The 70,314-nt window shown below is 45.7% G+C and overlaps 5 protein-coding genes across 8 annotated transcripts; 2 read left to right on the forward strand and 3 right to left on the reverse strand.

The window, feature by feature from the left end:
- The first annotated feature begins 11,151 nt into the window (after positions 1-11,151).
- On the forward strand, positions 11,152-15,042 carry LOC117865343 (uncharacterized). 3 transcript variants are annotated; one of them, XM_034749515.2, is made up of 5 exons: positions 11,292-11,307; positions 12,770-12,908; positions 14,003-14,100; positions 14,189-14,310; positions 14,499-15,042. In XM_034749515.2, exons 3-5 carry the CDS (start codon positions 14,022-14,024, stop codon positions 14,736-14,738), a joined length of 441 nt encoding a protein of 146 aa, XP_034605406.1. In that variant the 5' UTR covers positions 11,292-11,307; positions 12,770-12,908; positions 14,003-14,021; the 3' UTR covers positions 14,739-15,042. The 3 variants fall into 3 exon arrangements, with proteins under 3 accessions (XP_034605405.1, XP_034605406.1, XP_034605407.1); XM_034749514.2 differs by lacking the exon at positions 12,770-12,908 and having other exon boundaries at positions 11,152-11,307; XM_034749516.2 differs by lacking the exons at positions 11,292-11,307; positions 12,770-12,908 and adding an exon at positions 12,978-13,929.
- Positions 15,043-18,877: 3,835 nt separating this feature from the next.
- Positions 18,878-24,436, forward strand: LOC117865918 (FACT complex subunit SPT16). The gene is made up of 2 exons (XM_034750188.2): positions 18,878-19,067; positions 20,910-24,436. The coding sequence occupies exon 2, from the start codon at positions 20,942-20,944 to the stop codon at positions 24,104-24,106; it is 3,165 nt and encodes a 1,054-aa protein (XP_034606079.1). The 5' UTR covers positions 18,878-19,067; positions 20,910-20,941; the 3' UTR covers positions 24,107-24,436.
- A 212-nt stretch (positions 24,437-24,648) lies between these two features.
- Positions 24,649-29,055, reverse strand: LOC117865919 (serine carboxypeptidase 1). The gene is made up of 13 exons (XM_034750189.2): positions 28,804-29,055; positions 28,462-28,684; positions 27,962-28,084; positions 27,769-27,871; positions 27,634-27,671; positions 27,430-27,531; positions 27,158-27,238; positions 26,843-27,082; positions 26,478-26,543; positions 26,249-26,370; positions 25,593-25,706; positions 25,210-25,255; positions 24,649-25,009 (listed from the first exon to the last, which is right to left on the reverse strand). Exons 1-13 carry the CDS (start codon positions 28,941-28,943, stop codon positions 24,926-24,928), a joined length of 1,482 nt encoding a protein of 493 aa, XP_034606080.1. The 5' UTR covers positions 28,944-29,055; the 3' UTR covers positions 24,649-24,925.
- Positions 29,056-30,040: 985 nt separating this feature from the next.
- Positions 30,041-34,546, reverse strand: LOC117865483 (serine carboxypeptidase 1). Of its 2 annotated transcripts, XM_034749696.2 has the most exons (13): positions 34,308-34,540; positions 33,972-34,194; positions 33,344-33,466; positions 33,148-33,250; positions 33,025-33,062; positions 32,830-32,931; positions 32,615-32,695; positions 32,272-32,511; positions 31,990-32,055; positions 31,750-31,871; positions 31,005-31,118; positions 30,615-30,660; positions 30,041-30,402 (listed from the first exon to the last, which is right to left on the reverse strand). In XM_034749696.2, the coding sequence occupies exons 1-13, from the start codon at positions 34,457-34,459 to the stop codon at positions 30,319-30,321; spliced, it is 1,494 nt and encodes a 497-aa protein (XP_034605587.1). In that variant the 5' UTR covers positions 34,460-34,540; the 3' UTR covers positions 30,041-30,318. The 2 variants fall into 2 exon arrangements, with proteins under 2 accessions (XP_034605587.1, XP_034605586.1); XM_034749695.2 differs by having other exon boundaries at positions 32,830-33,062; positions 34,308-34,546.
- Positions 34,547-36,825: 2,279 nt separating this feature from the next.
- Positions 36,826-42,042, reverse strand: LOC117865073 (probable protein phosphatase 2C 38). Its single transcript, XM_034749155.2, has 5 exons — positions 41,221-42,042; positions 39,632-39,970; positions 39,387-39,504; positions 37,806-38,029; positions 36,826-37,690 (listed from the first exon to the last, which is right to left on the reverse strand). The coding sequence occupies exons 1-5, from the start codon at positions 41,695-41,697 to the stop codon at positions 37,292-37,294; spliced, it is 1,557 nt and encodes a 518-aa protein (XP_034605046.1). The 5' UTR covers positions 41,698-42,042; the 3' UTR covers positions 36,826-37,291.
- Between the last annotated feature and the right edge of the window lie 28,272 nt (positions 42,043-70,314).

Here is a 70,314-nt window from a genome sequence, read left to right on the forward strand (position 1 = left end):
CGGCTGACAAATCAAGCGACCCTTCGTGGTGCGCGGATGTCGTGAGATTAGGTTCGCCATGCATGGTTAATAAATTCGAGTCGATTCGTCTGCCTCTCACAGTTTGGGACTACTTGATCGCTATTCTGCACTGAGTAGTGATGGAATATGATGATGAGATTAAGTCGATGCTTGTTCTTTAATTACTTGGAAACCATGCTTGCTTAGTATGAGTTGCTAATCTAGACTGGATAAAGAACGTAGAACTTGAGCTAAAATATTGAAAGTAAGGACCAACTTTAGACGCTTTTGGCAAAGCAAACCCAGAGCCAGAAAGCCTTGCATGTCTCGATCTTGGTAAATACAGTTTACCCGACGGGTCAGTCTTGCTGAGTATTAGTTGCTTAGCCTTGTTGTGGCTTAATCTTTTCAGGTGATGTCAATAGTTTGGTTGTTGGTACCACTTGGCCTACCCAGCTCCCTCCGGGCTGGACAGTCAAGTGGGATCCCTCCTCGGACGGTGAGGGCAGGGATTTTTGATGTCATGATCGTCTTCGTCGTGATGTCATGTATTGACGTTTAGCTTCCGCTTGTTTTATCCGACTTTTCGAACCTTGCACCTTGTTTGGATTTCAGAAACTCTGATGTAATAATTTGTGGGACTAAGTGAATGTGATGGAATGTTGTAATCTATGTGCTACTCACCTTCGTGTGAGCGATGCTTCTCGATCCTGTTTAAGTGGTTCATCGGATGAAATCCGACGGTCGACCAGGCTGACTTGCTTAAAGTGCATAATCGCGTGTCAGGCGACTTCAATGCATTTTAGTCAGGTTAATTTGGGCGGTTCTGCCACACCAATACCACAAGACGTAAGTATGTGGTTTACCATTCTACGAAGCCGTACACACTCATGTGATGCTTCAAATAATGCAATTATTTCAGAATGGTTAGTGGATGTAGCTATCAAAGTCTGTTTGGAAGACTTCCATGAAATAGCAGTTCCACCTTGCAAGAAAACGAATCATGTTTGCGATCTGGCATTGTGGGGATCAGATAAGTAGCCAGCATCGGTATATCCAATCAAAGCGGATCATTATTCCCCTTGAAGAAGAGGCCAAGATCTTTTGTGCTATTGAGATATCGAAAGATATTCTTAACTCCAGCCCAATGGCGTTTGGTAGGAGCATTGCTATATCTTGCTAGTAAGATACATAAGCGCACCAACAGCACTAAGATATGGGAATCCAGGTTCCAATATCTCTTCTCCATCTTCCCTTGGTCTAAATGGGTCTTTCTCTACGTCTAGAGATCTGACCACCATGGGAGTTTTAGATGGATATGACTTATCCATATTGAATTTCTCCAATATCTTTTGGGTATATGCACTTTGGTGCACAAAGGATTTCTGAAGGTAAATGCTCAAGTTGTAGACCTAAGCAAAATTTGGTTTGACCCAAATCCTTCATTTCAAACTCTATCTTTAAATGATGACGTGCTCCATCAATATCTAGTTCATTGCCAATGATATTAAGATCATCAACATAGATGGAGATAATGCAAAATCCTATGGGGGATTTTTAAATGAAGATGCACGGGCAATCACCATTTTTTGTGTATCCCTTCTATAGGAGAAATTGACTTAATCGGTTGTACCACATCTTGCCCAATTATTTTAAGCCATAAAGTGACTTCTGCAACTTGACGTGATACATGTTGCGATTTGCCTTAGGATTCGGTACATTGATTCCGTCGGGAACCTTCATCTATATATCAAAATCCAGTGACCCATAGTGGTATGCGGTCACTACGTCCATCAACTGCATAGATAGATGATTTTGTACTACCAATGATATTAAATATCGGAAAGTTATTACATTCATGACTGGAGAGTAAGTCTCATTGAAATCAATGCCAGGTCTTTGCATAAAACCCTGTGCTACAAGCCTTGCTTTATATATCACCACCTCATTATTTTTATTCCGTTTCCGAACAAAAACCCACTTGTATCCCACAGGAGAGATACCATGATGGTAGGCATTGCAGCCAAGAATACTTCTCTTTTGTAAAGTGAGGCTAACTCCGCTCAATTGCATCCTTCCATTTGTTCCAATCCGAGCACTTTTGGCACTCTATGATGGATTTAGGATCTGGATTAGGTTGAAGGCATTCAGCAATTTTCTCGGAGAAATATGAGTCCACAATTGTAGCTTTTCTATCAAAAGTCTACCCAGTCTCAACATAGTTGATGGCAATTTCATGTACCCTTATAGACTCATCGTGACTTCCCGAAACGATGTCTAGGGTCTTCCGATGTCCCAGTCTTAGAAATGTGCACCAACGAGCTAGGTCGCGGAACATCACAATCCACTTGATACGAAGTATCCATTGGTGTCCGTCAACTGAAGGTTGACTTCCATTCACCATCTTTCTTTGCTTGCTAGCATTAGAATCTCGCTTGGTAGCCATACTTCTCCCTCTCTTATTGTTGAGTGGGAGTTGAGTGGTTTGGTGCTAGAAGGTCGGAAGGAGAAGTGTGATTTTATTTGGTAACTCCACTCTTTCTGGTGCATTCCGAGCGGGAATGAAAGATTTAGTGACACCTTTGTAATTAATGAATGCATCTGGCAAATCATTTGCAATTTTTTGCAAATGTATGATTTTCTGAACATGTACTTCAAATTCTGTAGTATGTGGATCAGAGGCTGGAATACCTTGAGCATTCCAATCAATTTCCTAGCATTCTTTCTGGTACTTGAAGTTTCCCCCTAATGCCAGGAAACAATCCTCATCAAAGATAGAATCAGCATACCGGGCAGTAAATAGATCTTCCGTTAGGGGTTCTAAATACTTAATGATTGACGAAGATTGAAATCCCATGTAGGTCCCCACTTTCCTATGTGGGCCCATAGTGGTACGCTGAGGTGGTGAGATCGGGATGTACACAGGACATTCGAACTTACGCAAATGGGAAATACTTGGAGGATTTCCACGTACTAACTGGATTGGGGAAGTATCATGATATGCAATTGGTCGTAGTTGGACAAGGTCGGCAGCGTGCAGTACTGCATGACCCCAACACGACGTAGGCAATTTGCAATTCATTAGCAAAGGTCTTGCAATGAGCTTGACCCTTTTGATCAATGACTCAGCCAAACCATTCTGGGTATGGACATATGGAATAGAGTGCTGAACTTGAATTCCCAATGCCATACAATAATCATCGAAAGAATGAGAGGTGAATTCTGCAGCATTGCCCATATGGATTGATTGAATCTTATGTTCAGAAAAATTTGGCTTCAACCTTATGAGTTGAGACATTATTTTGGCAAATGCATGGTTGCGTGTCGAAAGCAGACACACGTATGACCATCGAGTAGATGCGTCAATCAATACCATGAAATACCTAAATATTCCAGAAGTTGGTACAATCGGACTACAAATATCTCTTTCAAGGAATTTAAGTGGTTCAGCCTTGATTTTGAGAGGAGACGGCCTCAAAATCAATTTCCCAGTGGCACATGTAGTGCACACAAAATCGGAGGATTTGGGAAACTTTGCAGTGAGTAAATTATGACCAATAGAATTGCCGATAAGGGTGCCCAAGTCGATCATGCCAGGTGTGGAATGGATCGGCATTCAGAAAAATTACCTTATATGCAACATGTGCAATGGACTTAATGTATGTATAGTACAACCCAGACGAGAGTGATGGAATTCTTTCGCATGTGCGTTTACCATATCCATTTTGTTTAGTCAAGAGATGAAATTCTTCTTGATTGTCCTCATGGGTTTCAACATGAATCCTATTTCGATGGATATCTCTAAAACTTAGTAGGGTACGAGTTGAATTGGGATACAGGAGTGCATCCTCAATTGTAATTTGTGTACCCATGGGGAGTATAATAGTGGCTCGTCCAGACCCAACTATTACTGCATCGCGTCCAGTAATGGTCAAAACTTTTCCATCTCTCTTCTTAAGAGTCTGAAAATATTTGAGCTCCCGAAGTATAGAGTTTGTGGTACAATTATCCACAAGGCATAATTCCTCCTCTGTTGAGTTGACATCATGAGACATCTATAGTGAAACAAGAAATACTAGTTAAGAATTCTTTATTCAACATATAGATATACATAAAATTATTGAACATCTCATATAGAGTATGACATTACAATACATAAGAGTTTGTACGACTCAAAGTACATGAGTTCGTACATCTCAACTAACTATCAATTATTACAACTGGAATTATTGAGGAGTTTTGTACAACTCATACAATGAGTTTGTACATCTCTACTTATTACAACATCAACACATGACAAATATAGAACATCAACAACTGACTCGAGATAATATGATTGATGGTAGATCAATCCTTCAAGTGGATCAGAACACTAAGATTACTCTAAATCTCCAAGTGGATCCTTCGAGAAGTACTCGATGAGCATGCCATCCATAGGATTTTCTTCTGGAAGAGTGAGCATGCTAGTAGTTGCAACAGGGTTCACTTGATGAAGAGTAAGGTTGTTCTGCGGTTCAGTAGTAGCCTACTGAGAACTTCCAACCTCCGGTGTAGCCTCAGAAAGATTGAAGTGAGCTTCATATCTTGGCATGTCAAACTTTGGCTTCTTAAGGGATTTTTGATATAGAAGAACAAGATGTGGTGGGCAACAGCACTCTTTAGCAACATGATTATTGCTACCACATCTGTTACAGAGCTTGTGGCTATTGCCACAAGATGGTGGTGCCTTTCCCTTTCCTTTTCCACTCTTATGGAATTTACACTTAATATTGAATTTGCATTTACCAGCCAAATTCCTGGAGAAGTTATTCCCCTTGAATTCCTTCTTATTATCAGCATTATTATGAACATTGTAGTGCACCTCAGGCAAAGGAGCAGAAGGCGCTGATGAGCATTATTTAAACGAAGCTCATGATGTTTTTCTGCCTGAGACAATGTATCAATAAGATGAGAATATTGCTGGAAGTTGCTTGAGCGGTATTGCTGGTGCAATATCCAGTCCTCTGGAAGCATAGTAGATAGAGTTTTCTCTATCTTTTCTGCATATGTTGGCTCTTTCTCGCAAAACTTCAACTTGGAGCAAATGCTATGAACAGCATGATTGTAGTCTACAATGGTTTTGAAGTCTTGCATATGAAGGTGATTCCACTCATGATTGGCTGAAGGCCAAATGAGTTCCTTTTGCTGTTCATAACGCTCTTTAAGAGCCTTCCATAAAGCAAGTGGGTATCTTTCCATTAGATACTCTTGTTTGAGATCTTTATCGATGTAGAGAATGAGAAGAAAAAGAGCAGAAAATTTCTTCTTGTCTGTAATGGGGGGAGCCCTATCAACAGGCTCTTGCATAGCCTCAACAATCCCACGAGAAGCAAAGTTAATTTTGATGTCCGAAGCCCAATTTGGGTAGTTGTGCCCATCAAGGGCGAGTTCATCAAACTCTTTATTTGCCATGTCCCTACAATTATGGCCATGGATTACAATTAATTTAAGGAGATAAATTAAGAATCACAATAGTGATGTTGTAAGCTCAAATGCAAAATAAGAAATCACATATGATATGAGGGAAATGTAGGTGGAAGACCGTACATTTAGAGTTAATATTCTAAGAATTAGTAAGCACATTATAGATAATCTCCAAATTAATGGAGTAGATCTCCTACTAGTGGGCAAGTAGCTTGCTGCCTAAAAGCATGGTCTCTGGGCTGATATGTTCAAAAGGAAACATACCGTAGCCAATGCCTAGGTCTCCACTACTCTATACTTGACTAATTATCAAAATCAAACTTAAATATCCTCACATATTCACTTGGGAGAGCATGTATGGGCAATCATCTGAAAGATGTAGACCTCTTAGCGATGGGCAAGAAACTTGCTGTCTAAAAACACGGTCTCAGGGCAACTAAATTCTATAAAAGAACTTACCATAGGCTGCGCAGCCGGTGCCTAGGTCTCCATCACCCTATGCTCCAATCCCAACAGAAAAGTATGTAATTTTCTTTGCATGAGATCCAGTATAATTAAGTGCAACTTAATTAAAGGATGTGCTAAGTTAAAATGCAATATTTGAAAGAAAATTGCAAATTAAAACAAAGCAATAAGTAGAGTATGTCTTAGAAAATGCGAAGGCATAAATACTAAAACATATGAAGTAATTCATAAAACATGATCTGAATTGCATAAAGGACAATACAGACATGTATGTACAATTACAGGCAACATCAGGGGTCTAAACAGTAAAGTACATAGACACATAACACTAATGAACTGTTAAGATAGAATTATTATCTTGCACAGGGACTAGAATGTAAAATTCTGCTGAAAATCAAAAGTTAAAAGATAACTGTAGTGACGGGCTGAGACAATTTCCAATTCAGCCCGTCACCTCCTTCGGCCCGTGGTAGCCTTTGCAAGACTGTTGAGGCCCGTCTGCCACTTGGGTCGTCAGTCCGGCCCATGAGCCCGCCATATCCGCCGCGTATAAAGTGGTGAGAGGTAGCAGTTAGGGTTTGGAACCCTACCCGCCGGCTACCTCTGCCATGGCCACAGCATCGCCGCCGCTGACTGCCCTCGCTACAGCGGATCCGTGCGGCCCTCAGGCCCCGCGTCGGAGGAGGAAGCGGCGCTGCCACCCACGCCGTTGGGGAGATGGCGATGTCCGGTAGGGATGAGTCCTGGCCGGTGATTGGCCGCCACGGAGGCGTGGCGACAGTCAGAGTCCACAGCCGCAGCGCTCAGGCCGCGGAAGAAAGAGGCCGGCTGCTAGCAGCGCTCAGTGATGGTGCCCGCGGTGGAGCCGGATCCTGACAGCATCGGGTAGGAGAGTAGCGGCGACGGCGACTAGCGACGGGGGAAGGAGCCCGTGGAGGTAGCTCCAACTCGATCTCCATGGGTTCTTCCTCCGGCGACGCGGCGGCAACGGCAGCCTACATTGGAGCCGGCGGCGACTCCAAGGCCAGAGGCGCGAAGCACTCCGCCTGATGCAAAGGCACGACTGCGGTCCATCCATGGATGATGCAGAAGTGCACGTTCTGCACCTAGACGCAGCGTGGTGGGTCGACGGCCGGCGGTGGCACACTCGGTCCAGCACCGGCGCACAGCCTCGCTCCGTCCGCGCGGTAGTTGAAGCTTCAGCGGCCACCGACGCTCATGCGCGTGCCGCGACAGCGGCGTGCAGCGCGGGGGCCAAGGGGAGCTGCAACCATGGCATTCCAAGCGAGGAGGCCACGGCGCACACCGCCAGGCATCATGCCCTGACGGACAGTCAGGGAGCGGCGGATCGAGCGGTTAACGATGTGCTGGAGACAGCGAGCGCGAAGGTGGCGAAGCAGATGAAGGATGGAATCAACAAGGGCATCAATGGTAGGCATTGTTGTACCTTCAACCGCTAGAGGCCACTGCCTCCTTGTTTTTCCCGAACTCCAACTTCTTCTTCCGGATTGCTTTTCTCTCGGAGCAGTGCTGATAACATATTGGAAGTAATGTAGAATGAGAGACAAAAGAGAGGGAAAGATATGTATTCATTCAACTGGAGTTTGGACAATATATACATAGTGAGGGGGCATCAGGAACGGACGCGCGACACAACCATCGCGTCGGTTCCCGAGCGCCGGTGATGTCGGTTCTTGGGAACCGCTTGATGGATTAGATCACCGTTGATCTCAATGTTTTGTAACAGGTAGGTGCAATGCAAGCTTCCAGATCGAGGCCGTTCTTGCAAAATGCTAATTGGTTCTCCGAGCCTCTTTGTGGCTTTGTGGGGCCATGTGCAGTAACATCTCGCATGCAGCTGGTCACCATGCTGCATCCTTGGATGTACTTGCATGTCACGATCCCCGGACGTAGAAGTGTAGAACAAGTGGAGAAGGTAGAAAGAGACGCGGCCGTGCAGTGTGTGGTGGCTGTAAATCGGCACCGGGTAGCCACAGCTAAGCTGTGCTGTACTGCACTCTCCCGCAACGCACCAAACAGACCCCCATCTCCTGCGTCTCTTGTCTCGCGGTTGTTTTCGCTTGTCGCTGCCGCGTTGGCCGCGCCGGTGCCGGTGCTGTTACGGCGCACGACCATGTATACCCTGCGGTGAAAATTGCATGCCATGCCATCGGAATAAATAAACCTCCTGAAAAATGTCATTTCTTGTATGCTGCGACGAAGACATTTGAGGGAGCTTCGGTGTTGACGCCACAAAAATTATCAAGACAATTAAGGGGTAAGGGGTGTTTGATACCACACGCTAAAGTTTAACACATGTCACATCGGATGTTTGATACTAATTAGGAGCATTAAACATAGGCTAATTACAAAACTAATTCACAGATGGAGTCTAATTTGCGTGACAAATCTATTAAGCCTAATTAGTCCATAATTTGACAATGTGGTGCTACAATAATTATTTGCTAATGATGGATTAATTAGGCTTAATAGATTCATCTCGCGAATTAGCCCAGGGGTTCTACAATTAGTTTTATAATTAGTTCATGTTTAGTCCTCTTAATTAGCATCTGAATATCCAATGTGATATGCTAAAGTTTAGCACCTAGTATTCAAACACCCCCTCAAGAACGGGAAAGATATATATTAATCAATTCCTTCTCCTTTGTACAACCGGTCTTTTTTTCTCCTTTCTTTCTCTGCCGTAGACTGAGTAGTTCAGGAGCTTCGACGATAGGTTGCACAAGCTATTATTGTTTGAGCAAGTACATTGCTTACCTCAGCAGTCTCGTAGATCGTCTCATGCAGTGTTGATTTTTGCGATGTGGAGGAGAGATGGTGAGGAGAGAGAACGAGATTGTTGTTTCGCGAAACAACCATCTCATAGGCTAGATTTTAGGATTATAAGATGACTACTTCACCATTGTACGAGTTGTGGTTGCCATGCAACTTATAATTTTTCTTTTTTTCATACCCATATTAAGGAAATAGAATTACTATAAGACAACTTAAAAAGATAAATCATTGTACGGATTGATTGTCAAGTCGTATTAAGGTTACATGTCAATGCATGAGATCGTCTATTAGATGACACCAATGTACTTACGCTTAGAGTTTTTGAGGTTTGGGGTTGGAGTGTCAGGATTTGGGTTCCGGCAAGTTTTCCACCCATGCTGAGCTTAGTGGGAATGCCGGGGAGGCGGCCGGTGATGAGGATGTCAATAGGCGGGGTAGTGGAGGAACAACTGGAGAGAGCAGGTTGGGACGGGAGCGTCAAGTCAATAATCCTAAAGAGATCGAGTTAGGCCCTGTTTGGCATGGCTCCAGCTCTGGATGGAGCTGCTCCACTCCAGAACTCCAGGTGGAGTCAGCTCCACTCCAGAACTCCAGAATAAAATGGGGTGTTTGGCTAGATGGGTGCTCTCAGCTCCAAAAAAATCAATTTTCAGTGTGGATTGCCATTGTTACCCCCAATTTAGGTCCCACTTGTCATTCTCTCCATCCCCATCTCCTTCTTCCTCAGAAAGGCTGCCCGGCAACCACGACACACCGTTCCCTCCTCTTTTTTTTCCTTGCCCCGGCGCTCCCGTCGCCTCGCAGGAGCAAGCAAGCAGCTCACCGGCGGAGGGGCTTCGGCGGACGGGTGAACTGGCGGCTGGCGGAGGGGCTTCGGCGGACGGGCGCGAAGGCCGGCGGGGGATCTTCGGCGGCGGGGCAAACGGGCGGCCGGCGGAGGGGCTTCGGCGGACGGGCGCGAATGCCGGCGGCGGGCCTTCGGCGGAGCGGCGCGAAGGCCGGCGATGGGGTCCTGCTGCCGGCGGCCGGGGGCTACAGCCCGCGACGGGGGCCTGCGGCGACAGGGCCCTGCGACCGGCGGGGGGGTCTCCGGGTGGCTGGCGGCGGGCCCTGCGGCCGGCGACGGGGGGCTGCTGCCGGCGCTGGGGGGCTGCTGCCGGCGGGGGGGGGGGGGCTCCGGCGACAGGAGCCTGCGGCCGGCGGGGGGTCCTGCGCCAGGCGGCAGCCGGCGTTGGGGCTCCTGCTGCAGGCGGCGGCCGGCGGCGGGCCTCGTGCAGATCGAGCGGGAGGCGGAGGAAGGAGGCCGGGCTGGGGTAGGAGACCGGCGGCGGGGCTGGGCCGGCCACCAGCGGGGCTGGTCCGGCCGGCAGCGGAGGTGGACGGCGGCCGCCGGTCTGCCTGGCGGCAGCAGCAGAAACATCGGGACGGAGGGAGGCGCAGGATGAGGAGACGGAGGGAGGCGCGGGATGAGGAAAATGAGATGCGCGGGGTGACTGGAGAATAGAATGTTTTTTTCCATAACTAGTGGCATTGGTGGGTAATTACCCACCAACTCCACGAGGAGGTTCAAAAGAGGGGGTTTTGGAGCAGCAAAAGAGGTGCTCCAAAACTCCACCCCCATTTGTACTACAGCTCCATGGAGTTTTGGAGTTGGGGTGTTTGGCTATTTTTTTTCCTGGAGTTGTGGAGTGGAGCTGTGCCAAACAGGGCTTTAGTGTGTTACTGGTAGAGAAGGAGAAAGAAGAGCGAGAAAGAAAACGATTTGACGGTTCAAATGTAAAAGAAAAAAAAACACTAAGACATAAAACTACCCTTTATGTAAAACTCAAACTTTTTTTAAAAAAAACACATTAGCGATGCTGTGAGCCCGTCTCCCTCCCTCTCGCGCGCCGTTTCTCGTGTGATCGACTTGCCTACATGGAGCTAGGCAGCTAGCGTACCGCGTGCGCCGCTGGCTTCCGGACGGCCATGTCGCCGTCGTCACTACTCGTGGCATATACGCATGCCGAGATGGATTCGGTTGGATCGTGTGACCGCCGGACAGCCGGAGTCAATGCTTAGTCCAAGCACGAGCGCCGCAGCGCATGCACCCGCGTTTAAAAAAAAAAAACTGTGCAGGTAATCATGCACCGTCACTGTCATCATGTGGTCGTGGCTGCTAGCTGCTGTCCAGCTGCGGCAGGTTACGTTGGCTGGTTCGTGCTTTGTTGCTAGTAGTTGCTACGTGCCGTCGGTAGAAAATGCATGGTCGATCAGGGCAGTGACTTTGACACAATCACACAACGCAACTCGCCTTGTCGGGTTGCTGGCAGTGCGCGAGGTGTAGAACAAAAAATATCACCTGCTTGCTCCACTACTGTCATGATGGGCCGGCGCACTCGACCCTGCCTGGGCTGGCTAGATCGGTAGAGATGGATTGGTGGGCTGGGCTGGGCTATGACAAGTAGAGATGGATTGGTCCAAAGGCCCCCCACCGGCGCCGCCCAGCTTCTTCCGTTCCTCCTCCTTCCCAAGCCAACCGCGGCAGGCTCGCCTCCCCCCCCCGCGCCGCCGGCAGCAGCACCGACCACCGCGATCCACCAGGTACTCGTCCTTCCCACCAACTCTTCCCTCCCCCCGTCGGCGCCCTCATCATCCCCGTGGTTGCCGCTTGCTTCCCTCTCCCGTTTGATGACCCCCCCCCCCCCCCCCCCGGCTTGCTTCTTGCTTGGATGGATTGCTAAGTTCCTGTTCCGCGGGATGTACCCAGTCGCCGTCACTCCTCCCAAGCCCTAACCAAAAATCCATCCCCCCCTTCCCGCTGGCGGCGGCCACCCCGGCGAGCCGGCGTCCCCCCGCCTACCTTGCCCCGGAGCCCGACTCCACCGGCGAGCCCTCCCCTCCCCGCCGACGAGCGCGCCCCTACCCCCTACCGCCGGGAGCGCGCGCGTCCGCTGCGCATCCTCGCGCCGTCGGGTAAGGAAACCCTAGCCCGTCCTTGCTCGTGCGTTCCCGTTCGATTCCGCTCATGTGTGGGTGTTTCCGGCGCCGTGATCCCGCGACTCCGAGGCAGGACACCACGGATGGGTGCCCCCAATCCGTCCCGTCCCGTCGCGGATTCGCCTGCTGCGTTGCGGGGGGTAGGTGTTGCGTCTGAAATGCGAATTCTGTGCAGTGTTCGGGTTGGGTTCAGCCGGAGGCCCCCCTCCCCTTGGCCGTAGGTGTTCGTTGGAGGAACCCTAGGTCGGGGCTGAGGCGTAGGGCCGTGTGTACAAGCTGCCTTCGACCTGGATGGTGATGTCAAATGGGAAAATTGCTCAATTCCCTTGTCTTGTAGATGATGATTGCCCCTAGGGTTCATGGGCATGCACTGTCGGTCGAGAATCTCGAGATGTAGGTGTTTCTCCAGGGTGTTTGGGTGGCTATCTGGAGCAGGGACGTGCTTATTAGATCCAGGATTCCGATTCCTCAGCAGCGCTTGCGCCAGATTTGGAGCCGCCTCGTGTGGCGGAAGCCGTTGCAAAGAAACTGAAAGTTTTGTTGCTCTTCCAGCTATGGGCCACGCCCATGCTCACGTGTGCCATCTGTTTTTGAGTTTCCTTGCAGCGTTATTGTAGTGGTTACCTTGGAAATCTGTAACACGCTTGGTTCATTTAAAGGTTAGTGATTAGTGACTACGTAGATGGGGGATATTTTGAAGGAAATTGCAGGACAAGTTGCAGATATTGTAAGCTGTTATTTTATAATATGCCCCCTTTTAGGAATGTTTGTTACGATACTCGAAGAACTGGCATGAATTGTCATTTGAATATCTCAGCCACATAATTATCATTTGAATATCTCAGCCACATAATTATCATTTGAATATCTCAGCCACAACGTGATTAGTTATTATGCTTTTGATGCATGCTCATAACATGAATGTTATTCGGGTAATATGTTTTAAAGCTTTCGATACATATGGGGCTGTTGTCTTTTACATGATTATTAAGTTCATCAATGCCACAAAGCATTATGTTATGTAATTGCACTCATTAAACATTGTTTTGTACTACCATTCTTACAGAGGCATGCGTAGGCTTCGATATTTGGTCATTTAAGGGGGTCTGGTTTTGAGCTACCGTAGGCTTCGATAGAGTTTTCAAAGAATTTTGTTTTGGCTGCTGCATTTCGGCGACTTCCTTCAGATGTGATTTGTCAATGAAGTTAGTTAGCTCGTCCTTGTGTTTTTTCCTCTTAATTTCAACCAGTGTATATCCTTACTGTATTGGTAGGTACTGATTTTTTTTAGTCTTAAACTACTTGTCTTTCTCCAAGCTCAAAAGCATCCGTCTGTGTGTGTTCTTTCTGATTATGCTCAGGTCCTAATATAGCTGTACTTTCAAAACGTCATAAACTACGTATGCAACTTGGGGGGAGGTTATGGTGTTATGAAACATTAGTCCCTTTGTTTATGTATTCAATATTTACTTTTCGCGCAATATTTGGATTCCATTTTTTTACTACAAAAGCTCAAGGATATGAAAATATTTATTGTTCACAAAAGAAAACTTGCAGACCTATCCCAGCAAAAGCTTTCGTTCTGCATGGATAAATCCTTTGCTGATTTAGTAATAATTGAGAATTTCAAGTACAAAATGCATCATTTAGGCTGCAGTCTTCAAGCAGTTCCTGATATTGCATTTACCTCTAGGTTGTATTATTGTTCATTAATAATGGAGCTTTATCATAGATGTCTGGCAAAATTACTATGAAATAATTTATTATTTTTCTGTCATTCTCATTCGAAGTATGTTACAACTTTGTATTGCTCAGTCATCTTAACAAGGTCTCGTATTGAAAGAAACAGTATAGTATCTCCTTTTTTTCTCAAAATTACCACTCAGTCTTCTACAGACATATCATCAATAATTTATATGTTCAGGAGCTTGTGATTCAGTAATTTATTGCTCCTTCCTTAGTCAAATGGAATGCAATAACCTTTTGCATTTTCTCACTATGCTCTGTGTGTTTGAATGCCTTGCTTGCTATATCTACTTTATCTGACAGAACAAAAAAGTTGTGCAAATGAAAAACAGTAAAAAGGAGAACTTAGAGGATCAGTCTATTGTAGTTAAGTGGGAAACCTAGTTTTGACGTTACAGGTTTAATCTTAGGCTTGATAAAACACTCAACGCACCAAAATGACTGCAGTTGACGAAGTTGGAAATCTGGTGATGCCTAGCTGTACGTAGATTTCTTATCTGATACAAACATATTAGTGTACAGACTAGTTAAACAGAATCATTCATGACTACAGGTGACTTGTGGCAAGCAAAATGGCTTTCTCATCGGTTTTCAGGAGAGTGAATGTCAAAGAGCTGATCTCAAATGCTTCAGTGTATGCTAGCGCAGCAGGTGATAACATATGTGCAGCTAGTGTAACTTTGTACTTTTCTTCTATTCTGAACAATTATTTTATCTGCTGAGATATGCCTGATTCCAGAATCTTCTGGAGCAATGAGCTTGGTGTTTAGACGCTGGGCCACCAAGAAGACTGCTGGATCAACAAAAAATGGCCGTGACTCCAATCCCAAGTATTTGGGTGTCAAGAAGTTTGGTGGAGAGGTACACCCTTTTGTATACATACGACGTCTATTAAGTTTTACTCCATAATTGCATCAAAGTTGCTACTATTTGGAGCCTTTAGGTACCATAATACTGACACTCAATTTCGGAATAACTTTCGTACACAGGAATTGATCTGATGCTATTAGTCTGTTAACTGACGGCGTGCATTTGTGTTAATTTTCCAGAAAGTGGAACCAGGAAACATCATTGTCCGCCAACGAGGAACGCGTTTCCACCCTGGGAACTACGTCGGCATGGGCAAGGATCACACTCTCTTCTGCCTGAAGGAAGGCCACGTACGATTCGAGCGCAACAAGCTCACTGGCAGGAAATGGGTTCATGTTGAGCCTGTGGCTGGTCATGTGCTCCACCCTGTCTACGTCAATGGCTCGACTACTGCAGCTGACCTGGATGCACAGTTGTAGCGGCCATGCAGTTGCTTATGCTTGTCATCATCACCACCAAGTGCCTATTATTACACATTGCAACTTGTTCCAGTAAAGATGCTTGCGAGTAAGAAATGCTGCTATACGTAGTTTCAGTGAGGACTGAGGAGCAGAGAATTTCAGCTTGCTTAATGTTCCTTTTTATTTTTATTTTTAGGGCAGTGTTCCTTTTCAATATCAATTACTTTGGGAAGCAATGTTGGTTTTGTAGTTCCATGTCTGTTGAAATAATGTTGATGACTTATGGACTGAAATTTTAACATTTGGTGCATGTTTGGAACCACGAGTGTTCGACTAGAGTTCAAACCACAAGGTGCTAGCCATTTTCTTTAGGAAATTCTTTGATCACATTGTTTCTATAAAGCCAAAATAAGAAAGGCCTCTAAAATAGGAAGTCCATATTTGTGCCCTTTTGGAATCCATGAATTTAATCCATGAGAAAACTGTAATCCCCAAGGGATTGTGCAATCTCTATGCTTGTCTTCCCCTCGGTCCCTTCCTCTCCCACAGACTTGGACCCTAGCACACGTGGAAAATAGATTGGAAATTCCACCGTAACACGCACGTGGGTTCTGGGTTCTGGGTTCTGGTAGAGCAAGATCCCTTCTAGGATCATGAGGAACTAAGATATTCTGGTAGATTTTCCTCCGTCGGTATATAAAAAACAGATTTGCTCCTTGTCAACCGGTTGAAATGTTGATTATCTATCAATCGACGCTATCAATAGAAGGATGCGGGCCAACAAGAATACACATGCTCTACAGCTTATCGATGCAGAGACGTTGGATTTCGATCCTAAGGTTGAAACAGGTGATTGATAGAAAAGCAAAATATCAATCAGTTGACAAGGAGACAGATTCTAATATTAAATGGACATGGGACAAAGGCTATGATTGAGCTTTTTTTTTTCTTGAGTGCCTTAGCACCTTTCGATTAAGCACAATCTCGATGAAGCCAAACACAGCTTGACCATCACAAGAGCACAAAAGGATCAAAGAAAGAGAAACACTGCAGAAACACAACAACAACAACCACGCAACTCGAAGCAACAAAGAGGAAGCACACTCGAACCCACAAACCTAGGCACAACCACTCTCCTGAACCTACCAAAAGATACAACCTTGACAAGGGTGCTAAAGGTCTCAGAACTGCAATGGTGGCAAAGCATCCACCCAAACACCAGGATCACGGCGGCAAAGCATCCACCCGAGCACAACCACGGTGGTAAAGCATCCACCCAACCAGCACGGCCACGGTGGCAAAGCATCCGCCCGAAGCAACCAACAACAGCGGGAAAGCATTCGCCTGGAGCAACCAATGACGGCGGCAAAGCATCCGCTAGAGAAGAGAGGGCAGCAAAGCATCCGCCAGACGACGAGGATCTAAGCAACCCGGGGTTTGGTGGATGAATCAAAACGAAGGCAGACGCAGAAGAAGACACTTCCCATGGAGAACAGACGACCACCACGAGGACCCTGACTAGCCGAAGACGACTGGGGGCGATGTTCAGCAACGATCCCTGCAGTGACGGCAGCAAGAACCCGCTGAGCTTCCAAGACGACGCCTCAAGGGAGGGAGCGACGCCACTGGCACCGTCGTCGTCCGACCAACACGGTCAAGGCTTTCACCTAGAAGCTCGCCGTAGGTGAGGAAAAGGAGGAAAGAATGACGCCTTCAAGAAGGGAAGCGGCGCCCGGGGGCGTCGCCATCATTTGACCCGCAAGCAGGCACAAGGCTTTCGCCTACACCCCGTTCCCTCCCCAGAAATCGTCGCCGCCACCAGGAGCATGGGACCGCCGGGCGTGAAGGAGCTGAAGAATGCTGCCACATAGTCAGTTGCTCGGTCCCCCCGTCGACGGAAGATGGCGTAGCCACCAGAGAGGTTGGGGGGTGACGCGAGCTACCACCCGGCCGGTCACGCGGCGGCGGTGCAGGTGACCACTCGGCCAGTCACGACAGACCGAACAGCCGGGGAGGGATGCGGCCACCCTCGCCGCCCGCCCACCGGCCGGCAGCAGCGGAAGGGGCAGCAAGAGGAGGGACACGGGTCCGGCCGCCGGGAGGGCGGTAGCCTCCCAGGCGCGGTCTCCTGTCCTCCGGACGACAAAATGGGGAGAACGCGGTGGTCATCATCGGGGAAGGGACCCCACGCTAGGGATGTGTAGATCTAGACTTAGGGGAGGTGGATCTGCCAGCAGCGGCTGGCGGCCAGCGACCGGCGACGCCTAGGGTTTGCAGAGTGGGAGTTAAGAGGGAGAGAGGAGGAGGGAAGAGGAGGGAGAAAGCGCGACGCGGGGGCTGGCTTTGGCGGCGCCGCCGCCGGTGGTGGCAGCGGCGGGAGTCAGGCGGGTGGGCGGGTTGCTGGTGTGAGAGAGCGAGGTTGTACCGGCGGATCTGATCTGCTGCTCAATTGGAGTTCAGATAAAAAATCTATGATTGAGCTTGACCTTGAGTTGTATCCATCCTAAAATCTAACTAGGCTGCTCCTTTTACTTTAGGAAGGTCTTCATGGAAGAAGATATCATTTGGAATTACCAACCGTGCCTACTTAAAATGTCATTGTTCCTAAGGATGGCAATGGAGGCAAAACCCTTGCAGGACGAGAGGACACCCTCGTGCACACCATGTAGAGAAAGTTACTCCATACCAATCCTTGTACCTGCACGCAAGATTTTGTATCTCGTACTGGAACTCACATTGGTAATTGGTACATAATATGTTCTTGAGATAATTAATCAGTCATGAGTAGAACAGAGAGTAATTTAACAATGCTACATAATCTTATCTAATCATGAAACATTATAAAATTTTATTCTTTTCTGCTATTTAATATCCTATACATAGATCCCTACTTGCCATTACTATTTTTCAAGTTGGTATTAGGTAGTGATCGTAGGTTCAGCGTAACTTCGTGACCCAACCATAACGGGACAAAATTTCTATCTTAAGAGTCGAACTCAAAGGAGAGAAGAAGGACTACACCTACTCCCTTGCATGTGGGTTGATATGGTGGTAATGAACGTTATTGCTCCATTTGTCATTTTAGCATATGGATACGTTGTTCGTTAGAGGAGCGTGTGATCCGTGGTGTCGTTTTTCTTCTCCTAACACCCGATGACCTGGCACCAGTACCTCATGTCTAGGCCAGCAAGGCAAGCCTTTGCCACCGTCCATCCCCTCTTCCCCCACCTCTCATCTAGCTAGCGGCCTCCGCGCGCATGCCTACCGCCACTTGCTCCGCTAACCGTTGGACCTCACATGCTTCCGCAACCACGTCCCTTTGTAGCTGGAGTTCACCAGAACCTTCAAAACCCTAATCCCCATTATCTCCCCTACAACCTCTAACTTGTGCCGGCTTGTCCACCTCCGCGTAGCATCATGTCGTGCGTACTCCTTTATGCATGATGATATATTTTCTTATATTATACCACTCAAATACTATTTTAAGTTAGGGGGTGTTTGGATACGAGGTACTAAACTTTAGAAGGGTCACATCGGATGTTCGGACGCTAATTAGGAGGACTAAACATGAGCTAATTATAAAACTAACTGCAGAACCCCTATACTAATTCACGAGATGAATCTATTAAGCCTAATTAATCCATCATTAGCAAATGGGTACTGTAGCACCATATTGTCAAATCATGGACTAATTAGGCTTAATAGATTCCTCTCGCGAATTAGACTCTATCTGTGTAATTAGTTTTATAATTATACTATATTTAATACTTCTAATTAGTATCTAAACATTTGACGTGACAGGTACTAAAGTTTAGAAGTGTGTTGCCAAACAGACCCTTAGGTATACTACATCAATCATCTCTCTAAGTCTCCGCTCAATGCTCTATCCTTAGATGTATACTATCACGTTACATATGTCTAACGCGTATATTTAGTCCTCTCGTATTATTAGTAAAAACATTTGCATTCTGACTTGCTCCCGTGTCGTGTGGGATTTGGAAGCCATCGAACGAGTAGAACCTTCGCGCCCTGGACGCGGGCGCGTGGCGCCGCTGGATCCGGATGAACGGTGGATGCGCGGGGCGCACCCATCCGCCCGTCCCTCCCCTGCCCATAACACTCCTTCCCCACCCAGTCGCCGTCACTCCTCCCAAGCCCTAACCAAAAATCCATTCCCCGCTGGCGGCGGCCACCCCCGACGAGCCGGCGTCCCCCCGCCTGCCTTGCCCCGGAGCCCGACTCCGCCGGCGAGCCCTCCCCTCCCCGCCGACGAGCGCGCCCCGCCCCTCCGCCCGTGGACGCTTCCCTACCCCCTACCGCCGGGAGCGCGCATCCTCGCGCCGTCGGGTAAGGAAACCCTAGCCCGTCCTTGCTCGTGCGTTCCCGTTCGATTCCGCTCATGTGGGGGTGTTTCCGGCGCCGTGATCCCGCGAATCCGAGGCGGAACACCACGGATGGGTGCCCCCAATCCGCCCCGTCCCGTCGCGGATTCGCCTGCTGCGTTGCGGGGGTAGGTGTTGCGTCTGAAATGCGAATTCTGTGCGGTGTTCGGGTTGGGTTCTGCCGGAGGCCCCCCTCCCCTTGGCCGTAGGTGTTCGTTGGAGGAACCCTAGGTCGGGGCTGAGGCGTAGGGTCGTGTGTACAAGCTGCCTTCGACCTGGATGGTGATGTCAAATGGGAAAAGTGCTCAATTCCCTTTGTCTTGTAGATGATGATTGCCCCTAGGGTTCATGGGCATGCACTTTCGGTCGAGAATCTCGAGATGTAGGTGTTTCTCCAGGGTGTTTGGGTGGCTATCTGGAGCAGGGACGTGCTTATTAGATCCAGGATTCCGATTCCTCAGCAGCGCGTGCGCCAGATTCGGAGCCGCCTCGTGTGGCGGAAGCCGTTGCAAAGAAACTGAAAGTTTTGTCGCTCTTCCAGCTATCGGCCACGCCCATGCTCACGTGTGCCATCTGTTTTTGAGTTTCCTTGCAGCGTTATAGTAGCGGTTACGATGGAAATCTGTAGCACGTTTGGTTCATTTAAAGGTTAGTGATTAGTGACTACGTAGATGGGGGATCTTTTTAAGGAAACTGCAGGACAAGTTGCAGATATTGTAAGCTGTTATTTATAATATGCCCCCTTTTAGGAATGTTTGTTACGACACTCGAATAATTGGTATGAATTGTCATTTGAATATCCCAGCCGCATAATTATCATTTGAATATCTCAGCTACAACGTGATTAGTTAATATGCTTTTGATGCATGCTCATAACATGAATGTTATACGGGTAATATGTTTTAAAGCTTTCGATACATATGGGGCTGTTGTCTTTTACATGATTATTAAGTTCATCAATGCCACAAAGCATTATATTATGTAATTGCACTCATTAAACATTGTTTTGTTCTACCATTCTTACAGAGCCATGCTGTTTCAACCATGGTTTTTGATATTTGTCGAGTCAATGATCCGAGTGCTGCGTCCCAATGTTCCGTATTATTATGTATGTGCCTTTGTTGAGAGGATTCTATGTCTAATTATTCAAAAAATTAGATTGATACGAGACCAATCATATGGATACTGATTCATGGTTTCATAATCCACTTAGGGCCTGGTAGGATGAAGTAAATTCCTAAGGATTTGGATCCTGATTCCCTGTCCAGACTGACCTGTGACAGTTGATATGCTTTTGAGATTGCAAGTTTGGACTAGGAAGTTATCTGCTTGTTTACTTTTAAAAAGGAGTGTCTTTTTACAGTGTTTTTGGGACCATGATTGCTTCTTATGACAATAGCTAATCAATGATTGTCGAAATTTCTTGCAAGCATCTCTCTTAGGGAAGAAACTCTTTATCATAAGCACTGACAATTTCACATTCTGTATTATTGCTCCATCCTTTTTATCTGTACAGTTTTTGCCTTGTTTTCAAATAATTTTCTTTATGCTTAAACTTTTTGTAACATTAACTTATGTTAGTAATCCTGTAATCTTCTCCTCTCTTAGGGAAGAAACTCTTTATCATAACCACTGACAATTTCACATTCTGTATTATTGCTCCATCCTTTTTATCTGTACAGTTTTTGCCTTGTTTGAAATAATTTTCATTATGCTTACACTTTTGTAACATTATCTTATGTTAGTAATCCTGTAATCTTCTCAAATGATTTCAGTTGACTAACTTTGGTCAACTTTCTTTCTGCAGTTGCCTAGGTTAATGCTAGCTTCTTGAAGAAGATGGCTGATAATGGTAACGCAAAAGGGGGATCTGGAACATATACAATCAATCTAGATAACTTCAGTAAGCGGCTGAAGGTATTCTATGACCATTGGAAGGAACACAAGTCTGATCTTTGGGGTTCTTCTGATGCTATTGCCATTGCTACCCCGCCTCCTTCTGAGGATCTTCGCTATTTGAAATCCTCAGCTCTGGATATCTGGTTGCTTGGATATGAATTTCCAGAAACAATAATTGTCTTCATGCACAAGCAAATACATGTCTTGTGCAGTCAGAAGAAAGCAAATCTGATTGGGACCCTCAAGAAGGCTGCAAATGAGGCTGTTGGTGCTGACATTGTCTTGCATGTGAAATCTAAGAATGGGGATGGTGCTGACTTGATGGATGACATAGTGCAGGCTGTTCGCAATCAGTCTAAATCAGGCAATCCAATTGTTGGGCACATTGCAAAAGAGGCACCTGAGGGTAAGCTTCTTGAAACATGGGCAGACAAGTTATCTGGGTCATCTATACAACTTACAGATGTGACAAATGGCTTCTCTGAGCTTTTCTCTGTGAAGGACTCCACAGAGATCACTTGTGTGAAGAAGGCTGCTTACTTAACTACTTCTGTACTCAGAAATTTTGTGGTTCCAAGGTTGGAGAAAGTTATTGATGAGGAGAAGAAAGTCTCACACTCCTCATTGATGGATGACACGGAAAAGGTCATTCTTGACCCTCTCAAAGTAAAGGTGAAGTTGAAGTCTGATAATGTTGATATTTGCTATCCGCCAGTCTTTCAGAGTGGGGGGAAGTACGATCTCAAGCCTGGCGCCTCTAGCAATGATGACTATCTCTATTATGATTCAGCAAGTGTTATCATCTGTGCACTTGGGTCCAAATATTCAAGCTATTGTTCAAATGTTGCCCGGACATATCTGATAGATGCTATCCCTACGCAGAGTAAAGCATATGAGACCCTTCTGAAAGCTCATGAAGCTGCTATAGAGGCAGTGAAACCAGGCAATCAGATGAGTGCGGTTTATCAAGCTGCAGTGAAGGTGATTGAGAGAGATGCTCCTGAACTACTTCCCAATTTAACAAAGTCAGCTGGAACTGGAATAGGCCTTGAATTCCGAGAATCTGGCTTAAATCTGAATGCCAAGAATGATCGTCGGATAAAACAGGGAATGATTTTTAATATTTCTCTTGGTTTGCATAATGTCCAGGCAGAAACCACCAGTGAAAAGACAAAGCAGTTTTCACTGTTGTTAGCTGATACAGTCTTAGTAACTGAAAAAGGAAATGAGATCTTGACAGCACCTTGCTCCAAGGCTGTTAAGGATGTTGCCTATTCATTCAATGAAGATGAGGAGGATGTTCCTGTGGCAAAGGTGGTGTCAAAGCCTGTTGACGTCGTGCCAACCAAGGCAACTCTCAGGTCGGACAACCAGGAGATGTCCAAGGAAGAACAAAGGAGACAGCACCAGGCTGAACTTGCTCGTCAAAAGAATGAAGAGACTGCTAGAAGGCTTGCTGGGGGTGGTTCTGGTTCTGGTGAAGGACGTGGTCCTGCAAGGGCTTCAAATGAGCTTGTTGCATACAAGAATGTTAATGATGTTCCATTTGTGAGAGAGTTGGTGATACAAGTGGATCAGAAGAATGAAGCTGTCCTCTTACCTATTTATGGCAGCATGGTACCTTTCCATGTTTCTACTGTGAAGAGTGTGACAAGCCACCAGGACAACCGTACCTGCACTATCCGCATCTTCTTCAATGTGCCTGGCATGCCGTTCTCAAATGATAGCAAGCTGAATTCTCAAGGTGCCATCTACTTGAAAGAAATTACATTTCGCTCGAAAGACCCACGGCATAGCAGTGAAGTTGTTCAGCAGATCAAAACGTTGAGGAGGCAAGTTGCATCAAGGGAGTCAGAGAGAGCTGAAAGGGCAACCCTTGTTACTCAGGAGAAGCTTCAGGTGGGAAACAACAGAATGAAGATGATGAGACTTTCTGATGTGTGGATACGACCTGCATTTGGTGGCCGTGGGAGGAAGCTCACAGGAAATCTTGAGGCACATTTCAATGGTTTCAGATATTCTACTTCAAGGGCTGATGAGCGTGTGGACATCATGTATGGTAATATAAAGCATGCCTTTTTCCAGCCTGCAGAGAAAGAAATGATTACTCTCCTTCATTTCCATTTGCACAACCATATCATGGTTGGAAACAAGAAGACAAAGGATGTCCAGTTTTATGTTGAAGTGATGGATGTTGTACAGACTCTTGGTGGCAGTAGGAGATCAGCGCTTGATCCTGATGAGATTGAAGAAGAGCAACGTGAGAGGGATCGGAAGAACAGAATAAACATGGATTTCCAGAACTTTGTGAACAAGGTTAATGATCACTGGTCACAGCCACAGTTCAAGGGGCTCGATCTGGAGTTTGATGTCCCATTGAGAGAGCTTGGGTTTCATGGGGTTCCTTATAAGGCTTCTGCTTTTATAATTCCAACTTCTACTTGTTTGGTGGAGCTGATTGAGACCCCCTTCCTTGTGGTGAGCCTGAGTGAGATAGAGATCGTTAACCTGGAGAGGGTGGGCTTTGGAACAAAGAACTTTGACATGGCTATTGTGTTCAAGGACTTCAAGAAGGATGTTCTCCGCATAGATTCCATCCCTTCGACATCTCTCGATGCAATAAAGGAGTGGCTGGACACAACTGACCTGAAGTACTATGAGAGCAGGCTGAATCTGAACTGGCGTCCGATCCTGAAAACTATCATTGATGATCCTCAGAAGTTCATTGATGACGGTGGCTGGGAGTTCCTGAACATGGAGGCGAGCGACTCCGAGACAGAGGAGACAGAGGAGTCAGACCAGGGTTATGAGCCTTCTGATGCTGAGCCTGAGTCCGAGTCAGAGGATGATGACTCTGACAGCGAGTCCTTGGTGGAATCTGATGATGATGATGAAGAGTCCGATGATGACTCAGAGGAGGAGAAGGGCAAGACCTGGGAGGAGCTGGAGCGCGAGGCAAGTAACGCAGACCGTGAACACGGCGCTGAGTCAGACAGCGAGGAGGAGCGGAGGCGCCGCAAGGCGAAGAGCTTTGGCAAGTCACGTGCACCGGAGCGCAGCAGCTTCAAGGGAGGTCCGCCATCCAAGAAGCCGAAGTTCAGGTGAACGGTGCCTGCCAGTTGCTACGGTGGCGTGGCGTGGCTGCTTCGTGAACCTCCTTTGTTTGAGGAGGCATGTCTGTAGGAGTGTCTTTTGTTATCTTTAGATTATCTTGGTACTATCTATCTCTGCAGTAGCTTAGTCCATTTAGGTAAAAAATGACAGCTGAACTCTGGTTAACTTGGATCATAGTGGATGACATGAACATTAAACTTGCTTGCGTCATTGGGGAAAGCAGATCCGAGTTGATCGATTGGTGTAATATCCTCATTGATGTAATGTTTTCCTGGTAGTAGGCTCCAGCTTGTATAATATTTTTTTGTGCTTGCAGTTCAACCTTTTTGGTACATTATCCCTACATGGCAGTGCTGGTCTAATGGAGTTTTGTTGGAAGCAGCAGCATTTGAATTTCCCATGCTCTTTTGTTGGGGGTTTCATCTTGGTTGAACAAGCCGTGCGTTTTTCTGGATTCTGTGTGCATCAGTGCAACCTGGAAGTGTTTTTCAGCTGCTTCGATGAGCGTGCAATTTTCAAGGGAACCTGTGAGGTGCTGTTCGAAGGGGCAACTGGGCAAGCATTTGAATTTCACAATTCGCACGAAGATTGTTTGAGTATATCATCTCCTGAACTGAGGGGACATATCTCAGTCGTTACCCATGCAAACAGTATCTTTTGATTTCGTGTACATTTTGCACTGAGCCATTGCATCATAAATTTTCGAGGAAGAAAAAGGAACCTATGGCATGCATCTGAATCGGACCGCGTTTTTCCAGGAGAGAGGAAATGGGCCTGCAAGTTTTCTGCTGCAACGCCGACCGGATCAGTTCAGAACTTCTCTCCTGCCAGCCAGCGACTGTAGAACGCGAGCGACTCCTTGGGCTTGTACTCGGGGACAGCGTGCCCGGCTCCCTGAAATGTTGCCACTGCCACGTTAAAAGATTCAAACCAGGTTTGCAAGAGAATTCACGAGTTCGGCCCATGGAAAATTCGTTGACATCCTCATTCAGGTTAGGAAAATTCAATACTGAACCATTGAATTTGAGTTGAAATGGTACGCAACAAAATACTAGTCTGAAATGCCAAATGTATAGGAGGGGATGGAACTGTACCTTTATTGTGAGGAAGGTGAGATTGTGATCATAACCTTCCGCATATCTGCAAATGGTACAATTTAAGTTGGGATCAAACTTTAGGGAATGTTGATTCCTCCAAAAAAGTGAAGCCAATGAAAATAAGTCCAAACAGACATATTCTTTTCAATTGTTTCCAACTCAAGGAGAGCTAGCTTTGGTGAAACTTTTAACATGCACCTAAGTATCTTTAATCAACAAATTATTCCTGAAGTCTCACGACTCATGGCCACTATTCATTGACTTTTTGTTCTGCAGGGCCAAGTTGCTGGAGAACTTTTAAATGTCACTGGTTATTCATATACTGTAGGATCTTTTTATTCCAAGGCAACAAGGCAAAGAAAGGATTGAGAACACCATACCCAGCGACTTGATCTCCAAAGTACCATGGCCGCCATCTATCGACAACTTGGTATCCTATTGACCGCACCCATGCTTCAGTTCCAGGGAAAGGGATGCACAGATCATGGTCTCCACTGCAACATAAAGCCCACACATTGTGAGATATAGTCTTATAAGTTATTGGATGTGTTTCTATTATATCATTTGTCAGTTTCTCTAAGGCGTATGCTTCAGTGTTCACCATTAGCTTATAGGTTGTTAAATCAGAAGCTTCACCTTAAAAAGCCCTATCATATAGGATCACATTTTGGTGCTGAAGGAATGCTACTAGGCCAACTATCCTTAGTGGTACATTGCTGTTGTGAAATATTACAGTGAAATTTAGTAGTACCGAGCATTCAACAATATGTGGTATTTTTACTTTTTATTACAATCACCTCATTTGGTTTGAGGTGAAATTAGAAACTCAATAGATAAAACATGAGACTTGTGCTCAGTTCAAATTAAATATGAATTCTCCTTTGGTTGGCTTATACTCAATTCCTAACCAGAGAAGATTTCGCCAACAACCAACCAAAACTATTCCACTGTAGCCCCCAATTTGTTTGCTCTTTGTTTGAAATTTTAAATTACTCATAGTTAACATTCCTGAAAGATGAATTAACTGGTTCTGTACCTGTAAATTAACACGCGGTATCCAAGGGCTGTAAACTTTTTATGATAGCTCACCATTGTTCCTGTATCATGCGTGTAGTCTATTCTTGCTGTATACAGTTCCCATGACCCAATTAAGCTTTTCTAATGTGTCGAATTTGTTGACACAATTCCCCAAAGAAGAGCAGGTTAGTACTGACTTTAAGGGTTACTTTCAAATGGAACTTCTAATTCCTTACACACCATCGTACCGGTTTGGCATGAATTGCTGCTCTGACATCTTCATCATCCAGCCATGCAGTAGCAAGTTCATCACTCTACAAGTACAAGCAAATCTCAATTGGAATGAAAAAAGGGCCCAATAATAGTTGTCCAAAGATCAACTAAGAACCAAAGTTGTGCAAAATTCATGACAAATACAATCAACCATACTGACTGCCATATAGAAGAAATTAGCAACTAAGATAGTGGAAGCCTGAAAAATGTTGTGATCTTATTGACAATTGAACTACTGCTATTTGAAGCAGAACTAGAGTACCAATTGTAAGCTTCGCTTTATGCAGGAGGAAAATGAGACACAGTGACAGTAGCACCGACGTCATCCTAATTTTCATACCGTGCATGGAAGTGATCTACCACCAAGCCCTGGCCACATCGGAACGTGTCCACCCCTCAGAGCAAGACGGAGGGGCCATGAACGCCCTGCCATACGCTTCCTCACTGGAAATGGTCTGTTGGTCTCTCCCAGCCTTCTAAAGCTCAACGGCAAGCTGCTGTTAGCGAATTCTACCTGTTGGATTTCAGGATGATGGTAGCAAGGTGCAAGGATATTGTACTTGTTCAGGTCTTTCAGTTCCTGCAGATACAAGAAATGGATCCTCACTACAGAGCCCACGAGATGGCACATATGTGGTCGACATTAGTACATTACCCAGTGAACTCTTTCTATCTTCTCTTGGCACAGGTTGTCTACGTCGCCAAAGAACGTACCATGGCAACTAGCTTTGACATCCTGAAAGCAAAGCATATCGTGTCGTTTTTAGTTTGCTATGTGGTCAGAAATGAAACTACCAGTGGCGCCAATATACCTGCATCTGCATCTTTGGACTTTGGTCATCCTTTACCAAGATGATCACAAAGGTAGATTCTACTCTAAGTAATAGTTCTTGGAAATGAAAGTAGATTTAGAGTTGAATCACCGACCTCGAACATGTCAGTTGAGATGAGGCCCATCCCATGTGCAAATGGCACAAAGGAATTGAAGTCATAGTCGACATCAGTGAATCCATTGCCAATCAGATAGCCCTGAATAGATATTGTAAACTCTTGTTTGTAACTCATTCATAAATTTGCTGCATACAGGTGTGCAATGGAAACAACACAATGAGTCTGAAGGAAAGGAATAACCTTGAAACTGATTCTTGGCTCCACTCCTTTCTCTATCCCTGTTAGCATATAAGCATAAGAGATGTAAAACTTTGGGTGATCTTAGTTATATGCCCAGTACGTACGTGCTCTGTACCTTTATGAGTCAGTGGCAACCTTTGACAACTTCATCAGCAAGTGTTGGAATATAAACCCCCGCGTAGGATTCCCCGGAAATATAGAATGGGTTCGACTGAAACTCTGGGTATATTTCAAACCACTGCAGCAGTACGTTAATCAGCATCGTGTTGCACACACAAAGTGCCTGATAGATGGCAAAGCTACAACTAGAGTCACTGAAGCAGAGCACCTTCAGAAGGAACTTGTGTGCATCAGCTGCAGTTTTCAGGTCGCCTGTTGTATAGTCCGATTTGTTCAACGAGTACGACATCCCGACACCAGCAGGAGAGTCCAGGTACATGATGTTCGAGACCTATTCAATTAGAAATTTGTCAGAATTGGCCACAAAATTAAGTGCACCTACTCATGAGAAGTATAACATGTGAAAATTGTGAACCTATACTTTTGCCAAAAGGTATATAAACAAGTATTACTAGAAGATGTATCAAGAAACGGCAGAAATGTGCAACCAAGCAAGTATTGGTGGTGCCTTTTGGTAAAGCTACGGTTTAGGACGAAGATTCCAACAAACAACAATAATCACTTTGTTTATAAAACGAGTATAACAATGTTTGTCATGCACCTACTCAGGACAAAAGGTGCACCCAACTCCTATGGTAGAATGAAGAAATCAGGGGAGTAGGCTCTGGAGAAGTTAAAAGAAAGGCGTTGCAGCAGCAGCAGCTTTACCTTGGACCAGCTGTAGGGGTTGAGCTGCAGCCTGGGCAGGCCGCCGGGCTTGGTCCCGGGCTCGAAGTTGAAGGGCCCGTTCTCGTAGACGAAGCCGTCGAAGCTGGAGCATCCGGGCCCGCCGTTGAGCCAGAGCACGACGGCGTCGGCGGCCGGGTCGCGCTCGGAGAGAGCCAGGTAGTAGAAGAGGCTCCGCCCGCTGGCCTCGTCCACCGTCACGTACCTGCAACGCGCACGAACGGCAAGAGCACAGGATCGTCAAGAGCCAGCAGCTGAAACTAACTGATGATCGGGTCGATGGCGGCATGGGAGATGAGATTAGTATTTGAATTTGATGATTACCCGGAGTAGTGGTTGGAGGGGAAGTCGCCGTGGAATCCGGGGAGGCCGGTGACGAGGTGCTCCTCGGGCGCGGCGGCGGCGGGCGTGCGGAGGAGCGCCGCTGCCCCGAGGAAGAAGAGGAGAGGGAAGGGGGAGGCCATGGAGAAGACGTGCTCGCTCTTGGCAGCGCCGGAAGCAGCTCGGCCTCTCGGCGGCAAAGGTGGGAGGCAGAGGAGAGGAGGCACAGCCAAATAAGCAGTAGCGACGGGTGCTCTCGCAGTCGCAGTCGCAGTCGCAGTCTCGTTCGTTGGTGACGGAGTGAGCGACGGCTCCACGGATTTGGTGAGGTTGGGACCCACTGGGCAGCGGGATGGGTCCCACGTGTCAGGTGATGTTGGATTAGAATCATGTGGAGAGGATGCGGTTGGTTGGATTTCCTATATAAACTACTTATTATTATTAGTCTCCTATTTCTTTTTTTATACATATACAAATGGAGCTTTAAGTTAAAATTCACAGGATAATAGTTGACATCATATAAAAAGTATATTATTAATTTTCATCATTACTTTTTATAATTATATAATTTATTAGTTTTTTAGGCGAATCAGCATGGAGTCCTCTACCTTATTTATATATATATATATATACACACATATATATATGAACATAAAAATTGGTTTATATATAGGCGGATTACATAGGCAGTAAGCACAAAAGTAGAAAAGAGGATCATAAGAGACTACTCAGCCAAATACTAATCTTGTCACGAAGGACTGGTTTAACTCTTAGAGTGACTAGTTTCATTTCCTTATCAAAGGTACTTCTCCACGCTATAAAGGACAGTGAAGCATTATAAAAAATTATACTGTTTCTGTGGCACCAGATATATAATTTATTATTATATATACCATCCTATCAAAATAAGGGAGAAAAAAAATCATAACATATTCTAAAACATGATATAATGCATACTATTGTCATGCAATATTTAACTTAAAACTTTAATTTTGCGTGTGGAGAAAAAAATAAATTGAACAAATTGACATAATTATGAGAGTAAATTGAACTAAAAAATAATCTAGGCGATATTCAAACTTTAACCATACCTTTTTTTGAAGTATTTGGGGGGAGTAATTTGGATTTTTCATAAAAAGGACAAAAAAACATTTGTGTCCATGTAAATTATTCTTTTTAGATAGTAGAATATTAAATTACAGCCATTAGGAATTAAATCATGATCAATGGAATCATACCCTTAAGCCTCCACCACCACATTAAGAGGTGGAGATTTCCCCAAAATAATTTATTTAGCTGTGCATGAAGGGAATTACAATGGGGAGAATTGATGCCACGGCAGGGCTGATGCTACAGAAACCCTACTTTCTTATTGGATCTGCCAGCAATTGCTCTGAGCCGTTTCACCAAATAAGCAACAATTTTCGATGAGCAAAATCAACAAGGCACGCATCGGACACCTCTATTATCCAAAAAAAAAATTGATGGCTAGTAAAATCTGCAATGATCCTGGTTTTCTTAGAACTTCTCTCCTGCCAGCCAGCGACTGTAGAACGCGAACGCCTCCTTGGGCTTGTACTCGGGGACAGCATGCCCGGCTCCCTGAAATGTTGCCACCACCATGTGAAAAACAAAAATGTTTAAACTGCATTGCAAGAGATAATTTACCGAGGTTGAGATCTCATCCAGGCAAGGTCGTAATTTAAATAACTAGCCGCCAAATTTTAGTTAAAAATGGTATTCAGGAAAACAAGGTTCATATGTCAAATTCATTTTCATATGCGAGGAGAGCTAAAGGAACTAGAGTTTCTTACCTTTATAGTGAGGAAGGTGAGATTGTGATCATATCCTTGCGTATATCTGCAATGGTACAAATTAAATTAGGACCAAACTTCAGGGAATTATGATTCCACCAAAAGACGTTCATCAGAGTTAATTCCCAAACATTTTCTTTTACGAGGAAAGGCTAGTCATTACTCAGTAGTGCAACTTTAACAACAAACATTTTTAATCACAAATTGCATTTAAAAGGTATTTTTTGAATTCTGCAGGTGGTGAGGTTTCATCGACTTGTATTTTAAAAGAAGGATTGCCAAGAACAGGAAATGACATTTAAATTATTCCAATAATTCCTACATGTATTTAGAAGATCTTGTGATTAATTTGATGGCAACCATGCGAGAAAAGGAAAGAGGACACCATACCCGGCAACTTGGCCTCCAAAGTACCATGGCCGCCATCTATCAACAGTTTGATAGCCTATTGATTTTACCCATGCTTCAGTTCCAGGATAAGGAATACACAGGTCATGGTCTCCGCTACAACACGAACACATGGCGCAGATAAACATTGTCACATATATTGGTAGCAAGTTGTATTGCTCTGTGCAAATGAACCAAGAGTTACTGTGCCAACTTAAAGGTTATTATGCATTCATCTTGTTAGGTATATGTTTACAGCACTACTAGCCTTCAGGATGTTACAAGAACGATATTCATAAACCAGTAAATAGTTACTGCCTCCAAAGCAAGCACAATAGTATACTGAACCCAAATTTATGAGGTACATGGAACCTTTAATACAAACAAATAGCAGAAAGGATCACATTTCTAATGCTAAATGGATGTTTACCTTTTTTTTTGGGTAAAATGGATGTTTACTATGCCATGTATTATGTAACTATGCCGAGTATTTATATTAGCACTTAGTTCCCGATGAAATTATGTTTCCATAAAATTTTTACATTCACCTCCTTTGCGTTGAATTGAAAATTCTAAATTCAACAAATAAAATCTGAAACCATTACTTCTTGTTTTCCACTCCAAATGTGAAATCTTCAGGATATCGAGAGTATGCTCCAGTCCTAATGGAGAGTCGCCCTTGCTACATAAACTCTATAAACTACTCATATTTGACATTCCCAAATGACTGGATTAATTGGCTCTGTACCTGTAAATTAGAACGCGATATCCCAAGGCTGTGAATTTCTTGTGATAGAGCACCATTGTTCCAGTATCGTGAGTGAAGTCTATTCTTGCGGTATACAGTTCCCATGATCCAATTAGGCTTTTCTGATCGACGTGCCATTTTACATGAATTAGTTTTCCACAAAGAAGAGAAGATTAGTGCTGACTTTAGGGTTAACTCAATTCGGAATTTTTACTCATTTTCCCATACTATATGTCATACCGATTTGGCATGAATTGCAGCTCGGACGCCTTCGTCATCAAGCCACGTAGTAGCAATTTCATCATTCTACAAGTACAAGCAAATGTCAAATGGAACAAAAACGAGGGCCAAAAACAGTTTCCAAAGATGAACTACAAGTACCATAACTCAAGAAAAATAAAAAAGAAACACAATCAACTGTGACTACTGTCATATGAATGGAATTTTTCAGAGCAATTGGTTTCAGAGTTTCTTCTTGCATTTGACGAAAAATATGACGGCATCACGGCCATGTTTGCGTACCGTGCAGGGAAGTGATCTACCACCAAGGCCTGGCCACATCGGAACGTGCCCATCCTTCAGAGCAAGACGGAGTGGCCATGAACGCCCAGCCATACGCTTCCTAACCGGTAATGGCCTGTCGGTCTCTCCCAGCCTTCTAAAGCTCAACGGCAAGCTGCTGTTGGCGAACTCTACCTCTTGGATGTCAGGACGATGGTAGCAAGGTTCAAGGATGTTGTACTTGTTCAGATCTTTCAGTTCCTGCAAATGACCCCAAAAGAAAAAAAGAGGAAAGAACCTTGAAACCATCAAGAGCTAGCGTGCATGTGCTGTAGATTTTTATGTTCAAGGCCAGAGATATTACCCAGTGCACACTATCAATCTTCTCTTGGCACTTACTATCGACGTTGCCCCAGAATGTACCGTGACAAGTGGCTTTGACGTCCTGAAACAATTAAAGCATATCGCGGGCAAATTTTATTTTCAAATCTGATTAGTATGTAAATCTCAGCGGTTGTAGGGTAGATTCTACTATAAGAGTGTAGTGAAAAGTATTAGCATAAGAGCTGAACCACAGACCTCATACATGTCATTTGAGATGAGGCCCATTCCATGCGCAAATGGCACAAAGGAATTGAAATCATAGTCTACATCAGTTCCTGGATTGCCAATGAGATAGCCCTGAACAAATTTTGTAAGCTCCTGACTGTAAGTCACACATAAAGGATTTACCGTGCACCGTAGTACAATGGAAATGGCAATTAAATGTATAACCTTGAAATTAATTCTTGGCTTCACACCTTTCTGGATACCTGTCATGACATGAACATGAAGGTAAGACTTTGTATGATCTTAGATATTTTTGTGAAATACCTCTTTGCTAGTCACAATTCTAACCTTTAACAACTTCATCGGTGATTGTGGGGATATAAACCCCTGCGTATGACTCCCCGGAAATGTAGAACGGGTTCGACTGAAACTCAGGGTATAACTCGAACCACTGCAACAACATTACTGCATAAAATGAGACACCAGGTTCTGCAGATGAATTGGCTGATATATGGTAGTAGAGTTCTAGTTAAGCAGATCAGACCTTCAAAAGGAACTTGTGCGCATCGGCTGCGGTTTTGAGGTCACCTGTCGTGTAATCCGACTTGTTCAAGGAGTAGGACATCCCCACACCAGCTGGAGAGTCGAGGTACATGATGTTTGAGACCTATTCCCATGATCGATTGGATTGGCAAACGGAGGGAACTCAGGTAGTGAAAGATCAAATAGCAGATTAATTAGCCACCAAAATCAACTGCGAAACTTATTTCCTTATTTATTTAATCATTCGAAGGGAGACACATTTTCCAAACAACACATTGTATTTTCTCGAAGACATCAACACATGTATTAGAAGATGCAACTGCTAGTGGCATACATGTGCAAATATCCTCCCTCCAGGGGGAAAAAACTTTGTAATTAAATCCACAGTATCTTGTTATATCACTATCTTCATCGTCATCATCGTTAACTGTGCTTAAGTAGGATATATGAATTATAGGGTGCGCAGGTCCTGATGATGACATCAAGAAACAACGAATTAATCTTAAAGAATAATCTGCAGAACCACTACACTTTGTTGAACCAAGAAATTAAACCATCAGGGAGTTGAATTGCAGGCAGTTCATACCAAGATCCATGAGAATGAGATTGGTTACCACTATACTCCGTACCTTTGACCAGCTGTAGGGGTTGAGTCTCAGCTTGGGCAGGCCACCGGGCTTGGTCCCGGGCTCGAAGTTGAAGGGCCCGTTCCCGTAGACGAAGCCGTCGAAGCTGGAGCATCCCGGCCCGCCGTTGAGCCAGAGCACGACGGGGTCGGCGGCCGGGTCGCGCTCGGAGAGCGCCAGGTAGTAGAAGAGGCTCCGCTCGCTGGCCTCGTCCACCGTCACGTACCTGCACACACGAAGCGCGCCCAAGAACATGATCAGCAATCAATCAAGAAAGATACAGAAGCGACGGCGATCGCCGGCAGCGCCATGAATCTGGACAAGCAAGTGGTCACCCACCCGGCGTAGTGCTTGGAGGGGAAGTTGGCGCCATGGAAGCCGGGGACGCCGGTGACGAGGTGCTCCTCGGGCGCGGCGGCGGCGGGCGGGCAGAGGAGCGAGGCCACGGCGACGACGAGGAGGAGCAGGAAGAAGAAAGGAGACGAGGCCATTGGTTTGGGGGCGATGGCTGACTAGCAGCTCGGACGGAGTAGCTAGTGGCAGCAGTTGGGGGCCAACATCATTCGTCGTTACAAATTTTGTATCGTTGGGACCGGATCCCGGCTCGTGCCGTAGGTGGTTTTCCAGCTTTTTAAGCAAGAAGGCTGTGCGATTTGCAGATCGCAGCATTCAGCATCTCGTGCTGCTTGTGCTCACTTTTTGAATTTCAAAAAAAATAAAAAACTCCACGTCGTTGCTTCACTTTTTGACAAACAGCGAAGGGAAAAGACAAAGATCACTACACATACATGCCATTTCTCACTAGTACATATATAGCTACACGCATATGTTATTTGTTTTAAGAAATTTTTGTGAAGCTTGTAATACACAAGTCTCGTTGTTGTGGGATTTCCTGGTATTTATTTATTAAAATTAAGAAATAGATTTGCAGCGTCAAAAGATTTACTACCTAGTCTTTCGGATGGTAAATAGGGATGTACATGTGTTCCATTATAGGGGTGAGTGGGCGTGCATGCTTACGAGTGTCTTCGTTACATCTGTACTGTGTGATGTAAAAAAAATTCTTGGCTTCAATCGGGGAAGCGCAGGTGAGCTTTGGTTACACAGTAGCAATATGGCAACTGGTTAGCGGATGGCAGATTTGAATTCTGCCGTCGCGGGTTTCTTTTGTTTTTTATATATATATATATATGCTGTCACCGCTAGCAACATCAAGGGGATCCGCGCGCAGCACGTGCAAAGTGAGATGAACAAAGAGCAGCAGTGAAGTAGAAACCCAAGGGTGTTAGAATCCTGATTCAGATCAATTCTATTAGAATCATACGATAGCCGGAAAGATCTTGCACTACTCCAAACATAAATAATACTTTTGGTGGCCAAAATAATAAAACTACCAAAAAAATGTGATTCTTGACGGCTCGGCGAAACCACTAGTGAAATGTGCAATTTTCATGGCCGTTGGATTAAACCGCCACACGAGTATGCAATTTGCTTGGGGGTTAACTATATATATAAATCATCAAGCAAATATGCAATTTTTTTTGGTAGTTGGTGGCAAAGAAAATACTTGTTAAGTACTAGTTTCATTCCGTCAAGAAAATACTTGTTAAATATGCAATTTTCTTAGTGTTGTGTAATCAAATAAGGGAGGTAAACTTTTCTAGTGTTATATAGAGAATCAAAATTTGTTTCGATGTCATATAAGGAATTCTCTCTATGTGTTTAAGTGTTTATGCCTTGTTAAGTTCGCTAAGATGTACATCATAAATAAATTACACTTCAACTTGTTATGTTTACTTAAACTCATATCACACAAACTTGTTTAACTCGCTTACACAACACTTAAACATATACCACACCTAAACTTGTTCACTTAAAAATAAGTGATACTAAAATATTTGTATAGTATATAATATATTTCCTCTATCCCATGAAAAATGTAATTATGATGCTTGAAAGTTTTTCAGAAAAGAGTGCAATGCTAAGAATTGGACCGTAACTATCTAACTAATTAAGTGGTTAATTTTGATTTGCATGTCAAAATTAATACTTAGTCCTGATTTTAGCAAGTTTGGTTAGTTACATTCAACCAACAAATCTATGTGAAAAAAACTAGATTGCACTCCGGAATGGAGGGAATAGTTCTATTTCTAATCTTTAATGGTACCTAAATTGTATTTTAAAAAATCTAAAATTTGGCAAGGGACCAAGCTATGTTCTAATGTGGCAATAAAATTTGTCTGATTTCTTGGCAGGTGATGCAAAAATATGACACTCAATAATTTGTATACTAATATTAAATTGACAATAATATCATATACTAAAACTGGATGGAGTGTGTATCCTATTTGATTAGCTGCAACAATACTAAAAATGATATTTGTTGTGATTATTTACCAGATTATAATTGAGAATGATTATTTCATCAGGGAACAGAATGATATTTGTTGTGATTATTTACCATATTATAATTGAGAATGATTATTTCATCAGGAACAGGGGCTGTTGAGGTTTGGGGTCCATTTAATTCGCTCCCGAGGGGAATTAAATTTGGACCCATTGGATGTTGCTCACGTGCTCTAACTACTTCATTAAATATCCTTTTGCAAAACTATGTTACGCCTGCATATTAATAATTTCTTACAGCCTCTTTTTGTTCAGCCCCCCCCCCCCCCCCCCCCCCCCCCCCACGTCAGATCCATGCATGTGGTATTGTGTATATATAGCAAAAGACCCTCAAATTCTGTAGTTTGTACAGTAGTCGCCTTGCGGACACTAGTCAACATTGCTAACACAAAATATACAAAAATATTGAAGCTCCAAATCATTAGTAACTACACTAACTATAACACAAGACTTACAGAACAAAACTTGCTTATGCATCCAACCAGAATGGTTTGTAGCTACATCAACGGAAATACACTACAAGACATGGACAAAGAAAACTGTAACATAAACAAACCATCACCTAACAGAAAACTTCTTATCTCTGCGAAAACTAAAAGAATATATTACAAAATAAGGGAGAAACTTCATCCCATGCATGGATCTGAGCAGCTCATCCATCAATAGCTGGTACATTATTACTACTATGACTATTATTACTATGCATTGGCCACACTAAACTCGATGAATCCTGTACAGAAAAAAGAAAGCTGCAGTCCTACCCATACCGTCATGCAGAATACAGCATGAAATAACTTTCCCCAATTCGCCAACAAAACTTGGCACTGATCTTGGCTTCACCTCCAATGTACGCAAACTCACAACACAACTGAACAACTGTCCAGCAAAACTGGCACCACCCCAGTTGATAAGTAACCTCAATCTTTTGTGCTCTCGTTCACAACTGAAGTAGGCTTTGGCAAAATTGGCACAGTGACAGACCCAGAGACGGCATCAAGAACAGACCACTCTTCGTCCGCTACCAATGCAGTAACAAGGTTTGCAGGAACCGCAGTGCTTGATTTAACAGTTAATGAGTGCATACTGCTGCTCGCTTCTATGTTCGTCGAATCTTTGGTTCCAGAACTGGAGGATGCACTTGCTGCTTCTGTATTCAGGAAGAGACAGACAGCAGCACAGTCATCGGTTTTTGATGTGGGGTACCGCGTCCTCCATGCTCTCTGAGCTGATTCAACAAGAAACCGGGCTGCTGAGACCCGTGAAGGAGCATTGCTGATGATGCTAACAACTTCATCATTGGAAAGTACATCCCATACCTACATTCAGCGAAGAAACCCAGACAATGATATAGCAAAAATCTTCAGAGCTCTTAACAATATCTAATTCTATAAATATACAGAAATCAATATGTTTATGTAAATTTGTTCTCACCCCATCAGTCGCCAACACAACAAATTCATCCTTCTCAGTGATGCAGTGGTATGAAACATCAGGCATTGAAATAATACCATAATTCTTTAGACAGAAGTCTCCAAACGATCTTGCCATGGCCAATCCTGGCGAGTTGAATGTCGGAAGCCACACACGTGCAACATTGGGCTCATCTGGAAGAGAAAATACCCTACCCCTTCGTTGCTTGATTCTTTCTGCTTCACCTGTAAATGATTCAATTGGCTTTGTTTCAGACAATAGCTAGAAATCATAGCACCAAAATTACTTCATGCTAACAAAGGAAAATAATAGAAGGGAACAGCCATTTGATGTGCTCTTTCACCATCATTTGGCATGAAAGCATAATCTGACTATTGCCCAGATGCAATTGACATATCAACACAAGAAGTTTACGGAATACAGTTTATAGAAACATTTGCTTTTCAGAGTATGCACGAGCATTATAGCCTTGGAAGGATATTTATAAAAAAGGACTCCACTGAATGATATGTCTTAATACACCACAATATTGAAAGGAACCTTCAAATTCTTTCAATGCACTTAGTTAAAACTATAGTGCATTCAAAAACAGAAAATCTATACTATGGGCTAGGCAAATCAAAATTAAGCTTGTGTGAAGATGAGGCAGATGCAGAAGTACTTTTACTGAAGTAAAATGCCTGCTAGACGCAATTACCAAAATTTTTTCTTTTATATTACTGCAATAATTATCAGTTTTTTTTATCTTATTATACCTCTGAGCACAAATGGTTAAAAGAAAAACGAATATTAGTATACCAGCATCTAAAAATTAAATATGTCATGTATGAATCACTCTTGCGAGATGATGCATTCCAAAGGATCAGATTCAAAAATTATACTACACCGCTGTTTCAGGTAATGAAAATTATTCCCATTCCAGACAATCATAGAAAGGTATCATATTGGCAGAGAAACATATAATCTCATGATTGATCTAAACCAAAATAGAATGGAGAAGATAATCAAGCGCATAATATCTTTTCAGCTATACCAACAATTTTTTTGGATATTTGTCCTGCAAGAAGATCTCAATTTAAAGTAATTTACAAAGGTATTTTGGTCTCAAATTCTACAGCATTGAATGCTAAAAGTAAGGTAATCTTAAGATTAAATGCACAGATGATCACTATAAACTCCCTCAGGAAACAGAAGGAAAAAGTAAAAATATATCATTTCACCTAGTTATGAGAACTGCAGCAGTTTAACAACAAATACAACCTGATCTCAACAAGCTCCTTTCGCAGGTATATCATGAAGTAGTTTTCTTAAAAGGTTACAGGCGTATGCACCTATTTCAGAAGCTTCACTGACATACACAACTGAATCACTCACTAAACTTGTTACACGGTCACAAGACAGTTAAATATTTTTCAGAATTGAGAAAACTTAATGTCAGAAGGCAAAAGAATGATAGTGATGTCACACTCCTTGTAATTAGGAAACATATAAGTATGAATTGCTTAGCACTAAACAACGGAAGAAGAAATCCATCATCATATAGTAGACTTCCAAAGTAACACACTAGGTACAGAATCATACTTGGAATGCTAGGTTTGAGGTCCACCGTCAACTGAACAGCAACTAGTTGATTATCTTCGTCTCTAGTACCCAAGACAGCTCTAGAATCCCCCAAGTTACAAATTATAAGATTTTGTCCCTGTAGAAACAGCAAGATAAATGGGTTGGAGCTTAAAAAAGATGCAGCTGCAGCTTTTCAATAAAGAAAGGACATTAGACATCATAAAAAGATTCAGTATTGACCAACAAAATAGGTGTAGTTCTACCTGCTTGAATACTGTAACTGCTGTTGTTCCACTGAACGCACAATCAATATTTCTGTGTAATTTCAGATCCCTGTCCATAACATAGAATGCCCGCAAGAATGAAGCTCTCAATGCTGGGAAAAATTCTGGGTGCTCGCCATTCTCCTCATTTTCAAGGGAAGCGTCAGTGTCTTCAACCCTGTGTGGAGTAGTACCTCCTGTAGTAGTCCCATTCCTTCCTAAATTTGCACTCAACTTTACAGGGAGAAGGTCTCTGACCCTCTTGGCAACCAAATGCCCATTTGGTCCATGGCCGTCAAAAACACCACAAAACACGGTGTCATGTTTTGAACCAAAATTCTGCAAGTGAAAAGCAAGCATTATTCTTGGAACCAACTATATAATACCAGAAAGGGCATCCTCAACATGGAAATCAAGACTGCACAATCATTCTAGGTGCAGTTTACAATTAAGCCAATTAAGAATTAGAAAATGATCACTCCATAGCCATCACCACATAGACTTAGAAAGTCTAGGTTCAGGAAGAAGTTGATGAAAAATGACCAAGCATATGACATGCTATAATCATATGACCTCTTTTGCCTCATTAAAGCAGGGGCTGAGAATGAAAATGTTGAAATGACTACACTCTTGTTTCCCACAATGGACATCAATTTCAAATGGCAATGCATGCAAAGATTTATTTTGCCAGCTGCATCATTAACATGTTTCAGCCCACAAGGTAAGCTGGCAGTCAGCCAGCCACAGCAACAAATGACAGCACTATTTAGAATTCAGTGAACTGTGTAGAAGATTCTAATGAAATCTAAGTCAGAAAGAAATAAGGACAACTTATGTGGCATCTACAGATAGATAGCCAAAATCAGTGAACCATGAAGAAGATTCTAGCGAAACCTAAATCTAAACAGACAAGATCATCTTATGTGGCATAATACATGTCGATAACCAAATAATAACTTAATAAAATATAAGGAAATGGCACGTCCCATCAGTAAATCCAACAAGTACATCAAGCAGATAAGACTGTCCATAAACAGAAATACTAAGGATAAGGATGAGGATCAAGTGGAGCCCCTTACTGCTTCCAGGTTTCTCCATCTGGAGAGCAATTATTAAGCACTGATTAAATTACTAAGTAAACCACCCTCGATCGGCAACGTCCAATGGCGATCCATGTGAAGCTCGGTAAGGGGAGACGAATCGAACTGGTATTCTAATCCAGATGTAGGGGGGTTCGGGCAGGCATTCTAGGACGTCATGACACATGTACGTCCCGTGTCAAAGTTAAAATCTTTCGTTGTCGGGGCCAGCTCAAGCATACCTAAAAACTCCTATTTAAAAAATAGCGTAAAAGCCAGACACTTCTGCTATTGCACGTTAACATCACATCTGGCCAAAGCAGAGCTCAACAAACCATGAACATGTTTCGTTTTCGTCGTATCAGAAACCTGCTTCTAGAGCGTCCGCGTTACGAGCTTCACATCACGCGGAGGAATCGGATGAAAAAGGTGTAGATGGTGGGAGATAAAAACAATTTCTTTACTGGGCATCTTTACTGCGCAAGAGGAAATGGTGGTTGTGGGTGTTACCTCCCAAACGACCATGGCGTCCTGGTTGACGCCCTTCTTTCCCTGCATGGTGTAGAGCGACGCCGCGGCGGAGGCGGAGGCGCCGTTCCCCGCGATGCGGCCCGGGGGCGCGGGCTCGGCGGCCCCCGAGCGGCGGCCCTCGGCGGACGACGCGGAGGCCGCGCCGCGGGGCCGGCGGCGCCGGATCGAGCGCACGGCCCACTTGTACTGCGCGGGCGCCGGTGCGACGGCGGTGACGCTGACGCCCAGCGCCGCGAGCAGGCACTCGAGGAGCTCGACGCAGCAGCTGCCGCCGCCGCCGCCGCCGCCGGAGGCCTCGGCAGACGGGGTCGGCCCGGCCTCCGCGAAGCGCGCGGCGACGGCGACCGCCAGCAGCCTCTGCTGCGCCTGCGACTGCTCGCCGCATCCCGCGCGCCGGCGGCCGCCGCCCACGCCGCCCGCGGCGCCTGCCCTTCTCCCCGCCGTGACCGCCACCATCGCAAGCCGCAGCCAAGAAACTCTCGAGTGGAGGCTCCCTGCAATCCTGCTCCTGCGAGGCTCTCGGAAACAATCAGATCATGGCCGGGCTGGCCCCCCGGGTAGGATCTTGGAAAGGGGGGTTGAGACCGCGAGGGAGGTGGAGGTGGACGTGGCCGCGAGGGAGGGAGCGCGCGAGGGACGCGGTCGTGGCGGGGGCGAAGGAAAGGGGTGGAATGGTCAAGCGCAGTTGTTTATTGGCCGCCGATATTATTGTGCGCTGTGCGGCCGCGACGGCGAAAGCGAGCCGAGCCCGAGCGAAGCAACAGTGGCAGCTACGGGACGAGCTCGTGCCGCCCGCGTCGCCGTGTGGTGGAGAACTGGTGGGCCTCCGAGGCCGGGCGCTGCGGACCAGGAGAGAAGCGGAGGAGAGGAGAGGAGAGGATCTCCCCCTGCTCGCCTCGTCGTCCCTGGAGGAAAGCGACGGGACGCAACGGGAGGCCAGGGGAAAACGTTGGTGGTTTGCTTGGGACGGCGACGGACTGGACGGGGCCACGGGGGGCGGTGGGAATGATGGGCGGGGGATCAGCGTCGGCGGCAGATTACCTGCAGCGTCGCAGCTGGCGGTGGGGGCCGCTCGTCGGTCGTGTGCGTGCCTGGACCCTGGAGCGGTGGCGCCGGCGACTTTGGATGCGTGCGCGGCGCACGGAAAAGAAACGGGCCGTGCACTCTGTCTTCTCTGGCACACTTTCACAGCATTTCACGGATCTCTTAGGGCGTGATTGGTTGGTCAGACGTCTCAGGCCTGGCTGAACATCAGAGCCAGGCCAGCCACAGCCAGGTCTGGTGTGTGCAGCATGCGCATGAGCCAGGTGCGGAAGGAATGCTGATCGGTTGCATATAACGCCATATTTGCTTCCCTCCAAACTCCCAACTTTGACACTATGCAAAAAGAAGATTCCCCATTACATCAAACTTGCGGTACATGCATGGAGTACTAAATGTAGACGAAATAAAAAACTAATTGCACAGTTTTGTTGTACTTTGCGAGACGAATCTTTTAAACCTAATTAGTCAATATTTGAACAATAATTCACAAATACAAACGAAACGCTACAGTTGCGCATTTATGGCAAAATGCCAATTTTGCCTATCCCAAATTGGGAACTAAACGAGGCCTAAATTCTATCGCTGCTAGTTACTGACGCAACGCTCTGGGACGTCCTAGTTACTGACACAATACTCTGGGACGTCCTTCGCATGCACTCGCTGGCAGGAAACCAATATGCATTCATCCGATCACGTCCTTATTTACGGAGGAAAACGGTTTCCGAGGAAGCAACGGTTAGCAGTAGAATTATCGGGTCGCATCGAGTGGCTACACAATCATCATTGGGCCCACATATACATGCCAAGTTGTAATGTTCATCATGATACATCTGACACTGGCATGGTGACAATGCAACGGTAACTACGGATTAATGACACTTACGAATAGCAAAAATGACACATAGAAAGTTAGTGGATCTTACGAGCAACTAGATCACACGCGATCTAACATGCTCATCTGTTGCAAGCAAGATAAGATAACTACAATTTAATTCGAACACACTTAGTAGTGTCTAGGGCAAGTGGTGGATGGTAGTGAATTGCTAGCGGCAAATTTGAACAACCTTATCACCTCCTAACTCATACATGCTACTAGTCACGACATTTCACGGATCTAGGGAAAAAACCGTGTCGGTGTTTAGATCCGGCAACCTACCGAGGGGTGCCTAAGGTAGTGTTTTGGTTGGTGGAGCTCGTCGGGATCAGGAACTTGAAGGTAAACGCAGACACACGATTTAGATAGGTTCGGGCTGCAAGATTGCGTAATACTCTACGTCTTGTGTGTTGGTTGGATTGAATTGCTTTGGAGAGGGTTCCTGCCTCACCTTATATAGTCGGGGGCAGGGTTACAAGCCGGTTGGTTACAAGAGAACTAGTCGGATACGACTAGATGAGCCCTACTCTATTACAACGAGTACTTTCCTAATCCTCGACTAGTTCCTGCCTTTCCATGTAGACTATACCATCCTGCGCCATGGTCTCCATGTTAGATGCATCTCGGTGTCCAGCCCCATATTTGGGACTATCCAAACCTTTTGATGGGCCCATAGATGATGTACGACAAGTTCCCGAGTACTTTTTAGTCAAATGTAGCAGCTCCGAGTACTTTTGTAGACTTCACCTACTACTTTTGGTGCTCTTCGAGTACTTCATCTGGTTGAATCTTCAAAGGTGCCCAAAAGCTGCCATGCGGTTAGAATGTGCTCAAGCCTTATTTAGCTTGTTCTCATGGTCTTCAACCTTGAATTTTGTATGGAAGTGCGACGAAAGTCACACTCCATATAAAGTAGCTCTCGAGCCATAGGTTGAATCGAAGAATCATGATGAGGATCAATCTGTAATTTGCATCACTTTCTCCTTAAAACCTGGAGAATTTTTTTTTGTCGATGGACATGTGGCACACAGCCCTCGAGCCTTTGGCCGACTAGTTTGGTAGGTATAAGGGTCAAACTTAGTCAACGTGACCATCTCTTGGAATATCAAATTCTCTTTCCGAAATAAAAGTAACCACCAATCAGGTCTTCTGAATTTTGGGGATTCTTTAAATCAAAGACTATTCACTTGCACAGTTTTTACTGTGCCACTGTTATAAATAACGGAGGAAGTTTATCTCTTCCATTTTACCCTTGCCATTTACCGCCGCCCTCCATCCCTCCTAGCCCCCGAGCGTATGCGACTGAAGACGCTTGTGACATCAAGGATGGGGAGGAAGACCGCTGCATCCAAGCCCGCCGATGGCGAAAAGAAAAAGAAATCCGGCAAGAAGAAGGAGATCCAACTGCCGGCGCCAAAGTACGGCAAGACCAATCAGAACGTACCGCCTAACGTCGTGTGTGCCTAGAAGGAGTTGAAGGCCCTTGAGGATGAGATCAAGGCCCTTGTCGCTGCAAAGCTAATGCAAGACCATTGCTTTATTCAATGGAGATCCGCCTTCGGAAATGCCTGCCCATTGGAATCATATCTGAACGAGACGGTAACCTATCTACACTTCATTGAGCGAGGACTTGGATTACCAAACTGCGATTTCTTCCGTGGACTCCTTGATTACTACAAGTTGGAGTTAGTCCATCTGAATCCCAATGGCATCTTTCACACCACTATCTTTGTCCATTTTTGCGAAGTTTTTCTAGGAATTAGGCCTCACTTTCAGTTGTTTTGGAAGTTTTTCCGTGCCAAGCCGTAGCCTTCAAGGAATCACACCCTCTTAGCTGGAGGCGCCGGGATTTAGTTGTAAGATACCGTGAGCAGCCAGTATTTGGATTACGAACTGATAGACTCCAATGCCGGGTGGAAAGAAAAATGGTGCTATATTGGCAACCATGATCCAAAACTACCCAAACTAACAGGACACCATCCCTCCTGAAACAACCAGTGGCTTGATGAGCCAAAGCATGGTGATTGCCTGCAATTACGTAAGATGATTGGCAGAATTGCCAAGTTGAAATAGGAAGGGCTTACTGGAATTGGAGTAGCCTTTAGCTTTATGAAGCGTCGCATCCAACCGCAGCAACAGCGATGCCACTATGGCTATGAGTATACTGGTCTTAATGATCCATCTAGATTCTCTCCAGAAGAAATCAGCACGGATGAAATCATGGCTAGGCTCAAACGGATGTTCAAGAAAGTGGGTGGGATCCCAACGTTTGTACGGGAATTCAGCGCTTCACACCCGCCAAAGCCTGTAAGTATCCGTGGCTGTAGCCCCCGAGTACCTATTTGAAGTTTACTAATCTACTGACTTGTCAGGAAGATGTCACCTTATATTTCTCCACTCCTCCTCCTCTCGGATTTGAAGATGCTTGTGAATCTGCTCCTCGTATGTTTACGCAGGAAGTTATAAGGGGTGATGACCAAGAAGATGCTTGTGAATCTGCTCCTCTAGTGACACTAGTTCCGATGCCGCGGAGCGATATGAAGTCAAAGTCCGGCCTTCTGCAAAAGCTAGATCTTCCTCCGGGTTGAGGAAACTCTCAGCTACAGATGAGCTCGAAGCCACGATCCCTCTGCCGCCGAAGAAAAAACGGACTGTTATTGCGAAAAGGGTCATCAAGAAGTCTGTTTCCGCAAAGGATGTGCCTCCTAAGGTAATTATCTATGAGGAAGGACAAGATCCTAATTATCATGTACTCCCAAGGGATGTGTCCAATGTCACCATCGTGTCTACTTTGGATGACACTGGTGGTCTGCAAGTACTCGAGCCGGCGACAGATGCTGAAAAGGAAGCTGCTTTGGCTGCTCAAGATAGATCGCCGATCACTGAAGAAGTGATCAATGTTGAAGATGATCCGGAGCCTACTGTTGTTGTTGATAGCAACAAAACAGAGCTAATGGTGGACCCCACCGATGAAACAACAACTCGAACAACCTAGGAAATAGCTAAGGCTAGCAAGGATCGTACTGTCTGTTGGGATACGAGGTAGGCTACACTAGCGCAAATCAAAATTTTCTACCGCGTATAACCAGGAAGAACTGCCGTATAAGGATCACGGGATTACCACTCGACGCACTACTGGTGCGGAAGATGTAGATATGCGTCGGTGCAGTGAAGACAATCACGTAGTCGTACGTAGTCGATCACGTGCAGCAGCTCCTCAGCAGCTCGTCCACGTGCACAGCAAGATCGCCTCCGGTACCGCGGCTCGTCGTCGGCTCGTCGTGGCTCGTCGGCGGCTCGTCCGCGGCTCGTCCAAGTGCTGCAGGCGCAACACCTCCAAGGTATCCACACGTGCAGGGAGGAAGCGTCGCAAGCCGGATTGCTAGATCCGCGAGTTGCAACAGGCGAGGGCGTGGGAGGCGCGGCAAGAGTGTTCAGCCAAAAGGTGTAAACCCTAGGGCGCTCCCACCCCTCTATTTATAGAGGTTCCTGATGGGCCTCTGGATCCGAGGCCCATTATTACTCCTAAAGCTAATCCAACTCGGATCAGATCCGAATTGGGCTTCCAGCCCCTTAAGTGTGTGACCCTATGGGTTCGGATACGTATAGACATGGCCCGAGTACTCCTCCTCGGCCCAATAGTCGGTAGCGGCCTCTAGCAAGACGTGCCAACTCCTATACGCACACGAAGATCATATCAGACGAACCATCACAATATAATATACATGCTATTCCCTTTGCCTCATGATATTTGGTCTAGCTTCAAGCTGACCGCTCTTTCTCGATCCTGTGATTCGGAATCCCTTTGTAGGTTAACTCTTAACCGTACGTAGCATGGCCATGCATTTTCGGATCCGATCACTCGAGGGGCCCAGAGATATCACTCTCAATCAGAGAGGGGCAAATCCCATCTTGATTGACCATGTCTCATAGCATGCTTCTTGACAAACCCGAAAGCTACCTTTATAACTACCCTGTTACGGCGTAGCGTTTGATAGCCCCTAAGTAGGTCGATCCACATCTAGAATACATGCGACAATCTCAGGTCTAAGGACAAAGCGTATATATTGTTTAAAGAGAGAACTACTTCTCGTGTTGGGTCAGTCCTAACACATGTCTCCACATGTGTCCACATTATTAGTTCAACATCTCCATGTCCATGACTTGTGAAACATAGTCATCAACTAATACATGTGCTAGTCTAATATTCATGTGTGTCCTTACATGAACTCCGACTAGGGACAACTTTAGAATAACCATACAAGTAAAGAGTTTCACATACAATTCACATAATTGCAAATCAATTCAAGTAGCCTTTAATGGATATTCAATGAACACAATATACAAATCATGGATACAAATGGAATATCATCATCTCTATGATTGCCTCTAGGGCATACCTCCAACAGTCTCCCACTTGCACTAGAGTCAATCTAGAAGGTACCTAATACCCATAGCTCTTACATGCGCATCATGCTTAGCCTGCGGGAGTGGTTTTGTCAACGGATCAGAAATGTTCAGATCCGTGTGTATTTTGCATATCTTGATCTCACCCCGGTTAATGAAGTCTCGAATGAGATGAAATCGCCGCATTACGTGTTTGTTCTTCTGGTGGTTCCTTGGCTCCTTTGCTTGTGCAATTGCCCCATTGTTATCACAGTAGAGATTCAATGGGCTGGACGCATTCGGGAACACACCAAGCTCAATGAGGAAATTCCTAATCCAAACACCTTCCTTCGCGGCTTCCGAAGCCGCGATGTACTCGGCTTCCGTCGTAGAATCGGCCACCGTCTCCTGCTTGGAACTCTTCCAACTAACAGCACCACCATTCAGTGTGAACACAAATCCTGATTGTGACTTTGAATCATCTCTGTCGGTTTGGAAACTAGCATCGGTGTAACCTGTTACAACGAGCTCCTCCTGACCTCCATAGATGAGGAACATATCTTTAGTCCTTCTCAAGTACTTAAGAATGTTTTTCACCGCTGTCCAGTGACTCTCACCTGGATCAGATTGGTGTCTGCTTGTCATACTTAGCGCATATGAAACATCTGGGCGAGTACTTATCATTGCATACATGATAGATCCAATAGCCGAGGCATATGGTACTCTACTCATGCGATCCCGCTCATCAGCAGTCGAAGGACACTGAGTCTTACTGAGATGTATGCCATGTGACATAGGCAAGAACCCTTTCTTTGCCTCTTTCATGCTGAACCGCTTCAACACTTTGTCAATATAAGTATCTTGGCTCAAACCTATAAGCCTTCTCGATCTATCTCTATAGATCTTAATGCCCAGAATATATGCCGCTTCCCCTAAGTCCTTCATCGAAAAACTATTTTTCAGTGAAGTCTTTACGGACTCAAGCATAGGAATGTTATTTCCAATCAGTAATATGTCATCCACATATAAGATTAGAAATACTACAGAGCTCCCACTAACCTTCTTGTAAACACAAGACTCTTCTTCGTTCTTGGTGAAGTCAAACCCTTTGACCACTTCATCAAAACGAATGTTCCAACTCCTAGATGCTTGCTTCAATCCATAAATGGATCTCTGAAGCTTGCATACCTTTCCAGCATTTTTCGGATCGACAAAACCCTCGGGCTGTGTCATATACACGTCCTCAGCTAGTTTTCCATTCAGGAAAGCTGTCTTGACATCCATCTGCCATATCTCATAATCGAAATATGCAGCTATAGCTAGAATAATCCGAATGGACTTAAGCATCACTACGGGCGAGAAGGTCTCGTCGTAGTCAACTCCTTGAACTTGTCGAAAACCTTTTGCGACAAGTCGTGCTTTATAGATGTGAATATTTCCATCCATGTCCTTTTTCTTCTTATAGATCCACTTGCACTCTATGGCTTTAACACCATCAGGCGGGTCAACCAAGTTCCAAACTTGATTGTCTCCCATGGACTCTATTTCGGATTGCATGGCACTCTGCCATTTTTCGGAGTCTGGGTCCATCATTGCTTCTGCATATGTCGCAGGCTCATCATTGTCCAACAATAATATTTCTCGCATTTCGCGGAGCCTTGCTGACCTTCGTGGTTGTGGCGGTGCTTCTCTTGCCATGGGTATCTCAACTTGTTCTGCTACGTTAGCATCACTCATTGATTCTTGCCCGATTGGCTCATCTTGAACTTCTTCAAGATGCACTGTCTTTCCACTCTTTTCTCCTTTGAGAAACTCTTTCTCTAGGAAAACCCCGTTCCGAGCGACAAACACTTTGCCTTCTGATCGGTTGTAGAAATAATATCCCAAAGTTTCCTTTGGATATCCCACGAAAATGCACTTATCCGACTTGGGTGTGATCTTGTCCGACTGAAGTCGCTTGACAAACACTTCACATCCCCAAATCTTTAGAAAAGACAGACTAGGAACCTTTCCAGTCCATATCTCATATGGTGTCTTAACTACGGATTTAGATGGTACCCTATTTAGTGTGAAAGCTGCTGTTTCTAGAGCGTATCCCCAAAATGACAACGGTAGGTCCGACTGGCTCATCATTGATCGAACCATGTCTAACAAAGTTCGATTACGTCGCTCGGACACACCGTTTCTCTGAGGTGTTCCAGGCGGCGTAAGTTGTGGAACAATTCCGCAATTCTTTAGATGATTGCTAAACTCGTGGCTCAAATACTCGCCTCCACGATCAGATCGTAAGGCCTTAATTTTCTTGCCACGCTGATTTTCAACTTCATTCTGAAATTCCTTGAACTTTTCAAAGGTTTCAGACTTGTGCCTCATCAAGTAGACATAGCCATATCTACTAAAATCATCAGTGAAAGTTATGAAGTATTGGAATCCTCCTCTAGCCGTCGTGCTCATTGGTCCGCATACATCACTATGTACGAGTTCCAACAAGTCTACTGCTCTCTCAGGAAATCCTGTGAAAGGCGTCTTGGTCATCTTGCCTAGCAAGCAAGCCTCACATGTCTCGTATGATTCAAAATCAAACGAAGTTAGAAGTCCATCAGAATGAAGCTTCTTCATGCGCTTTTCACTTATATGACCCAAACGACAATGCCACAAGTAGGTAGGACTCAAATCATTAGGCCGAGGCCTTTTAGCACTTACATTACAGACAGGTGAACCATCAAGATTTAAAACAAACAATCCATTCACAATGGGTGCAAAAGCCATAAACATATTATTCTTAGAGATCACACAACCATTGTTTTCACTCGCAAATGAATAACCATCCTTCATCAAGCATGAAGGAGACAAAATGTTTCGACTTAAACTAGGAACAAAATAACAATTATTCAACTCCATAATAAATCCTGACGGGAGGTGGAGTTGCATCGTCCCGACGGTCAAAGCAGCAACTCTTGCATTATTGCCCACGCGGAAATCAACTTCTCCTCTTTCCACGCTTCTACTTCTTATCATTCCCTGCATCGAATTGCAAATATGAGCAACCGATCCGGTATCAAATACCCAAGAATTAATAACTGTATCAGCGAGAAATATGTTGTCTATAACATTAACAACAAGCGTACCTGAGGTAGAAGTACTCTTACTTCCGCCGTTCTTCAACGAAGCTAGGTACTGCTTGCAGTTTCTCTTCCAGTGACCAAGTTCATGACAGTAAAAGCACTCTTTATCTGGAGCAGGTCCAGGTCCAGCTTTAACCTTGGGCGGTGGGTTTGGCTTGGATGTTCCAGCCTTGCCCTTCTTCTTCCAAGAATTGCCCTTCTTTTTAAAGCTGGGCTTGTTCTGTATCGCCATCACATGGCTGGTACTAGCGCTTTTCTTGATGTCAGCCTCTGCTGTCTTGAGCATACCACACAGCTCATTCAATCCCTTCTCCGTCCCATGCATATGGTAGTTCGAGATGAAGTTCCCATAGCTAGGCGGAAGAGAGGAAAGAATGAAATCAGTGGCCAACTCTTGGCCCAGTGGGAAGCCTAGCTTCTCCAACCGTTGAGTGTAACCAACCATCTTGATTACGTGTGGTCCTACTGCTGCGCCTTCTGCTAGCTTGCTCTCAACAAAGGCCTTAGACACATTGAACCTTTCAGTCCTGGCCTGTGTTTGGAACATGTCTCTAAGCGCCACGATCATATCGTGCGCCTCATGGTTTGTTTCGAACTGCATTTGCAGCTCGGGTTCCATGCAAGCAAGCATAAGGCAGCTTACTTCAAGGTTAGCATCACATGCTTTCTTGTAAGCATTCTTAGCAGCAGCGGGTGCATCCTCAGCAGGTTCTTCTGGTAGTGGGTTGTCTAGAACATCTTCCTTTTTCTCAGCCCTGAGAACAATTCTCAGGTTGCGGATCCAATCCGAGTAGTTTGTTCCATTCAACTTGTCCTTCTCAAGGACCGAACGCAAAGCAAACGATGTGGTGGTGTTGCTAGGTGCCATTTAATCTACAACAAAAGTAATGCAAAATACACTAAGACAAACGTATCCATGATAGAGCAAATTACATTAAACTATTTTAACAGAATCTACTCCCACTAAAATCAATATCCCTCTATTGAAACTTAGTGATTCAGGATCCACAACTAACAAGTCTACTAGTGAGCTTTAGCATCACCGCTAGCAAACGAGGTAGATCGGTAAGCAACTTTTGCTAATCATATCACATATGACTCCTGTTGTTGGGTGACATCTCTATGTCTCGGCGCCCAACCTTTATGCCCCAAGGTCCTTAACCGTTAAGATGACCTCGTTAAGCAAACCAACCCTTATGCGTGTAAGTGTCCGACACAAACCCATCTAGTCAAGGAAAACTAGTGGCACCCTAATTTCATAGACCCACCACTAATTGTACAAGACATGGGACGGTGCAAGTTTTAGTTGGGAGGGCATACTAACTTAAAATTTGCGAGGGATCGTTCTACTTCTAACATCACAGCATGCAGAAAGTAAAACATAAACAGAATAGCATTCACACAGCTTGTGACACAGTATGGCCCGTTTTCATATGGTGATCTCCATCTCCATAGAACCTGTTCACCATGGTGATCTCCATCTCCATGTTCCATGTGCGCCATCCTCCTGGTGATGAGTCCTCCAAGAACTAGAGCATGCTATTACGCCTAATAGCTAGTAAAGAATCTAGTAATGAAGATTACATAGTTGCTTGGATCATCACAGATTGGTACGCAGACCATTAAATACAATAAAGTGACAACACATATGGCTCCTGCCGTGTTGCCGTACGCGCGACACGCAGGTCACGAATTAGTTACACACATGCATCACATACACAAGGGGGCCATACTGATCACAAGATACATCCTGCAAAAGAGAGTTAGGCGTCCTAACGTTCCAAACTTCAGAGGCCCGAAACTCCATCATCCAAGCCGAATTTGGCAAATCTAATTTCGCCGAAAACGGCGAAGCGGTTGAAATTCACGTGTAACTTTTTCTGTAGATCAATTTTCGTATAGAAATCGCCCCGATCCGAGATCATACCGAAAAGATACGGCTGATTTACCGAAGCATGCGCATACGGCAAAATCCCGACCCCGGCAGTAGATCCCATCTACCATTGCACATCTAATGCGCCTGGCGTATGACCCTGGATCTCGATTCGACCAATCATATTGATCTTCCCTCACTGCAACTGGATTTACGTGTATCACTTAACTCCGATGGCGGAAACCGACCGGTAGGAGGATGTCGTTACACTACCATTGCAGCAAGGGCACGAAACCAGGACATAGATCAAACAGAAAACTCGCATATCTCCATATGCACACATCCCGAATCCAAAACTAAGCAGCTAAGGCTCTTGATACCACTGTTGGGATACGAGGTAGGCTACACTAGCGCAAATCAAAATTTTCTACCGCGTATAACCAGGAAGAACTGCCGTATAAGGATCACGGGATTACCACTCGACGCACTACTGGTGCGGAAGATGTAGATATGCGTCGGTGCAGTGAAGACGATCACGTAGTCGTACGTAGTCGATCACGTGCAGCAGCTCCTCAGCAGCTCGTCCACGTGCACAGCAAGATCGCCTCCGGTACCGCGGCTCGTCGTCGGCTCGTCGTGGCTCGTCGGCGGCTCGTCCGCGGCTCGTCCAAGTGCTGCAGGCGCAACACCTCCAAGGTATCCACACGTGCAGGGAGGAAGCGTCGCAAGCCGGATTGCTAGATCCGCGAGTTGCAACAGGCGAGGGCGTGGGAGGCGCGGCAAGAGTGTTCAGCCAAAAGGTGTAAACCCTAGGGCGCTCCCACCCCTCTATTTATAGAGGTTCCTGATGGGCCTCTGGATCCGAGGCCCATTATTACTCCTAAACCTAATCCAACTCGGATCAGATCCGAATTGGGCTTCCAGCCCCTTAAGTGTGTGACCCTATGGGTTCGGATACGTATAGACATGGCCCGAGTACTCCTCCTCGGCCCAATAGTTGGTAGCGGCCTCTAGCAAGACGTGCCAACTCCTATACGCACACGAAGATCATATCAGACGAACCATCACAATATAATATACATGCTATTCCCTTTGCCTCACGATATTTGGTCTAGCTTCAAGCTGACCGCTCTTTCTCGATCCTGTGATTCGGAATCCCTTTGTAGGTTAACTCTTAACCGTACGTAGCATGGCCATGCATTTTCGGATCCGATCACTTGAGGGGCCCAGAGATATCACTCTCAATCAGAGAGGGGCAAATCCCATCTTGATTGACCATGTCTCATAGCATGCTTCTTGACAAACCCGAAAGCTACCTTTATAACTACCCTGTTACGGCGTAGCGTTTGATAGCCCCTAAGTAGGTCGATCCACATCTAGAATACATGCGACAATCTCAGGTTTAAGGACAAAGCGTATATATTGTTTAAAGAGAGAACTACTTCTCGTGTTGGGTCAGTCCTAACACATGTCTCCACATGTGTCCACATTATTAGTTCAACATCTCCATGTCCATGACTTGTGAAACATAGTCATCAACTAATACATGTGCTAGTCTAATATTCATGTGTGTCCTTACATGAACTCCGACTAGGGACAACTTTAGAATAACCATACAAGTAAAGAGTTTCACATACAATTCACATAATTGCAAATCAATTCAAGTAGCCTTTAATGGATATTCAATGAACACAATATACAAATCATGGATACAAATGGAATATCATCATCTCTATGATTGCCTCTAGGGCATACCTCCAACACTGTCAGCGTCCAAGCCACACCAAAGGCACCACCTCAAGCCATCAAACCTTTGCGGCTTACAGGAGAGCCCACTTTGAAATTGAGGAGGTCTACAAGGTAAGTCTTGATTATCCATCGAGTACTTATTGTAACCCAAAATTGGCTTTCTACCTAATAAACAATGTATCTTGTTCAGGAAATCCTCGAATGTTGATCTGTCAGGGCCTAGCTCCTTAAATTCAGCTGATGGCGATGGCTACTCAACTCAAGACGTTGCTCTTGCCCAGGCAGTCCTTCCACCGTAGGAGCAAACTGTGGAGAAGCCGTCTACTCCGAGGGCTACATCCGCTGTGGCAGCCCTTATGCATGAGGTGTTGACATCTACGACAGATGTTGTGCCGCCAGCCCCCGAGCAACAAGTACCCGAAGAGGTGGCGACTGCTGTTAATGATACGACTACTCTTGTGGCTCTCAATGTGGCCACTATTGTAGCCCTTGAGCCAGCAGTGGAGGTCGAAGCGGCCATGGCTCTAGAGACGATGGCCACACATGTATCTTCTGAGCCTGGTCCATCGGCTAATTTTACCATGGTTCCACAAGGCGCAGCTGACGTGGAAGCTGAAGCGGATCCTTTGTTAGCCAGAAGGATACGTCTTGAGGAAGTCCGATTGGTCGACGATCCACTGCTGTACATGGACATGGTGGCAGGGATGATGGAGATGCACCACCGTATCAGCAATTATGCAGAGGTACGCCTTTTCTAACCTGATCTGGTGTTATATGACTTGTAACAAGTAGTCGTGTGGTAATCTGAGTACTTATCTTGTGATGTAGGATGTTATCAAACACTCCCACCGTAAGTCTTAGATTCTTGAAGGCTATGGGGGCATAGTAATTTGTGTTGAGGCCCTTGAGAAAGAACTTGCCAAGGAGAGGGAGTACTCCTCCCGACTACTAATGAAGTATGATGGAGCTGCCGCTGAGTATCGAAACCGCATCTTGCAACTTGAAGAAGAGAAAGACTGCCTCAGCGGATGCAACAAGTCCTTGAACTAGCGGATCAAAGGTAATTGTTACCCTTGCTGCTTTCCAAGTATTTATTCTGCCTGTGATACTGACCCTCTGTCCTCCTAATGTGCAGAGCTTGAGAAGTTAAATAAAGAACTCTAGGAAAAAGCCATCAATTGGACCAATACTTTTTATCGTGTGACGGACCAGCATGACCAACTTGTCTTGCAAGTTGAGAAGTTGGAGCATAACCTGGAGAAGGAGAAGAAAATGCACGAGGATGGTGAAATTGACCTGGTTACTACCATGAAGACCATCAAAGATCGCGAGGCTGAGGTGAAAACTACCACATTCACCCTGTATAAGATTTGTGAGGCTGCCCAGCCGATTGTGGATATGATCGACCCCCAATTGAAGGTGTAGAGCCTCGTCCGCTAGTTCAATGCTTGTAATATATTTTAAATCTTTGCGTAATTATTTTTTTGCTTTGCGACTTGTTATTTTTAGTGCCTCTCATAATTAATCCTGATGTTTGATCGTTCAATTAATGTGAGTGTCTGCGCACAAGGCTTCTTTTGTGATGAGGTGTTTGATCGTTCAATTAATGTGAGTGTCTGCGCACAAGGCTTCTTTTGTGAACCTCATCAGATGCACAATGTACAGTACTTAGGATGCATTTCCTTCTGTGGAGCATGAGTACTCAAGCTATCTGGATAGTATACCACTGGGCGAGTAGTCTCTTCAGAATTTTGACAACTAGAGCCTATCTTTACAGCCTCTCTGAGTTGTGTTGATGTTATGCTCTGTAAAACCTGGAATTGTAGACTTGTTATTACAAGCTGCTACTGGATAGATTTGTCTGATAAGTATTCGTTCAGGTAGTTGATTAACTCCTGAGGTGCTGTTGACTTACTTTTAATAGTCACAAAGGGACATGTTTGTCTGACAAGTTGAATAACTCATGAAGTGTACTGCAAACTTGCTTTGCAAGCCGCGGTGGAGCAAAAATAAGTAGTCGAATTGTATCAAAAACATACTTTGCTTTATTGAATTATAAATACAACTAAGGTCGATGGCTGATTACATAAATTGAAAATCTAATTTATGGATAAAAGCAACATAGGCGCTCGATATTCCATGAGTTGTCGACATCTTCACCAGAGAGATATTGGAGCCTATACGACCCAGGCCCAGTGACCTTGGAGACGACGAACGGCCCCTCCCATGGTGAATTTAGCTTGTGCAGCCCTTGGTGTCTTGGATACGTTTTAGGACCATATCACCTACATTGAACGAATGTTCTTTGACATTGCGATCATGATAGCAGCAAATCCCCTCAAGGTACCTTGCGGACTGGACGAGTGCTGCACAACAAGCTTCTTCAAGGCTATCTAGATCCAGACGCCTTGTTTCTTTTGCTGCGCCTTCCTCATACTGCTCGACTGTTGGACATTTCCACATAACATTGGAAGGCAGGATAGCTTCTAACCTGTAGACCAGGAAGTACAGCGATTGTCCCGTAGGCATGCACGACTGGGTGCGGAGCTCCTAGAGGACATTGGGTAGTTCTTTAAGCCACTTGCCTCCTTTGGTGTTTGATATGTCGTGCAATCTTTTCTTGAGGGCATCCAGAACCATCCCGTTGGCTCGCTCAACCTAACCGTTGGCCCGCGGGTGAGCTACGGAGACGTACCGAACATCAATCCCACTATTCTCGTAGGATTCCCAAAACTCATGGTTGTTGAAGTTGGAGTCCAGGTCTGTGATGATGCGATTGGGGAAGCCATAGCGGTGGACAATCTTGTCGAGGAAGTCGAGTACTCTGTCTGCTTCGGGACAAGTTACTGGCTTCACCTCGATCCACTTGGTAAACTTGTCAACTACCACCAGTACTCGATTGAATCCTCCAGGCATCGGGGGCAGTGGGCCGATCATGTCGAGCCCCCGGCATGCAAAGAGTTAAGAGGGTGGTACAGTGCTCAGCTTGTAGGCAAATACATATTGTTGTTTGGCGAAGAATTAGCACCCTTGACATCGGTGGACTAGTTCCTCAGCGTCAGGGAGAGCTGTAGGCCAATAGAACCCTAATCTGAAAGTTTTCCCACGATTTTTCGTGAGGACGCGTCATTCCCGCAGATGCCTTTATGGATCTCCTCCAGTATGTCCTTGTCATCTTGATGTGAGACGCACTTCATGAGCACTCCTGATGATGAGCCTCTCCTGTATAGCTTGTCTCCAACTAGAACGTAGTTCTTGCTGCGCCATGAGACTTGTTCTGCTTCCTTCTTTTTTCCGGAGGCAGCTTGTGCTCTTTGATGTAGTCGATGAAGGGTGTTGTCTAGTCTACGTCGATCATCAGAACCTCCCGATCTTGTTCTACAAGACCTTGATCAGTGGTTGGTGAAGGCGCCGGCTTCGTTATGGATGGCTTGTGTAGTTCATGGACAAAGACCCTTGCTGGTACTTGGGCTCAAGTGGATCCGAGCTTTGATAGGACATTCGCAGCGATATTGTTGTCACAGACTACATGGTGAAACTTCAGACCGGAGAATTTGTTCTTCAGCTTGCGTACTTCGAGGTAGTATGAGTCCATTTCTTCCTTATGATGATCCCACTCGTCGTTGACTTGATTGTTGACCACCAGTGAGTCATCGTAGACCAACAATCACTTGATTCCTAGCGAGACTGCCAGGCGGAGCCTGTGCAGAAGCGCTTCGTATTTAGCTTCATTTTTGGACACTTCGCAGAAGATTTGTAGGACGTATTTGAGTTGTTCGCCTTTGGAGGATATCAAGAGTACTCCTGCACCTGCGCCTTCAAGATTGAGGGACCCATCGAAGTACATGACCCAATGCTCTGGATGCTCGACTGGTGTTGGTAGTTTAATTTCCCGTCATTCTATTATAAAATCGACTAGGGCTCGGAACTTGATTGCAGTCACAGTCCTTGACTTGAATTCCATGGACAAGGCTCTGAGTTCTACCGCCCACTTTGATATTCTGCCTATGGCGTCTTGATTGTGGTGAATTTATCCAAGAGGGAAATCTATGACGACGGAGATCTTGTGCTCGTAGAAGTAGTGTCTTAGCTTCCACGAGGTGAGTAGTATTGTGTATAGCAATTTCTGGACAGGCGGATATCTGGTCTTGGAATCTGATAGCACCTCACTAACGAAGTAGACGGGCTGCTGAACTTTAAATACATGGCCTGGTTCTTGCCTCTCAACCACGATTGCCGTGCTAACAACATGGATAGTCGCATTGATGTAAAGCAGTAAGTCTTCATTGGGGGTTGGCGCCTGAGGACTGGTGGCTTGGATAGGAAGTCCTTCAATTGTTGTAGGGCTTGATTTTCCTCCTCAGTCCACTAGAACTTATCTTGCCGCTTGAGTAGTTTGAAAAAGGGTAAATCCCATTCTCCAAGCCTTGAGATGAATCTGTTGAGGGCCACCATGCATCCAGTCAGCTTCTGGACATCCTTGATGCCTGATGGAGCATGCATATTGGTGATGGAGGAGATCATATCTGGATTCATCTCAATTCCTCAGTGATTGATGATGAAACCGAGTAGTTTCCCAGATGGCACGCCAAAGTCGCACTTTGTTGGGTTCAGCTTCCAGTGGAACTCTCGCAGGCTAGCGAAGGTTTCTTCCAAGTCAACGATCAAGTTGTCGGGATTTCTGTTCTTTATGACCACGTCATCCACATACACTTTGACATTGCGGTGCAGCTATTTCTTGAAGCACTCCTGGATTGCCCGTTGGTAAGTAGCACCTACGTTCTTCAACCCAAACAACAATTTCGTGTAGCAGAAAGCTCCGTATGAGGTGATGAATGCAGTCTTGATCTAGTCTTCTTTCTTAAGAGCTATCTGGTGGTACCCTGAGTATCAATCGAGGAAGCAGAGGAGGGCGCATCCGGCTGTGGAGTCGATGACTTGATCAATCCTAGGGAGCCCGAAGGGGTCCTTTGGATAGTGCTTGTTGAGTTCTGTGTAGTCAACATCCGTCCTCTATTCATTTTTGTTTTTCTTTCGCACCAGGACTGGATTGGCCAACCACTCTGGATGATAGACTTCTTTTATGAAGCCTGCTGTGAGTAGTTTAGCCAGCTCTTTCTTGATGGCATCCCTTTTGTCTTGGGTGAACCGGCATAGGCGTTGCCTCTTTGGTTTAGCTTTTGGGTTCATGTTGAGTGAGTGCTCGATCAGCTCCTAGGGTACCCTCGGCATGTCCGCTGACTTCCACGCAAAGATGTCTCGGTTGGCCCGGAGGAAACTAACGAGTGCGCTTTCCTATTTAGGATCCAGCCCTGTATCGATCAGGGCTATCTTGGAGCTACCACCAGTCTCAAGGTCAATGGCCTTGACGTCGACATCAATTTCCAGCTTGACCTTGGTTACCTCCGACTTCTGTTTTGGAATCTTGAGTTCTGACTGGGACAACTTCTTAGATGCAGCAAAGACTTTCATCATCGAGTTAGGTACTTGAGTAGTCGCTGCTAACTCCATGATTTTGTGTCGCAATCGTACGACCTCTTCAAGTCCCCGCGCAGGGAGAGTACTCCCTTAGATCCCGACATCTTGAGTACTAGGTACACGCAATGCGGGATAGTGTGATATGATGTTTCAAAATCCTCTACTTCAAAATGGATGTACTCTGTTTGGTAGTGTTCTTTAGTTTTGAAGGTAACTGGTAAAACCACATATCCAAGGTGTACAGCCGCGTTGCCTAGAAAGATCCCGTAGAATGGAGCATTCATCGGGGTGAGCATATTGGTGATGTCGAGGCCCATCTTCTTTAGAGTCTTGGCAAATAGTACATTGAGTCTGCTACCACCATCAATGAGTATTTTGGTGAGCCTGGAGCCAGTGACTACTAGGTCCAGTACGAGGGGATAGCATCATGGATCTGAGAAACTAGTCCATTATTGGTTCTTTATAGAGAAGGTGACTGGAACCTTGGACCATTTAAGGAACGCTGGCACCACGGGTTCAATGGACATCATCTCTAGTAGAGTGAGCTTCTGGGACCACTTTGTGACGACCGGACCCTAATCTTCCGGGTTAACCTTAATCATAGCCCTGATCATCTGCCTTGTTTTGCCGCGCCTGAGTGCTCAGCCTTCCGCCCGGTTCCGACCCCTGAGACCCGACCCCTCCCCGCTTCGCTCCAATCCCGACCCCGGCAGACTCAGCTCACCATCGGATCCTTCTAAGTCTTCCTCAAACGTCCGTTCTATCCGCCCGGTGGACCCGCGAGATCTTTTTCCCCCAGATCTTCCGCGACAGGCGCACTTGAGTTGCATGCCCGCCTCAGAGTCTCCCTGCCGCGTGGCTCATCTTCTCCGACGCCCGCCGCTCAGTTTTGTCTCTGGCTCGCGACCGAATGGATCCTCGCGCCCCCTTCCCCAATGGTGGCGGAAGCCCCTCTGCAACCTTTCTGCGGCGCCTCGCCTCCCGCGCCCATCATCATACCGCTAGATCCCGGCCGCAGAGCCCGATGTCGCCCGTCTTTTCCGTCACTTCGAGCTCAGTCGCGCCGCCTGGTCCCCGCTACACGACGATTCCTCCATCACCAACCCTGGCCACGGCAGCGACAGCTCCTTTCCCCCGCCCTGCCAGAAGCCGCCCGACAATCTGTTGCTCCGCGCTCGCCCACGCGCCCGCGGCTGCATGTCTTTTCACCTGTGCGCCCTCGATTCTAGCGCCGTTAAACCGGTCGCTTCTATCAAATCTTCCGCACGACGACGCCCGCCTCTGCTAAATCTCAACCACCGGCATACCCGCTCCTGCGCCGCCCTGACGCCAGAACCCAATGACCGCTGGCGTCATCCCCGAGTCCTACACCACCGCCCTCTTTGCTCAATCGCCGCCCCGGCAGAGCACTCCATTGCTTCTCCCCGGCCTTCGCGCCGCTCCCCTTCTCTCTCCCGCGCCGCTTCCCTTCCCCGTTCCAGCAGCTATATAAAGGAATGCGCAAGCCTGCCGGAGTTCCCTCCGCCATTGTTGCCTTCAGCCTTTCTCTTGCTCCCTGCTCAAGCTCCTAGCACCACACCCTAAAGTTCTTGAGGAACTCTCCTCTCAGCTCCCCTCCGTTTTCTCCAAGCCACCCAGCCGCTTGCTCCTCCGTGCTGTGTAAAAGCTCACTTGTGACCCACAAGCAGCACCGCCGCCGGAGCACTGCCGGTCTTAGCCGTTGTTCAAAGCCTTAGTCCCTCCGCCCAAGTCTGCTTCTTCCCGACCCCAAGCCTTCCTTGTAGAAAGAAGGTAAGCTGCCGACCCTAGTCCGCTTCGCCCGACCCCTCTTATCCGCCCAACCCGGGTTCCGTCTCGCCCGACCCTATCTGTTCCACCGACCCTTATCCGCCTCGCCCGAGGGCTCGGCTGTGATCTTTTCTTCAACCCGAGGGTGTATGTGTAAAACTTAGGAACCCTTCAGCGCTCATGTCGGAGGATCCCTAGTATACCACATCCTCTAGTTCAAGGATCAGATCATAAGTTCCTTTCCGACCCTTTGCCTCTTGATCTTCACCAGCTCTCTTGAACCTCCCCACCCTCCTGCTCTTTGTCGCGAGTTTCTGGGCTCAGGCGAGCAAGTGTTGCTGTTGAAATAACCGTCTATGCTAACTCTTGCATTGCATTCGTGTAGAGCTACGCCTCTCCGACGGCTTCTACGAGCTACACCCGACGCCAGAAGACGACGCTGTAGCTGAGCTCCTGGCCGCTGAAGCCGAAGTCGCCCCCGAAGTCGAGCAGTTCTCTTCCTCTTTGCTCAAAGGCAAGCCCCGGTTGCATGAAAACCCTGCGTTGTTTTCCAAACTTGCGCATGCCTTCTGTAACATGTTTGTGCATTTACGTATAGGAGTTGTTTGAAACCCTAGATGCATGACTTAGTTATCCCCATGATCTGAGCACTAGCTGTTGGACCGAGTAGTTGCCTTGCTTAACTAGAAGGCGGTAAAAGCCGAGTGATTTCCTGTCACTCGCGAGTTGTAGGAGTTGCATGTCTACCTTTCTGTTATAACTATAAGGACGATGGACGGGGCAGGGTTTTGGTAACTCTTTGGTGGACGGATGGTTACCACGTCTGTCTATGAAAACTTGCTAAGGCCCGACAGTGGTGGTGTTCGTGATCAAGTGTTTGAAAGTACTAGCCTCATACTTAGTATGGGCTGAGGAAGTCTAGTACCGGATTGAACCTAGACGTGAGCGGTCGCCCCATTGTTCTTGGAACGGAGTTTCCCCTGCTGGATGTCGCACGTGGTGGCATGCGTGGTCACAGAACGGCAGAGGCCGGGTCTGTGGAACCTTGCACCAAAGGAAATGGGCCTGACACGGGTTAGGGGATTGATGGGGAAGGCCGACACAGGAAGCGACCTCCGGGTACGTGGATGTCGTGAGGCTAGGTTCACCATGCATGGTTTAAGAATTCGAATCGATTCGTCTGCCTCTCACAGTTTGAGATTGCTTGATCGCTATGTCACCCTGAGTAAAAGAGGAATCTGATAATGACATGGTTTTGTTGATATACATACCTTGTTTGGCTCTATGATTGCTTAGAATAGGTTGCAAAACCTAGACTGGTTAAATAACTTAGAATCGGAACTAAAACTTTAAAATAGGGTTTTACTTAGTGCTTTTGGCAAGCAAACCCCTCAGCCAGAAAGCCCTGCATGTCTAGAAGTGTGGAGTAGTTTTACTCCTATCGGTTAAGTCTTGTTGAGCTTAGTAGCTCAGCCCTGTTGTGGCTCCTGTTTTTCAGGTGAAGTTGCTGCCCCCGACCCCTCTCTTGCGGGCGCTTGGCCGCCCCAGCTCCCGCCGGGCTGGACGGTCGAGTGGGATCCCTCCTCGGACGGCGAGGAGAGGGATCAGTGATGTCCCGGCTGGCCTCACCAGGACATCCGACCCCGACGATTGCTTCCGCTAGTGTTTTACCTTCTGTGGTTTTCCGAAAGCTTGTAAAACTCTGATGTTATTTCGCAACTAAAACCAGTGATTAATTTGTTAACATGGGTGGACTTGTTGTATTCTGTGGAACCGCTCACCTTCGTGTGAGTCTGCTAAATCGGTCCTGTTCAAGTGGTTAAATCGGAGGAAAATCCGACGGCACTTCGTGTTTACTCGGCTTAGGCATGAGCGTCGCACATCAGGCGGCTAAAACATGTCTAACCCGGGAGATCCGAAGTGGATCCGCCACACACTTAGTAGCAGTTTCCGGGGTTCCGCGGAAGATGACGTTGATGGTGTTGGACGGGTTCTGGAACTTGCCATTTTCTCCATCGTCTTAGTTTTCCTTGGTATTTCCCTTGTCTTTGGTGCCAGATGGCTCTGGAAGGTCTTTCGTGACTCTATGTAGACTCAAACAATCCAACACGGAGTGCTTGTGGTACGGGTGCCATGGGCACTACTTTTTCAGGAGCTCATTAAACGAGGGCCTATCTAGGTTCTTGCCACCACTTTTCTTGGATGACTGCTGGACTGCCGCGACAGTGTTGTCTGGCTTGCGCTTGCAGTTTTGACTTGTTGAGCAGTTATTTCGTTTGTCATTGTTGGGGCGATCGTTGCGGTTCTTGTCGTTTCATTGGCCTTGCTCTGGTCGTTGTTGTTCTGGCCCTCATTGCGGTTGGACTCGAACCTTTTGATCTCCCTATCTTCTTCATCTGACCATGTCTATGCCATAATCTTGAGGGATTTGACATTAGCGGGGCATCTTCTGCTAAAATCTTGGAAGACGCAGCGATCGCGAAGGCCGTTCTAGAAGCAATCGATGACGTCGTGCTCCGTAACGTCCACAATTGTGGCTTTCTTGTCGCAGAAGCATCGTAAGTAGCTCCGCAGGGTCTCACCTTCTTATTGCTTGACCTGGGACAAGTTGATCCTGGTAAGTTACCAGGACGTTGTATTGCCCCCACATAGTTGTTGGTGAACGCCACCTTGAGATCTTGCCATGAGTCAACGGAGTTCTTCTCCAGCAATTCGAGCCAGATGAGTGGCACCACCTCCATACAGATGGGGAAGTAGATGACTTTGGTGTCGTTGTTTTTGCCAGCTGATGATACTGGCAGCGAGTAGCACCGGAGCCATTGTACCTGGTCTTGCTTGCTGTCGTACTTGGTGATACCCGAAGGTTTGAAGTTCTCGGGTAGAATTGTCCTCCTCACCCATCTGGAGAAGGCGGGGAAGCCGTCAGTGTCATCCCCAGGGTGTTCGACTTCTTAATCACACTCATGGCGCCATCCCTCAATAATAGTACGGGCGTTGCGTCTGGCATTGATCTTGCTATGGAAGTCTCCCACTAGGCGTTCAGGCTCTGGGTCGCCCCCATGGTGGCCATGGCCTCTCGAGGGTCATGCCCGACTACCTTCAGCTCCAGCTTGGCTTGGTCTGGCACCTCCAAGTTGACTTGTTCTGGCGCCTCCAACATGGCTTGGTTTGTGCGGAGGGCCTCTATGGCTACTACCATGTTGGCTTCGCTGAGATGCGGAGCATTGGACTGACTGTATTGGATTCTGCTGATCGAGTTGTTTGTACGCGAGTTCCACCAATTCAGCTAACTGTCTGGTGAACTTGTTCTGGAGCATGGCATGGGTAAGATCGATTGACGCGATGGTAGCCAGAGGAGTACGGTGGTGACGCGTTTGAACTTCTTCAAAGGCGTTATCCAGGTTCCGGATAGGTAGATCTGCTACAAGGTGGCGGCGATGGCGCTCTACTTTTGTGGCATTTCTTGCTCGTCATCGAGTTCTTTGAGCTTTGGTTTCTTCTCTGACAACATCGATGGTTCGCTCATCTTGCGAGGCGTCATATGGGTGACATTCATGGCATGGGTTCCTATCCTGTTGCTCTTCTTCATCTTCGTTGCCGGCGGGAGTGACGACGGTGAAAAGTTCTTGCCCCGTAGAGTAGCTTCCCGAGCTTGAAGTGATGACCTCTGTAGTGCCGCCCTCTTCGTAGATGGGCGACAAAGGAGCTCCCTCCTAGTACGGGAGAGTGTCGAGGTAGGCGATGAGGCGCGAATCATCATCCTTGGCAAGAGCGGGTGGCTTCATATTGGGTCAGTAGACGAATCTGCCTTGCGGAGTTGATGTCATTACCAGACCCTGTTGCGGACCTGATAAAGGAGTCTCCTCATCCGGATCCGAGTAGTAGTCGAGGTCCTCGATCTCATCCATTTCGGATTGTGATATGGACATGGCCACCTGGTAGACAGTGGCCGAGTTACAGAGTCCGAACGGGAATTAACTTTGGGAGTAGTCCGACTCGCACAATGGCTTGTGTGCCAGCTCGTGCAAGTCAATCCGACCGGCAGGAGAAGTCGAGTTGTACTCGGACTCGCCCCCCAGCCTCTAACGAGGTCAGAAATTGAAAATTCGCCAAAATTCTTGATGAGATCTTCCAGAGCTTTGTGTTGGAGCTCCATGGTTGGCTGCTTCTTCTCCAAGGCTGGCGCAATGTGGCGGTGGAAACTTCCGGCACCATCTGCGATGCAAACCCAGGAGCCAAAGATGAATGTCGCGCCTGCTTCAAACGCGACGATTGGCTTAATGTTGACTTGTGCCATCGAGTTCGCAAGTGGATTCTCGGCGAGAGCCCTACCTGGCGCGCCAGCAGTCAATGTTTAGACTCGGCAACCTACCCAGAGGGGTTCCCGAGGTAGTGTTTTGGTTGGTGAGGCTCGTCGAGATCAGGAACTCGAAGGTAAACACAGAAACACGATTTAGGTAGGTTCGGGCCGCAAGATTGCGTAATACCCTATGTCCTATGTGTTAGTTGGATTGAATTATTTTGAAGAAGGTTCCTGCCTCGCCTTATATAGTCGGGGGCAGAGTTATGTCGGTTGGTTATAAGAGAACTAGTCGGATATGACTAGAGGAGCCCTACTCTATTACAACGAGTACTTTCCTGATCCTCGACTAGTTTCTACCTTTCCATGTAGACTACACCATCCTACGTCATGGTCTCCATGTCTGATGTGTCTCGGTGTCCAGACTTATATTTGGAACTGTCCAAACTTTCCGATGGACCATAGATGTATGCACAACCAACCGTTCCTTTTTTTCCGAAAATGGCAACATATAGTCATGAGGTCTATCCGAGCACTGCAACATCGTGCTCACGGGTAGACGTGCCTTGCGTCACGACAAATCGGTGGGTGGTGATGGGTTGTTAGCAACGGTTAGCAGTAGAATTGTCGGGTAGCACACAATCATTAGACCCCTATATATACACGCAAAGTTATAATGCTCAACGTTGATACACCTGAGACTAGCATCGTGACAATGCAGTAGTACCTACGGATTGATGGCACTTACGAATAGCAAAATGACACAGAAAACTAGCGGATCTTACAAGCAAAACTAGATCTCACGAGATCTAACATGCTCATTTGTTGCAGGGTTCAAGATACGATAGCTACAATTTAATTCGAGCACACTTAGTAGTGTCTAAGACAAAGTGGTGGATGGTAGTTGGTTGCTAGCGGCAAATTTGTACAACCATATCACTTCGTAATTTATACACATGCTATACTAGTCACAAAAGCCCCCGTGCTATACCAACGGCTAGTTGAGTAAACATAAAGAGGATAGAGATCACATCAGAGACTTACGTATACATACAAACTATAGAGACCATTAAACATACTCTCTTATCTCTAGCAATAAACCAATAGCCGGTGCTAGCTTGCTTGTCGTAGTGACTAATATAATTGGTACAAATAAGAGGCAATGGACATCGTGACCGCAAATAGGATCACTATATATATGAGTCATGCATCCTCGCAAGTTATACGGTCCAAAGAAATATGTACCACAACCGAATTGCATAAATGATACAAGAGGCTCGAGCTTCATGCTTGGTCACAAGGTCCAGCAAGTTATAACAACCACCAACTAAATAGCGTGCCTTGTTCCACAACAAATGTTAGCAAATAAAATTATCATGTAATATATGTGATATAGTGGCAACAGATCATGAGGCTCGTATATGCACACAAAGTTATCAAGTCTAACATGATATACATGAGGTTGTTTCTGGTCTAACAATGTAGTGGTCGGTGTGAATTGATGGCACTCGCTGGAAGTAAAATTACTGGCTCATAAGCTATATTGGATCTCAAGTAAAACTAGATTGTATTATGTTTATTGTTTAACATGCTCACAAGTTGCACGGTTGAATGGGCTACTATACAACTGCAAATTTGTTGGCACACAAGTATTGGTGTTGTGACAAAGTGGCAAATTGAAACGAAGTTGCTAGCAATGAAAATTTGCACAACCATATCACCTTGTAATGATGCAACGACAACTACTAGTAGAATGTGAATAGGGATCACATCGAGACAAACCTATGCAACAAAGTGATATATATGATCCATAAAATTTACATGCTTGTATACGTAGAAGTAACTATACAAGGTTGCTAGCCGTTTTGACAAATAGAACTGCTAGCAAATAAAATACAATGTATCTCATGTACGTGCAAACTAGGGTCACTCCAAGAGTTGTGTGGTACAAGGTCCATGTTGGATACCTATGTGGTGTATGATGATAAAGAGGAGTGGATAACATGTTGTTGGTAACAATTAAGGTATAATCACCAGAGTTTCATATCCATACATTGTTACAAGCCACAAGGTCAAATATGCTACAAACTTACTTGGTGATTGTTCAGTGGGTGGGCTAAGCAGTTGGTGGTGACAGGTTTCTAAAAAATGGCATACATTTTAGTTTTAGTTAGTAGGATACACTAACCTTGTGTACAGTCATTTCAAAATTCAGGCATGATCATAAGGGTTCATAAGACTACAACTGCAACTCAATATGTGGAAGAGTAACATGATGGCAAAATTAGTTAATGGTGGGTACATAAGTGATATATATGATTAGAAAAATATAGTGCGTTGTAAATCACACTTGCAACAGAGTTACTTGAGATACACGAGTTACATGCATGGTTAGTCATAGGGTTTGGGTGGAAACAACCATGACTTGCATGGTGGGCACACTACAAGAAATCTTCCGGCCTATGACGAACCAAAAAATATTATAAAAGCATTTTTTGTGTCATAAACCATGATTTATGACGCTCGAGTGATGAAAACCTTTCATTATTAGTCGATCATCATAAACCGTGACCAGTGACGTTCCTTATTTCACTTGCGTCACTAAGATTATGACACCTACGAATCGTCAAATAAAAACGTCATAAATTGGATCCTACTGTTTTGCCACGATTAACAGAATCTGATGTGGCATCTAATGTAACAAATTGTTTCGTCATCAAATGAATTTGGCCCATTTGTTGTTGGGTCGAGCCCAAAATTGTTCCCACAGGCCAAAATTGTTCCCACAGGCAATGTTATTCACATAGCCCAAAATTGATTTCGGTATGCCCATTTGTTATTAGATCGAGCCCAAATTTGTTCCCACAAGCTAATATTGTTCAGATAGCCAAAAATTGATTCCGGTATGCCCATTATTTGTTGGGTCGAGCCTAAACGTTGTGCAAATTGTTTGCGGCCCTTTTAGTCCTAATTTATGAATGAAATTAACTTTTGGCCAATTATATGTGGGATAAGCCCACTTTTGGCCCAAGTCTAACAAATAATTGATTTCATCTGAATTCCGATCCGGTTGGCAAAATAATAAACAGAACACACATATTTATGTATACAAGAAAACAAATTATTGTTCTCCATCGAGACAACCACTACCATATTGTTCACTTATATCACAAACTATTACAAGATAACTGTCTCACAATGAACAGAGATTAACAAAACTGCATCCAGGTCATAATCTCAAGAGGTTAGCAGTTGATGAAGGAGTGCTTTAGTATCTTGTGTTACCTTCTTCAAGTTTTCAATCTTGGCTGACTGCAATTTGAGAGTTGATTCTGATTCTTCTATCTTCTTTTTAAGATAGCTATCTCTTGCTGGGGAGCAACAAACCATTGTTGAAGTTGTACCCCATCCTGTTTGTCAGCGTCAACTTGTTCCTCATTAACACTATCGCATAAGGATTTGGTAGAATTTGAGTACTACGCTGACGCACCACGTTCTTGTTTTGCAAGAAACACCATTGATGTGAGAACTTCCAGCTAGCAATAGTGGATCCGAAGTCAGATTGTGATCTTGTAATTGATTTAAACAAAGGAAAGAAGGAAGGTTAATAATCATCATGTGTTTAGTTTGTTACCCTGGAGCTGGACTGAAAAGGAGCGACTACAGATGTTGACCCTCTAGCCGGCTGAAATAGGATATAGTCAAACTTCAATTGATGCATTTGTTTATGTATAAATTAAGAGCGGACAAATAAACAAGCACAAAAACATGTGGCAAAGGTTGAGATCATTCGCAAACTGAAACAATTTCATCTATTAAGTTCTACAAACCACATAAACAATTTTACTTGGCACAAAAATAATTATTGAAAAAGGTGAAAGACAAAGGGGATCTGCTGGAGCAGTAATTTTTCACCAACTCGACTAATTGGGTACATCAGATCCACATTCGCCAATCTAACTACTATAGGAAAAGCCAAAGAGCATGGGAAAACAATCTAATAATTTCATCGATTAAGTTCTACAAAGATAAAGGAGGTCTGGTGGAGAAGTAATTTTATACCAACTCTCGCCATAGGGTATAGCAGATCCACATTCCCCAAACCAACTACAATATTGAAAGTCAAAGAGCATAGGGAAGTAATCTAATAATTGAATTTAGCAATACGGGGAGGAGACCACTAACCTGACAAACATGGAGAGAAGGAGGTGCCGAATGCCACCTTGATGGAGCAATCCAGGCATGCGCCGCTTCCTCAATCTTCTTCGCACGTACCAGAGCACGACAGCCACCGGTGGCAGCCTCGGGGAAGCCGATGGAGCGACGACATCGAACCATCTCACAGCTTCAAGCCCATCACCAAGGAAAGCTCGCCGCTTGTCATTAGCGTAGCCCACCGAAAGTCGCTTAGGCAGCCCGTTGCCTATCAAGTTTGATGCTGCCAAGACCACGCTTG

This window comes from Setaria viridis, chromosome 7 (genome assembly GCF_005286985.2).
Source record: "Setaria viridis chromosome 7, Setaria_viridis_v4.0, whole genome shotgun sequence".
Lineage (NCBI taxonomy): Eukaryota > Viridiplantae > Streptophyta > Magnoliopsida > Poales > Poaceae > Setaria > Setaria viridis.

What these genes read in the sequence shown, in the direction of transcription:
- LOC117865343 (XM_034749514.2), top strand. Translation starts at nt 14,022, where the DNA reads ATGGCTTTCTCATCGGTTTTCAGGAGAGTGAATGTCAAAGAGCTGATC. An exon ending in AGTGTATGCTAGCGCAGCAG is followed by an intron (nt 14,101 to 14,188) that starts GTGATAACATAT and finishes GCCTGATTCCAG; the next exon opens with AATCTTCTGGAGCAATGAGC. An exon ending in TCAAGAAGTTTGGTGGAGAG is followed by an intron (nt 14,311 to 14,498) that starts GTACACCCTTTT and finishes TTAATTTTCCAG; the next exon opens with AAAGTGGAACCAGGAAACAT.
- LOC117865918 (XM_034750188.2), top strand. Translation starts at nt 20,942, where the DNA reads ATGGCTGATAATGGTAACGCAAAAGGGGGATCTGGAACATATACAATC.
- LOC117865919 (XM_034750189.2), bottom strand. Translation starts at nt 28,943, where the DNA reads ATGGCCTCCCCCTTCCCTCTCCTCTTCTTCCTCGGGGCAGCGGCGCTC. An exon ending in ACCCCTACAGCTGGTCCAAG is followed by an intron (nt 28,085 to 28,461) that starts GTAAAGCTGCTG and finishes CTAATTGAATAG; the next exon opens with GTCTCGAACATCATGTACCT. An exon ending in CACACAAGTTCCTTCTGAAG is followed by an intron (nt 27,872 to 27,961) that starts GTGCTCTGCTTC and finishes GTACTGCTGCAG; the next exon opens with TGGTTTGAAATATACCCAGA.
- LOC117865483 (XM_034749695.2), bottom strand. Translation starts at nt 34,459, where the DNA reads ATGGCCTCGTCTCCTTTCTTCTTCCTGCTCCTCCTCGTCGTCGCCGTG. An exon ending in TCTCAAATGACATGTATGAG is followed by an intron (nt 32,696 to 32,829) that starts GTCTGTGGTTCA and finishes TAATTGTTTCAG; the next exon opens with GACGTCAAAGCCACTTGTCA. An exon ending in TTTGGAGGCCAAGTTGCCGG is followed by an intron (nt 30,661 to 31,004) that starts GTATGGTGTCCT and finishes GTACCATTGCAG; the next exon opens with ATATACGCAAGGATATGATC.
- LOC117865073 (XM_034749155.2), bottom strand. Translation starts at nt 41,697, where the DNA reads ATGGTGGCGGTCACGGCGGGGAGAAGGGCAGGCGCCGCGGGCGGCGTG. An exon ending in ACGCCATGGTCGTTTGGGAG is followed by an intron (nt 39,971 to 41,220) that starts GTAACACCCACA and finishes TTTCACTTGCAG; the next exon opens with AATTTTGGTTCAAAACATGA. An exon ending in CCTCAAACCTAGCATTCCAA is followed by an intron (nt 38,030 to 39,386) that starts GTATGATTCTGT and finishes AATCATTTACAG; the next exon opens with GTGAAGCAGAAAGAATCAAG.